This window comes from Carcharodon carcharias, chromosome 1, assembly GCF_017639515.1.
Source record: "Carcharodon carcharias isolate sCarCar2 chromosome 1, sCarCar2.pri, whole genome shotgun sequence".
Lineage (NCBI taxonomy): Eukaryota > Metazoa > Chordata > Chondrichthyes > Lamniformes > Lamnidae > Carcharodon > Carcharodon carcharias.
In genome coordinates, this window is record NC_054467.1 from 196,005,332 (window position 1) to 196,077,420 (window position 72,089).

The window sequence follows — 72,089 nt, forward strand, 5'->3', positions numbered from 1 at the left end:
TAAGGCACAGCTTGGTGTGCAGGCTGTGTTCACAGTCAGTAGTGATGGGGTTGTCTGGCGCAGTACTGGGCTGCAGATGGGATGGTCATGATTAGGGGAGGCATCTGCAACCTGTAAATGGAACAAACGTAATAAAGGTCGGGGGTACGCAAAGATCTCCTGGGGAGCGCTGTCCTCTGTATGTGACCGTGCACATAGCCTCAAGATGGGGAGGGGTGAGGTCCAGTGGGACATGGAGACATCAACAGTGATGAGTTCGGGGGGAGGGCTGGAATGTCCAAAGTGACAATGGGACCCAGAGTTACTGCGGGCAGCTGGAGAATAATTAGAGGGAGTTCTACCAGCACATTATGAAGTTCCAGGAAATTTGGAAAGATCTGAACAGTGAGATGGGGAGGGACAAAGCTGATCTCAAAATAAAAATGCAGCACCACTATCTTGAAACCCCAAAGTTATTACACACTTTAAAATTAAAAATGGAAAAGAATCTGCATGGGAAGGGTCTGAGACAGTGTGGGAGGAAGCCCTTCCAGGGGGCAACCTCAAACTTCTTAGAGTCACAGCATTGAAATAGAGACAGCTGAAAGAAGAGGAAGAATTCCTTGAGAAGGTGCCAGTGAAGCCAACGCTTTTACTGTGCATTAATGAGAGACGCAACCAAGGTTCTACCAAAGACAATGCAAAAGACAATGCCGCACAAGTCTGCACTTGTCCAGAGATGTGGATCATATTGCCACATTCTGCAGGAGAATCAAACACTCCATGGACTGGGAAGACATCCCCTGCCAGTGCCCCTGAAGGTCACCACTGCCCTCAATTTCTTTGCCTGCAGTTCATTCCAGGGACCACAGAGTAACTATGCACCATCTCACAGTTCTCCATACATAAATGAATCAAGGAATTGACAGATGCCCTCTACAGTAAGACTCATCGTCATGGGCAGGATTTTTTTACTCGGCATGCAGGTGCACACCCGAGACGCCAGTGCGTAAAATAGCACGTGATGAGGTTGGGCGAGCATCCCGGCGTCATCGCGCACTTGCGCGATATTTCGGGCAGTTGGTGCACACGGGAGTCAGGGGTGTTCCCATTAACAATTAAGAGGCTTATTAAGGCCATTACTGTATTAATTAACCTCAATTTTTCACTGCCCGTCCAATGTTACAGTTGATGGGCGGACTAAAAGCCTTTGGACTTTTGAGGAAGCCTTATCAAAGGGTGGGATAAGGTTTCTGATATTAATTAAAAATAAATAAAAATGATTGGGCAGAATTTTTATAATCTATATGTTTAGGTGAGTGAGTCTGATGTGTGGGTATTTTTTTCTGCATTTTAAAATCCTTATTTGATGGTTTTAAAATCTTCAGCTCCCTGAGGCAGCTCTCTGCCTTCAGGGAGCTTTCATTGCGCGCTCCCCTGCACCAGCGCTGACTTCAGCGCTCGCCCTCCTCCCATCCCCACCCCAACAGTGCTGAACCTTTCATCATGAACTTGTGGTCGGGGGCAATCGTGGGCAGCGGGCCATTTTCTGGCCCCGTCCACTGCACCCACCAACAATCTCAAAATTCTGCCTTATCTGAAACTAGCCAGGCTGCTAGATTTCTGGGGTTTGCAGCTATCTCAGGCTTCCCTAGAGTACAGGGGTGCAACCGATTGCTTACATGTGGCTTTGAGAGCTCCATGGCATCAGCTCCAGATGTTTATTCATAGGAAAGCGTTCCACTCCCTGAATGTTCAACTGGTGTGCAATCACCAGAAGTTCATCATGCATGTTTGTGCAGGTACCCTGGGATTTCCCATGACTCATACGTCCTGAGTCACTCCAAGGTGCCTCAGATACTCAAAAGGCCACAGCGATTACAGGGCTGGCTACTTGAGGATAAGAGGTACCTACTCAAACAATGTCTCATGACACCCGTGCATCATCTTCAGAGTGTCTCGGAGGAGAGATACAATGCGACGCATCGGTCCACACGATCCATCATCGAGCAGACCATTGGCATCCTGAAGATGTGCTTCTGATGTTTGGACTGCTCAGGTGGGACTCTGTAGTAATCTCCAGAGAGGGTGTCCCTCATAATCATGGTCTGTTGTGCCCTTCACAACCTGGCGCTTCAAAGGGGGGATCCCTTGCCAGAGGGAGACATGGGGGAGGCTGAAAGCTCCTCAGATGATAAATAGCAGGAAGGGCAAGAAAGTGAAGGGGGAGATGAATGTCAGCTTTCACTTCAGGATGCCATCGAAGAAGTACGACGTGGAAGTCGTGCTCATGCCACACTGATAGCCACAGGATTCCGGGATGAGTAAGGGGCAGGCCACAAGAGACAGTCACATTCCTCCTGTCCCTTAGTGGCATGCCAGTATACTGAAAGGCCTTTACAACCAGTAACATCTAGAGCAAGTTCAGCATTCAGACCTGCACCTTCAAACCTCGTGATTCACCAGGCTCTAATCTTTGGAAAGGTCAGCGACAAACCCTGTATCTGTGTGCTCTGGGAAGTGAAAGTCGACACAACAGCGCAATCACAGTGCTAAAGGACTTGATACAGTCCTCGCCACCTTAATGAGAAAGGTCAGTGGACAAAGAAGTGCTCGTATGATTGCAGAGATCATCATGGCTGTAGATCTTGTGTTTTGGCACTACCAATGAAGAGATACAATTACAGCTAACCTTCCAAGGCTATTGAGCAGGCCTACCTCCATGTTGTCTTGTAAGGAGTAAAGATCACTAGTGCATTTTACATGCACTTGCAATAAAGAGTTTGAGACATCTCCCTGAGATAACACAGGGTAGAGTGACTATCATGACTCAATTACACACCACAAAGGGAGGCAATCATTGAGTGGGAGCATGGTCACCCTAGCGATAAGAGGGCACACAGATGCTTATGCACAATGCTTTAGAATGACGAGACCATTCTCATGAACAACAAATGTATTTCCAAATGTGCATGATATATACAGTAACCCAGAAGTGATGTCAAAATGTTATAGCTTTTCTAACCCTACTGCTATGTCTGCAGTCCCAACATCTGCAGCAGAGGTGGAGGCAGCCTGTTGATAGCTATACCCTGCTATTCGGTGACCTTCGAGGGCCCTCGTCTGATAAGGGTCTCCTGCTCAGGGGCAGATGCAACCTCCTTGGCCTGACCAGCTGGAATTGATGGGGTCACAGGTAAGGGGGATTCGGAGTGGTTAGACATTCTTGGAGTGTCCTGTGTGGAGTCCCCTGGCGTGCCTGGCAGACACTCATCTTCCCTGTGGGTACCCAAGGGTGAAGTCAAGGTGCCCCCCTCCCCCTTGCCTAGCCACTGATGGAATGCAGGTCCGAGTATCTCCAAGGCACCACCAACCTTCCCATTGGTGACCTCGAGGTGCTTGCATCTCGGATCCGTGCCATCAGTCAGAACATGGACGGACTGCCCCATCCTTTGCTCCAGTCTGTTGACTGCCTCTCACAACTCTGCCTGATGTTCCCCCACCTGCCTTTGCATCTCCAGCATGTTTGTAGCATCCACTTCCAGAGGTTCATCATCTGACTCAGACTTGGTGGGTGCCTGTTCTCCAGCTGTGCTCCAAGTGCCAGAGACCTGGGCTATCACTGCCTCTGACTGCTGTGGAGACTTGTCAGTGAATTGTTCTCGAGAAAGTGACCCCGTAACTAATCTAGAACTATGAGCCACTGAGGTGTATCCCTGCACTAGTGGAGAGTACAATTAAATGCAGTCGCGGATCTTCTTCTGATGGCTCCTCAGCATCCTCCTCTAATGTGGCCTAGGGGCTGGGACTATATTAGCCCTGATGGTGTGCCTGGACCTGCAGGTACCTGTAAGAGAGAGATGATAGATTTAGTTGATGAATGGCTGAATACAAGATTGCAAGTCACTCACTGTGGATGTCAGGATGTGATCAATTCTTGGAGGGTTCATTCATACTGGAAGTGGCCAACCTCGCCTTGCCCACAGGAATGATTCCTGTCCTCCCCTCCTAGCTCAGCAGCATTCTTCTCGAAGGAAGTGAGCTTCTAGATGTTGGCTATCTCTCCTCCACTCTGGGATCACTCCTTCCTGTTGTGGACAAGCTTGGGCTGCATGAAGACAAATAGATGGTAAATGATGAGAAGAGATGGAGGAGAGGTTGGGAAGCATGCATCTGTGTGCTGAGCCCTCCACATTAAGAGCTGAGGATGGAGTTTGTGCAGCATGATAGATGAGATGCTGGTGATGTTCAAGTTTCCAAGAGACAATCAGTGCTGATGTCTCCCCCGCGAACATTGTTTGAGATCTCTGTGCAGTGTAACCCTTTGAGTCCATGATGCAAGGGAGCTTGAGACTGGAGTGAGCTGAAGGCTGACGTACCCTGGCAGAGTGGATACAATCATTCATCCTCTTCCTGCACTGGGTGGTGTTTCTTGGGCAGGTGCAGGATGAGTTAACTTCCCTTGCAACCGCGTTCCAGGCTGGCGAGGTGAGGTTGGTGGGCTTCCTGGAGCCATCCCTGGGGTAGAGGACATCCCTGGGGTAGAGGTCAGCGCACTCCTCTTATCAAAGCCTTGATTGAGTTATGGCTAAACCATAGTGCAACCTTCTTCCTGTATGAACCTATCTTGAAATCACTCCTGAAGACAGATGGGCTGGAGACAGTGAATGTGCGTGCTCAGGTGGTGTTTAAATATGGCGCCTGGATTTTTGACCCTATTAGGTAACATCGGGATGGGTGAATCAGTTCCCAACCTGTCACGTTATTTGAAGAGATACTCGCCACACATAATTAATTAGCTAAGTGCAAAACTGGGCATGAATTCCTGCCCCTCTGACCTGCGGGAAATTTGTAATTAGTTTAATATTTTAATTGTTTAGTGTAGTTTATATTAGATATACTTAAATGTTTCCATGGGCTTGACTTCCCAGTGACAAGCAGCATGCCGAGGTATTTCATCCTGGAAAAGATTGGACACTCATCCAATGATCAACAATCCCTCAAGGACAGTAAATCACAGGCTGCATGCCTGAAATTTCCTCAGCTGCATTCTCTTAGAGCACCACACCTTGCTGAAAGTGTCAGATTACAGAATCATGACACAATTCACTTTTTAATGTTCAATGTTCCAGTGTATCCCACATTGCTGGATTCTTGCAGGTGCAGGGCATCATTGACAGGTGTGTACTGTTATGATATGCATGGAAACCAATAATATTGTAAAAAAAATTTGGACTTCCAGTTAATAGGTGAAAGAATGACATGGCAAAATTTCACATTTTAACATAATTAATGTGACATAAGATTAAACACTCTATTGACTAAACACAATCTTTTTAGGTAACTTATGCTTTGAACCACAGAACAGAATACGCCTTTTTTATTTTAGCACTACCAAAAAAACACCCTTCACAGCTATACTTTACATTGACCCTTAAGTAGATATTCAATTCTCCCAAAATCAATCCAAAATGATTCTTAGCTCCCGAGGGTTTACTTCTGATCTTTTCCATTCCCAGCCTGGAAATTCTTAACTTCAGAAGTGTCCTTCACGATGACAGTATTCATGCAGGATCCTCCCTCTAATGCAAACTAGGAGAATCTCTCAGGCTTTGTTTTAACTCCTCATGAATTTGATCTTTTCACTCTGAGTTTGAGCTTCCACCTAAATTCCGGCATGGTGAACCATAGGGAATTTGGACCTTTAGTTGCTCTCTCTCTCTTTCCGGACCATGACAGATTAACTATACCTGTGATATTCAGTGATATTTTAGGAAAGCCTGTGACCTACAATGGCTTTCTCTGCACCCTTCCCCATGGCAACATGAATCACATGGGTCTTGTATCCAGGTAGAAATCCTGATTAGATATCCTTGAAAGTGAATACCTTGCACCTTTTTTATGGTAAGACCATCAATGGCTTATAATCTTTAGCAGCCCCATTATCCAGACCATTTGTCAGGCACACTTCAACACAGGTCAAGTGCCCCCCACCCCTTCATTTTACACTAAATTTAAAGATGCATAACATAAAAATTTTTACAAACCTCATAATTGTAAAAGCACATGGCTTCCCATCATGAGCCAGTGCTGTAGATGAGATCGCTTGTCTGATTATTGCCTGATACTGAAAAATGAAAGAAATACCAAATGTTTATCTGATCATAGCAATGAAGCAATCTAACTTTGCTTGGAAGGAAAATAGCTTTACATGCTTAGTTTCAGCCAATAAAAGCATTTTATTCTAAAAAAAAGTTATTCCCACCATCAAGTTGTACAGAGGAAGTTGGAGGGTGAAGAAAGAAAACAACTAAAAGATAAAAGGGTAGATTCTCTAGGTCAACTGTAACTCAGTGGTAAAGCTTGTACCTGTGAGTCAGAAGATTATTGTTTCAAGATTCAATCCAGAGATTTGAGTATGCAATCTAGGCTAATATTCCAGTGCCACGCAGAAGAGTGTTACATTGCTTGTGGTGCCACCTTTTATATGAGACCCAATGTAATTCTCTGGGGACCTGGGTTCAAATCCCATCACAGCAGATGATGAAATTTGAACTCAATAAAAATCTGGAATTAAAAGTCTAATGATGACCATGAAACCATTGTCGATTGTCATAAAAACCCATCTGGTTCACTAATGTCCTTTAGGGAAGGAAATCTGCCATCCTTACCTGGTCTGGCCTACATGTGACTCCAGACCCACAGCAATGTGGTTGACTTTTAAATGCCACCTGAACAAGGTCAATTAGGAAAGGGCAGTAAATGCTGGCCTAGTCAGTGATGTCCACATTCTATGAATGAATAGAAAAAACAAGGAGTTGGCTTTTGCTCTCAAGCAAATGTGAAAGACCCTACAGCACTAATTGAAGAACAGCAGGGGTGGTCTCCTCAGAGCCTTTGCCAACAATTATTCCTCAACTAACATGACTCAAGCAGATTAACTGGTCATTTAACTGATTGCTGTTTTTGGAACCTTGCTATGCACAAATTGGCTACTGTACTTGTACAAAACAACAGAAACTGCACATCAAAAGTCCTTCAGTGTCTGTTAAGTGCTTTGGGATGTCCTGAGGATATAAAAGGCGTTAAATGTATAACATCTTTATTAATTTGTTAATATTGGAGTAAAAAATGTTCAGCGTGCTTGCAAAGCTTTATTCTCTTGCCAATTTTCTTCAATAACAGTACTGAATGGAGCAGACATATCCTTTAATAACAAGTGGAAAAGTTAAAATAAAGTTTTAAAATTGGGCAAATAGGAAGGAAGAGAATGAAAGTGCTAATGCTTTTTTGTTTGCAATTTTGTTTTGTTTGCAGATGTGTTTTGGTTTCTTACCTTGGTATGTTAGAGCTTTGTCAACTGAGGATTTTAACTGCCTCTAGCTGCTCTCTCCGAGACCCTAGGAGATGAACTGGATGTGTCCTTTGATATTAGGTAATTGAGTGATATTATGGGGAAGCGGTGGCATAGTGTTATTTTTACTGGACTATTATTCCCAAGACCCAGGGTAATTCGAATTTGAATCCTGCCATGGCAGATGGTGAAATTTGAATCCAGTAAAAATCGGGAAATTAAAAGTATGCTGATGACCATAAAATCATTGTTGATTGTCATAAAAACCAATCTGGTTCACTAATATTCTTTAGGGGAGGAAATCTGCTGCCCTTACTTGGTCTGGCCTATATGTGACTCCAGACCCACAGCAATGTGGTTGACTCTTAAATGCTCTCTGAACAAAGGCAGTTAGGGATGGGCAATAAATGTTGGCCTAGCCAGCGACGCCTATATCCCATACAAATAAAAAATTTTTAGAAAAGCCAGTCACCTGGCTATATTGGTCTATATTGAGGGCTGGGAAACATTACCATGCTGCTGGCAGGCTGCAGCTACCGAACAATCACCCCACCACAGCTTGCCAGCTCTGGTCTGTATGATTTTGGATAGCCAGGAAGTCAACCTGGCTGACAACGAGAATACACAATTGCAGAAGTGTAAAGCCTAGTGTGGCAGCAGTCCTCGATATTCTTGTGGAGTTCCAAGGAGCACTCTTGCTTCTCCCTGCCTCCATGAAAAGTACATCAACTTATCACTTTTGATCCTCTTCAGCTATACCAATGAGCACTATAGTCAGTTGTCTCCCTAAATGGCAATCAGGTCATAAGGCTTAACAAGTCAACTGCACTGCATCCATTTATCAGGCACTAACTGGCCGAAATGACCAATATGGAAGTCAGGAAGCACACACACATTTGTAGCTGGAAGTGCACTGCCACCATATTGGAAAAGGAAAAAAATATGCACCTTTTACCCACATCTGAGCCTTGACATATATTAATAATCCTTTTGAGGCTCCACGTCAGAATAGCTTTTTCTTGAGGCAGCACTGCATTAGTCAGTAAAACAAGACCTTGGGTTCACCTGTGACTTAAAGAGTAAATGTCTCATATTTACTTACTAGAATGTGGAGCCTGGAGAATCAGCATTGCTCTTTCTGACCTCACATTTAACAATAATTAAAGGCTGCACACAACCCCTCCCCCTCTCAATCACCAGAGCTTATGACCCTCTACCACCCCCAGCCCACCCTTCCACTCCTCCAGCTTCTGCTTCCAAACATCTGATATTCCCCCTTCCCCCATTTGAGTTGTACTTTAGGAAGACCACTGTCACCAAGTCAGCTCTAGACAAGCAGAAAGCCTGCCTGTTCTGGTACAGCTGGATATCAAACTCACAGAGGGGGAACTGAGCAAAGCTGTTGACTCGCTTGTCATGGGCAAAGCTCCAGGTGCTGACGCTATACCACTGTACTCATCAAGCAAAGGGAACCGGCACTCCTGCAGCATCTGCACAAACTTCTCTGTCTTTGATGAAGGGTGGGGGGGCCAGAGTATATGTATTATGTAAAAGTTGTACCCTGTACAAGAACAAAGGTGACCACAGAGAATGCAACATTATATAATCATCTCCCTGCTGAGCGTCATGGGAATAGTATTTGAGATTTGCTCTACACTTACAATGCCACACTAACCTTCCATACTGAGGGACAGCTGCAGCAGCAAATAGACTGTAAAGAGTTTGGTTTTGACCATCAGCATCAGAAAGAGAAATGTCATAATCCAGGATGTTGCCATCCTGCCATTTATCATCAGCATTGACAATGCAACACTGGAAGTTGTTCATAGCTTCACATATCTCAGCTCCACAATCACCAGCAATCTGTCACTTGATGCTGAAATCAACACACACATCACAAAAGATGCAGCTGTTATGTCAAAGCTGAGTCAGAGTGTGGAACAATAGCAGCCTGACTGAGAACACCAAACTGCGAGTCTACCAAGCCTGCATCCTCAGCGCACTCCTCTACAGTGGTGAGGCCTGGACAACATATTCTAGGCAGGAAAAAAGGCTGAACAATGTCCATCTTTGTTGTTTCAGACGTATCCTTGACCTCTCTTGACAGGACAAGGTCACCAACTCATACATCCAGGAGCATGTTAATTCCACCAACATATACTCGTTGCAGACATCTATGCTGGCTCGACTATGTTCATTGGATTGATGACGGCCATATAACCAAAGTCCTTCCATATGGTGAATTGGCCTCTGGGTCATAGCCTCCTGGCCATTCATACCTCTGCTACAAGGACACATACAAGCGAGATATAAAGATGGCGGACATTTGGAGGGATAACTTGAAGACAGTAACAGACCACCATGACTTTTGGAGGTTGACTATTTGAAAGAGTATTGGAAGAGGTGTGCAGAAACTAAAAGCTCAGCCACTGAGAAGAGGGTCCAGAGAAAACAGAGGCCAGTGAATCAAGCACCTTCTCAGCCCACTGTCTTCCTCTGCAGCAAAATAGGCAGAGACTGCCATGGCAAAGTGGGGCTCCTGAGACAATGCTTAACACAGAGTTGACCACCACAGAGCAAACCATCATCTTTTGTGGAAGGTTGCCACCCCCATCAATCTGACACTCATTCCAGACCAGACCCAGGCTCCAATCCTGATCCTGCATCCACATCCCACTGGGTCTGATTTGAACCCTGATTCCTATCCTTCATCTGGCCCTGATACTGGTCATGCAGGGCTCCCAGACCAACTTATCTGAAGGCTACTGAACCGCTAGCACTATTCTTTGCCAGCTGGCTGGTGCCCCTAGGAGTCTCTATATTATGAGGTTTGAGACTCAATATTCCATTCACCCTGGCCCTCACTATTTATGTAAGAGGCAAGAACCCTGCAGCTTTTTGTGGCGGAAATCAAATGTGCCCAAATTTTTCGACTTATAAATGTCAATCTCAATTAAAGAGCCTACCACCTGAAATGTTCTGGCCACCCAGTAGGCCCCTGTTTCAGGATATCGAGAGTGAAAATGGGGGAGAGTGTATAACTTTCCCTGCAATTTTGTTTCCTACCACTGTGATACCACCCAATGGAGGCATTGAAAATCATGTCATGTCTCTAAAGTAGGAAATATATTTCCTCTTGTACTGACAAAGACCTGAAATTCTACAGAAATTCTCCAGATATCCTGCCCAAACTTCAGTGGAACTCTTGAAAATGCAACCTAAATGACTGAGAACTACCATTAAGTCTGCTTCTTTGAGGTACTGGCCCCCTTCCATCAAAGTCATACTAATATCATGAAAACCCCATGGAAATTCAGGATTTAATTCTTATTACGAAATGGTCACTGCTTCACATTCTGAGGCATAACTAAATTTTCAGTAGCTGATCAAAAATTATTTTTCAGCCTGTTTAATGAATAAGGAATTCACAGCAACAAAATGCTGTTCATGTTTGGTCCATAATAATGGATGCGGAGTATTGATAATAATGTTTTGATGGTACAGTTGATGGATATGGCAGCAATTCAATCATAAGATTTTCTTTGCTTTGAGAATTAAAGCTGAACTGTTTGAAGCCACAAAGTAAACACAGTTTAGCCGATTCTGATGCCAAGCATTCAAGTTTGCTTATTTTGTTCAAATTCCAAAATTCTATTCAAAGCCATAATCCATAAACCTTTCCAGCAGAATATTTCACAAACATGCATATTGGTTCCATACATGGCAATTGTGTGAGGGACCAGGTCTGCATACAAGTGCTTCCTGTTAACAATCAATGTGAACTACGCTTCTATCTCCTGAATCCACCTGAGCCCTGCTGCAACTGGAAATAATTCTGCTCGCGTATACTGTAGGTAAGAAATATTACTAGAACAGGAGTTCCTCTCTACAGCATTCATTGGCTGAAAGTACTTTCATTTGTAGCAGAAGAGGACTAGGGAGAAATGGATGTCAAGGAAGAAGGGAAATGAAGGGATAGAAGCTGGGAATGGCACCTTGGACTGAACAACAAAGGAAAGTACCAGCAATATAATAATTCTAATAATGTTATTGGAATTTATTTTAAAATAGTGGTATCTGTGTCTATATTTGTCTATATGTGTGTGTGTGAGAGACTTAATTGGATTAAAGGCAATGGTCTGAAGGCTTTGATGCAAACATGGGGGAAGTTTAGAATGTAAAGTGTAAAAGGACATTTGCATTTTAAATAAACCAGACTAGATTGTTTTCAAAGAAGGAGTGAAATGTGTTACATAGCTAGGTGAAGTTTAGAAACAGTGTGTTTATTTTTCCCAAAGATTACTGGTAAAACTTAGTGCTATGAGAGATTGTTATTATCAGAAAGATAAAGTCCAAAGACAAAGTGAAACAATGGGAATTTGCATTCAAAGGGGAAAATATTATAAAGGAACGAAGGCTGTGTGTAACGGTGGGCATTTTAAGATCTTACAAGTGTGTGAAAAGCCTTCAGCATCTATGCCTCAAGCTGCTGTCTTCAAAGAGCTGAAGTTAAGAAAACTTACTTTGAATTCAACTGGTTCAGGGTATTGTATCTCACTTTGCCTGGGTCTTTTAAAATCTATGTGTCTTACTGTTGCCTTAACAAAAGCGTAACTGGGAGTTAGATTGATTAAGGGACTTAGAATTTATCATGGTAGCAATTTGTAGATCTATGTATGTATTTAAAATCATTTCTCTTATCAATAAATGTTTAATCTAGTTTTGTAAAAACCTATAAGACTTGGTGGTCTTATTGCCACCGAATTCAAGGCATGCATCTCAAAATTTATGCAAATTGCAAAACAAGTTGTGGTGGTTGTTTAAAGTTTCCCTTTGGGTTTTGAACAACTCAGCATTTACCATCGGCTGTGCCATAACAATCCTGATAGCAGCTGCCTGACCTTGTATGACGTCAGCCTGAGCTTCCACTGCAGCACTCTGACCTTTTTGTTGAAAGCTGAGACATCAGCTGAGATGCTGCATCATGACTAGGTTCATAAGTATGTTAATCAAGTTAACCACCACCTCCAAGCCAGAAAGAATGGCTCCAAACTCTGCATGCAACCTTGTGCCATGTCAGCATGGGACCCCTCTAGGCTCTTTGACATCCACTGTAGACTTTCTGACAGGCTTCCAAATGCTCCATGCATTTTGTTTTGCACACCCATCAGTGTTCTTCTGCAGCCTGCCCAGCAAAGTCTTTGTTTGAGCCCTCTGCAGCACGATTCATATGCAACCTCTTCCTCCAGTGAGTAGGCACCTGATCTACCCCTGTGCTCTGCCCTGGTTGCAGTGCACTTGGACCCGGTGTCTGCCATATGTAGATCCTACCTCTAATCTAATCTCTAAAATAAATGCAATATCAGTATCTGAGCTGGTAGCTGTAAGTGTGAAATCAAGTGACAGTGCTGTGTCTTCATTATCCCTGTCTTTGTGCATTTCCTGCACTGCCTGGTCAGGTTGCAGTTCTTGGGTATCTGACAGGAAAAGACACAAGGGGAAGGTTATGTTTAATGGAGAGGGGGAAGTAAGAGATGCATGCATACATCATCTGCAACTTTAAAGTTAGAAGACATTGTGGGATAGGGGGAGTGGGGTTTGTGAGGGAGGATTAGACATGAGGATTCTATTTTCTTCAATTAATTCAGAATCACTGCTGGCCACAGCCTCAGCACAAGTCCTTCTGATAACGGTCAGTGTCATCCACTCCATGTGGGTTTCTCCTTCGAGTCACTTCCTGATGTCTTCAGTTACGTGCTGCCTGCTCCAGTAAGAGTGAAGGAAGTGTGTCAGTGAGTGTTATGCATTGTGTGGTTGATATGGCTGTCATGGTTGACAATATGTGCAAACTCTGAGATATGGGTGGGAGGCTTGCAGCGGTGCTAAGTGTATGAGGGCGAGGTATGAGACCTGACTGATAGAGATTGCCGGGAGGATGATGGGGGAGCGTGGTGAACTGAGCAGTGGCTGGGGTTAGTGGTGTAGTTGGTAGGATATGACATTTGAAGATGTATTCACTGATTTGATAAATTGTGTGAGATTATTAAACTTCTGCAGCACTCCACCCTGATTTTTGGGGCCAAACTCCTGACATTGGCTTCTGTAACTGTCTGCCCTCATTATTTATGGCCAGAATTTTATGTCCCACGGGCGGGCGCTCGCCCAACCCAATCGGGCATACAATAGCGCGTGATGACATTGGGTGAGCATCCCGACGTCATTGCACACTCGCGTGATATTTCAGTTGGCGGGCATGAGCAGTTGCCGGAGCCACGCCTGCCATTAGCTAAGAGACCACTTAAGACCATTAAAAAGCCAATTGACTGTGATTTTTCATTGCCCAAGCAATTTTGCGCTCATCGCACTGGCAAGATGGGTGGGCAGCCAGCCAACAATTTCAAAACCCTCATCCACTGGCAGGATAAAAGGGATGAGCAGCATTGCCAGTGTCAGTAGTGGGGAGTTTGGTACATAGTTTGCTGTTGGTACTTGGCAGCTTCATCTTTCTTCAGGGCTTCATTTTAAGCATTTACAGGCTTCATTTCAGGTCTCCTTGGTATCTTCAAGGCCCTCAGAGAATTCAAACCATGTGGACCCTTCCAGGTATCAGACAGCCTTCTGTTACCCTGGTAATGGGGATTGTGGCCTCCACTGGAGGCACTTCCTCTGAGGAGGGTGAGAAGGGCAGAACGGAGAGGAGGCCAGGTGTCCCAATGCAGCTTCCAGGATAGCGACCTGTGGGAGGAGAGGTGCAGGCACAAGGAGCACACGGCCAGCAGGAAGTCCAAGGTAGAAGAGGCTGCAGAAGACGCCACTATCCTGCTGTTGGGGTTTACAGGCAGCGATGCAGCTACCTCAATATGTCTGAGGTGCAATGCTGAAAGAGGGTCCATCTCTCCAGGAAGACTGTGACCTCCATTTGCCAGGTAATTGGGCCTGAGATCACCTCCAACTGTGTGGGTGGACATCCCATGACAGTAGCTCTGAAGGTCACGGTGGTCCTCAACTTCTATGCCTCCAGCTCTTTCCAGGTGTCAGAGGGGGATCTTCATGGAGTGTCTCAATTAGCTGCCCACAGTTGCATCAAACTGGTGACAGAAGCTCTATTCAGGCGGGTACTGACCTTTACCTCTACCATATGGACAAAGCCAGTCAGGCTGATCGAACCAGAGGCTTTGCAGGGATTGCTGGGTTCCCCGCGTCCAGGGTGCGATCCACTGCCCACATGTGGCCATCAAGGTGCCAGCAGGTGAGCCCAGTGCCTTCGTCAACAGGAAGGGCTTCCACTCCATGAATGTGCAGATAGTGTGTGATCACAGGATGCAGATTCTGCAAGTCTGTGCCAACTGCGCCCTCCCTTAAAATTCTGCCCTATGTGTCTGGTGGGCCCACTGGCCCCCTGTGGAACTCTCCTCTGCCCAGAGCTCCACTGCAGCAATGGGAAACCAGGGTGCCCATGCTCTCCCATGTTCAGCCAGTCTTCTGTCTTCTTGCCGGGAATAGTAGCATTGTGGTCATGTTACTGAGTGTGAGAGGAGGACCCTAGGACAGGTAGTCAACAGCACCTAGACGATCTAGTCTATCTAGAGGATCTAGCATATAGTCTATACCCAAGAAGGAGTAAGAGTAAAATAAAAACAAGGGTCCATATTCTATTTAGTTAAGATATGTCTGGGGAGCTCAGTCCCATGATTTGCACAGCCTGCGTTGTGTGGGAAACTCTAGATGGTCCTGGCAGTCTGGATGACCACGTGTGCAGGAGGTGCCTCCAACTGGAGCAACTTAAGCTCTGGGTTTTGGAGCTTGAGCGGCAGCTGGGGGCACTACAGTGCATTCACGAGGCTGAAATGTTTGTGTATAACACGTTTCAGGATGTGGTCACTTCTCAGCTTAAGGAAGTGCAAGGAGAGAGGGAATTGTTGACGGCCAGACAGAAAAAGGGGACCAGGCAGGTAGTGAGGGAATCCCCTGAGTGCATCCCACTTGCAAATCTTTTCTGGGCCTTGAAGAGTGACGATTCCTCTGTGGAGCCCAACCAAGAGCAAAGGCCATGGCACTGTGGGTGGTCCAGCTGCTCAGGGGCGGAGGAAGAAGTGTGGAAGGGCAAGAGTGGTCGGGGGTTTGTTAATGAGGGGAGGTGACAGGCGCTTCTGCAGCTGTAGATGTGACTCCAGGATGGTGTGTTGCCTCCCAGGTGCCAGGGTCAAGGATTCATGGAATGGCTGCAGGACATTCTGAAGGGGATGGTGAACAGCCAGAGGCTGTGGTTCATGTTGGGACCAATGACATAGGAAGAAAGAGAAATTAGGTCCTGTAAGCAGACTTCAGGAGTTAGGTAGGAAACTGAAAAGCAGGACTTCAAAGGTAGCAATCTCCGGATTGCTCCTGGTGCCAGGCGTAGTGAGTATAGGAACAGAAGGATAGAGCAGATGTATGTGTGGCTGAAGAGCTGGTGCAGGAGGGAAGGCTTTAGATTCCAGGGGCATTGGGGCCTTTTCTGGGGGAGGTGGGACCTGTACAAGTTGGACAGATTACACCTGAACAGGAATGGGCCCAACATCCCCATGGGGAGGTTTGCTAATGCTGTTGGGATGAATTTAAACTAAATCAGCAGGGGTATGGGATCTTGAAAAGCAGTTCAGAAGAGAGAAAAGCTGAGATGGAATTAGAAGTTAAAACATTAGTAAGTGAGTTTGGAAGGCAGAGGAAACATAGGCTAGATAAGAAAGAAGTGAGTTTAGCAAGGCTAAATTGAAAATATTTTAATGCAAGGAGCCTGAGGGATAAGGCAGATGAGCTGAGGGCACAAATAGGCATGTGGGAGTTTGATATCATAGCTATGACCGAGACTTGGCTAAAAGGGCAGGATTGGCAGCTCAACATTCCTGGTTTTAGGGTGTTCAGATGTGATAGAGAGTGAGATAGAAGAGGAGGGGGTGTCACAATGTTGATCAAGGAATCAATTATAGCAGTGAAGAGGGATGATCTCTTGGAAGGCTCATCAAATGAGGCCATGTGTAGAAGTAAAAAACAAAAAAGAGGCAAACACACTGTTGGGTGTGTACTATAGGCCCCCAAACATCAGGGAGAGATAGAGGATCAAATATGTAATCAAATTTCTGAGAAGTGTAAGAATAATAAGGCAGTAATAGTAGGGGATTTTAACTACCCAGGTATTAAGTGGGATAGTTTTAGTCTGCAATGTAGGGAGGGAGTAAAATTCTTAAATTGCATCCAGGAGAACTTTTTTAGCCAGTATTTAGAACACTCAACAAGGGAGGGGCAGTTCTGAACCTAATATTCAGAAGTGAGCCCAGGCAGGTGGAAGGTATAACAGTAGGGGAGCATTTTGGAGATAGCAACCATAACTCAGTTAGATTTAGGATAGTTATGGAAAAGGATAAGGTTGGGCTGGGAATAAAAGTTCTAAAATTTAGAAAGGCTAATTTTACTAAGATGAGTTATGATTTGGCACAAGCAGACTGGGAGTAGCTATTTGTAGATAAAATTGTGTGAGAGCTGTGGGAGGCATTCAAGGAGGAAATTGTGAGAGTACAGGGCAAATATGTTACCTTAAAGAAAAAGGGGGTGGGGCATTTCTGGAGAACACTGGATGTCAAGGGACATAAAGGTTAGGATTAATTTAAAAAAAGAGAAGCTTATGGCAGATACTAAGGGCTCCATCTGGCAGAGCCCTTAGAGGAGTATAAAAAGTGCAAGGGGGAATTTAAAAAGGAAATTAGGAAAGCTAAGAGAGTGCATGAGAAAGCTTTGGTGGGCAGAATAAAAGAAAACCCAAAGGGGTTTTTTAAATATATAAAGAGCAAGAGAATAACTAAGGAAAGAGTAGGGCCAATTAGGGACCATAGGGGTAATCTGTGTGTGGACCCGGAAGATGTGGATGCAGTTCTCAATGAATAATGTGCGTCGATCTTCACAATGGAAAAGGACCACTCAGGTATAGACATCAGGGTGGAGGACTGTGAAATATTAGAGGAAATTAACATAGATAGAGAGGAGGTACTAGCAGGTTTAGCAGCCTTGAAAGTGGATAAATCTGCAGACCCAGATGAGATTTATCCCAGGTGGTTGAGGGAGGCAAGGGAAGAGATATCAGGGACACTGGCAGTAATTTTCAAATCCTCTCTGGCCAGAGGATTGGAGGACTGCTAACATTGTCCCATTATTAAAAAAGGGAGGAAGGGATAGACCAGGAAATTACAAGCCAGTCAGCCCAACCTCGGTGGTGGGGAAGTTACTAGAAAGAATTCTGAGGGACAGGATTTTTCTGCACTTGGAGAGATACAGATTAATAAGGGATAGTCAGCATGGATTTGTTAAGGGAAAGTTGTGTTTGACAAATTTGATTGAATATTTTGAGGTAGTAACCAGGAGGGTTGATGAGGGTAATGCATTTGATGTGGTCTACATGGACTTTAGCAAGGCTTTTGATAAAGTCCATAGTGGCAGACTGGTCTAGAAAGTAAGAGCCTATGGGATCCAAGGCAAAGTGACACATTGGATCCAAAATTGGCTGAGAGGCAAGAAGCAGAGGGTGATAGTAGAGGGATGTTTCTGTGACTGGAAGTCTGTTTTCAGTGGGGTACTACAGGGCTCAGTGCTGGGGCACTTGCTGTTTGTCGTGTGCAGATATGATTTGGACTGAAATATAAGGGATATGACCAAGAGGTTCGCGGATGACACGAAAATTGGTAGGGTGGTTAATATTGAGGAGGATAGCCGTAAACTGCAGGAGGATATCAATGGACTGGTCTGGTGGGAGAGCAGGGGCAAATGAAATTCAACCCAGACAAGTGTGAGGTAATGCACTTGGGGAGGATTAACAAGGCAAGCCATTAAGCTATGAATGGTAGGACCCTGGAAAGTACTGAATGTCAGAGGAGCCTTACTGTGCATATCCACAGTTCCCTGAAGGTAGCAGGGCAGGCAGATAAGGTGCTTAGGAAGGCATATGGGATAATTGCCTTTATTAGCCAAGGCGTAGAATACAAGAGAAGGGAGGTCATGCTGGGACTGTATAAGAGCTGGCCATAGCTGGAGTACTGCGTGCAGTTCTGGTCACCACATTATAGGAAGGATGTGATTGCACTGGAGAGGGTGCACAGGAGATTTATCAGGATGCTGCCTGAGCTGGAGGGTCTGAGCTTTGAGGAAAGATTGGATAGACTGAGATTGTTTTCCTTGGAGCAGTGAAGGTTGAGAGGGGACCAGAGGTGTGTAAGAATATGAGAGATATAGATAGGGTGGATAGGAAGGCAATTTCTCCATTAGTAGAGGGGTCAATAACCAGGGGGCATAGATTTAAGGTAAGAGGTAGAAGGCTAAAAGGGGAGTTGAGGAGAATTTTTTTCACCCAGAGGGTTGTGGGAGTCTGGAACTCATTGCATGAAAGGGTGGTTGAGTCAGGAACTCTTGTAACATTTAACAAGTATTTAGATATTCACTTGTGTTGCCACAGCCTCCAGGGCTGTTGGCCAAGTACTGGAAAATGGGATTAGTGTAGTCAGATCTTTGTTGACTGGCTTGGACATGATTGGCCAAATGGCCTCCTTCTGTGCTGTAAACGTCTATGAGTCTGAGTCTATGAGTCTAGTAATCCAGATGTCCAGCCAAATGTTCTGGAGATGTGAGTTCATGTTCTGCAACAGCAGCTGGGGGAATAAATCAGCTAATAAACCTGGGACAGAATTTTCACCCCATTAATAATGATCATGAAACTTCAGGGTTGTTGGAAAAACCTATCTGGTTTACTCACGTCCACCAGAAAATTAAATCTGCCATTCTTACCCAGTCTGATCTATTCATGACTCTTGACCCACAGCTGTTAACTGTCCTCAGAAATGGTTTAACAAGTCACTCGGTTGTATCAAAAATGCTAGAGGAAAAAGCACTGTGGGTGTACCTACACCACACAGACTGCAAAGGTACAAGAAAGCAGCTGACCACCATCTTCTCAAAGACACTTTAGGATGAATAATAAATGCTGGACTTGTCAGAAATGCTCACATACCAGGAATGAATTTGAAAAAAATGTTCCCAGGCCAGAATCAGCTCACAAAGGGCTCCCAGCACCTGCTCCAGCCACAATGCACTTTTCCTTAAGTGATGCCACTAGCTTTAAGTTGTGCAGAATAGTTTTAAGCAGTGCTGGCAAATATTCCTTGCTAATGCTTACAACTAACCAACTGTGTGGCTAGCACTGGCTGCATCCAGAAATCGTGATGGGCAGGACAAAGATAACGTACATACAGACATAGGAATTAGGAGCAGGAGTAGGCCATTTGACCCCTCGAGCCTGCTCTGCCATTCAGAAAGATCATGGCTGATCTAATTGTGGCCTAAACCCCACATTCTGCCCACCCTCGATAACCTTTGACTCCCTTGTTAGTCAAACATCTACTTAACTCTGCCTTAAAAATATTCATTGACCCCGCCTCCATCGCTCTCTGGGGAAGAGTTCCAAAGATTCACAACCCTCTGAGAGGAAAGAGTTTTTCTTATCTCTGTCTTAAATGGGAAACCCCTTATTTTTAAAATATATCCCCTCGGTTTAGGCTCTCCCACAAGAGGATACATCTTATCAGTATCCACCGTCAAGTGCCCAAAGGATCTTTTATGTTCCAATTTTCTAAACTCCAGCCTGTCCAACCTCACCACCTAAATTAACAACTCATCCCAGGTATCAGCCGAGTGATGATATGCTGCCTGTTTTACATTAAAATAGTGCAGGACAATTACACATTGCGATTCCAGCCTCCATTTTCAAGGAATATCCAATTTAGCCCACTGAATTTTAAAATTTTAAATGTAATTTTTAGTTTAAATGTTTAATGTTCCCTCATTTGTCACTATAACTCCTCAAACAGTAAAGTCATTAATGGCGCAATTGTCTGCGATTTTCCGTGGCCTGCTCAACCTTACAGTTGGTGGACGGGTGAATCAGCCAGATTGCCTTTGCATTTTTCATCAAACCTCATTCAAGGGCAGGGTGAAATCTCTATTAGGAAATAAAATATAAATATATACCTGGGGACAGCATTTTAATGAGGTATGCTTTCAGGTGCTTGATTGTGATGCATGGAATTTTTTTCAGCTTTTTACACCTTTATTTCATTACTTGAAGGTTTGTAGCTCCCTGAGGCAGCTGTCTGCCTTCAGAGAGCTCTCTCACAGCGCTCATCCACGCCCGCAGTGGCGTCACCACCCGCCCTCTTCCTGCCCCCACCCCGGCATCGCTGAGCTTTTCAGTGCGCATTACACACTGGCTGGCCGTTAATTGGCCAGTCAGCCCGAAATTGTGGTTGGTGGGGGGTCCAATCGCAGTCCGTGGGCCGTTTCCAGGCCGCTCCCGGCTCTGCCAATTGCACACACCTGCCAAGGGTAAAATTCAGGCCCTATAAAATTGCAAATGCAATCAGCAATTGCCATCTTCTGCAGCAGTAAATACATTAGAAAATAAGCCTATTTTATCAAAGTGAAAATTGTTAGCAGGTTTGTAAAGTAATTCTCTCACTGAATGCAGTGGATGTGATTACATTATGCCTGTCTGTTCAGCTGGAAAGAAGAGAGCTGCACAGCTCTGATAATCCTTGTCAAGAGGTGAGAGATAAGGATAAAAATAGAAGACCATATATTAGTGAAAAAAATCGCATGAAAGAGAGCAGCATTGGTTCAATTGATTTACACATTTTCAGATACTCGAAATTTCTTCTAGCTCCTTGCATCCACTTATGAAAATCCATTTTATATAGAGATGCCTTTAAATGAAGTCCTGAGCTCAGTGAATCATTATTGACTCTCTTGGGTTATTGTCATCTTTATTTTTCATTTTATTTTACAATATTGCACTGTAGGGACAGTTGCGATGAGGATAATTTACTTTCTTTATGCACTGGAGAGTAGTAAGTCATCACAAAAATATATCATCACCTGACATTAAAAATGAATGGAAATGTCAACACCACAGTTTAGATGTTCCAACAATTTGGTTGCTGTCTGCTGCAGGGCCATGTTGGCTGCTTACAAAGCAGAGTAAAGATGGACCAGTTAGATTTTTGTTTAGGTTTTTGTTTTGAGTATTCCAGGATTTGAGTCCAACCAAATAAACCTCAGACAAATAAGCCTTATGTAGGTTAAAGGATTAACATCAGAAACATACATGATGCTGATGTAATAAAGATCACATGAATGTGTTGTAATAGAGATCTAGAAGAGAGCAAAAGCTCTTACCTCATTAGAAGGTCCAAATGAGTAAATACTTGTTATAAATCAATAGTGCTGCTTTAAAAAAAATAGACTCAAGCAGCATACTATTGGGAGATATACAATAACCAAACCACGTCCAAACACTTACCACACAACAAAACATAGTGCCAGTGAGTGAAAGACCCAGCAAAGACTGAAAAATCTACACCCCTCAATGGAACGACAAAAGGAATAATTCCAAGATTCACCAAGACATCAGAACATTGCAGGAGTGACAGAGGAAAGCTGTGACACAGGCCGGGAAACCAGGCAGCAGTGAGCACAGGCCTGAAACAGCAAGCAGAAATTGAGAAGCAGGATCAAGTGCAAGAACAACTCCAGGCCTTAGCAGAAGCATGGAGTCCACCCTATCACTCCCAAAACCATTTCATAGTGTGGAAAGCCTATGGCAGACCCAGAAGTGGGGCAACTGAAGCAAAAAGTTCACAAGGTGCAGAACTGCTTCAGGATTACATAAAAAGTCCAGAAAGATCAGGTTATTACCCTACCTTCTGCTGTAGAAACTATTGTAGATGACATGATAATAAAGCAAGGGGTGGATGAGACTTCAACTTCTCATGAAGAAGTCATGCAAGCTTTAATCTCTTGTTTTAGCATCCATTGGGACTTAATAATTGAGAAAGCTAAATTTAACACAAGAAAACAAAAGGCCAGGTGAAAGTTTAGATTCGTTTATCAACAATCTCTATAGGCTGGCTGGGAATTGCACTTAAGGAATTTTAAAAGTTGAGCTGATTCGCAACAGGGTCATTGTAAGGGTGTTAGATGAAGTATTATCAGATCTTTTACAATCAAGGGATGATTTAACGGTGGTAAAGCAGTGCAGATCGTGAGGCAAACTTATCTTTGAAAACAGAATAGGGTGTTTGTTCATGGGGAAGGAGATGTTCTGTGGAGAAGATCGAGTGAGACCATTCAATTTGTATGTAGCCCATAAAATGGAAAGCACGCTAAAAGCTAAGCCTGCCAAAACAGGGAAAAGCACTCCAACCAGCATTTTAAAATATCTCTGGTGTAATGGGAACAAGCCGCACAAATGATAAGAAGGTCCAAAGATCCAGCAATGGGGGGTTGAGGTTTCTAGAGTACCACAACTGTGGAAAATTAGGCCACTTTAAAACTGTTTGTCGCTCAAAGATGCTGACAACCTGCAAAAGAAGGGAGAAAATGTTGAGGCAGAGCCACTTACAAGAAATGGAAGAACCACAAGAACAAAAATGAACCTCCCTAGGCGAGATAAATCACAACTGAAAACATGTATTGGAGTGTTAAACTTGAAGTGGATGGACAACTCACAGAGTTCAAATTAGACACAAGGGCAGGGGTTTCTATTTTATCAGATGAAGTAAAATGGCTCAAACAGATTACATTGCAACCCTCATCTTTTAAATTACAAGGTTCTGGGGGACAGCAATAAAAGTTAAAGGCCAGTTCATGGCAAAGCTGAAATATAAAGATTGAGGAATCCTCAAACCTCTATGTCATTCAAATTTAAGAAGGCTCTCAACTTCGCAGAAAGACATGCCTGAAACTGAAATGAATCGATTAGGTGATTCAAGTTGCTGATGAGAATTTACAGTACTACATTCCAAAACAAATTCCCAAAATTGTTTACAGGGCTGGGAAAATTAAAGGCCAAGTTCCACATCAACTTACAAGCTAATGCCAAACCAATTTGTCCTTTTACACCAAGGAAAGTCCCTCATCCACTTTTGGACAAAGTCAAGGGTGAAATTGAAAAGATGCAGCAGCATGGGTTATCTCGCCGGTCACCATGCCAATAACATGGTGTTCGGGTATGGTTACAGCCCCAATACCAAACTCTATAAGAATCTCCGTGGATTATTTAGCTCAGCTAAGCAACACAGTGGAACATGAGATCCACCCAATGGCCTCAGTGGATGAGTGCCGGCAAAACTATCCAAGAACACTTTATTTACCAAACTGGATGTGAACACTGGATCTTGGTAGTTGCCACTCTGGACAAAGATTCCAGATTGCTGACCACATTTAAAATGTTGCTTGGTTGTTATTGTTTCAATAGCTTGCCCTTTGGAGTAATGCCCACTCCAGATATTTTCCAGAGAATGATGTCCAACACTTTGGAAGGCATATGCCACATGGGCAATATACTCATACATGGATGCATGAGAGAGGAGCATGATCACAGGGTCAGAGCAGCCCTGAAAGCCTTATACTAGCAGGCCCAACACTGAATGAAAAATGTGAGTTTGCCAAACCCATGATTGAGTTTCTAGGTCACACAGTACAAGTACAAAGTGTAATCACAGTTGATCTGCAAAAATCAGAAGTTGTAGGAAAACTTCCGCAACCCAGGAACATAACTGAGCTTTAAAGATTCCTTGGGATGGTGAACCAAGTGGATAAGTTCCCACCAAATTTAGCAGAGGCCAACGAGTCCTTAAGACAGTTTTTGAGATAGGGTCAACAGTGATGCTGGAATGGGGATCAGCAAAAAGCTTTCGAAAACCTCTTTTGAAATCTTGGTATATTATGACCCAGATTTACAGGCCATTGTTGCAGCAGGTGCATTGTCTACACATCTGGGGACAGTACTATTTCAAGTACAAAAATAAGGCAAGTGTACACCAATCTACTATGCCTCTAGATCATGACTGAAATTGAACAATGATACACCACATAAGAAAAAGAAGCTTTGGCGGAAACAGGGGCATGTGAAAATTTTTCAGGCTATGTTATGGGATTGCGTTCCAAAATCAAAACAGACCATAAACACTAGACACCCTCCTGAACATGAAAGAAATTGCGAGGATGCCACCCAGAATCAAGTGGTTTAGATTAAGATATATGAAATATGACTCTATCACAGAGTATATGCAAGGAAAATATCAAACAACAGTAGACACACATTACCAGTGCTGAAATCCAAGAAGAGATAATGGGTCTGAGACCAACAGAGGGAAGGTACAATCATTGAAAAAACTCCACAACAAAGTTTTTGCAGGGTTGAGACAAGCCAGTGTTTCATAAGGAGAAACCAGAGCACCACAATATCCTTGAAAAGAAAGCCAATAGAAATGTGGGCTTACTACTCAGGTCCTGAAGAAGCGGGAAGATCTACTACAAGCTCTTCAACCACCCAGGAAAAGAACACTCACACCAACAAAAGGGAGAGTACTGAACATTCTTGACTTCAAAATGAGATCAGTACAAGCTTGGTAAAGGCACATCAGAGACTAACCCAGTGAAGTCTGAGACTTTGGGGAGAGATGTAGGAGGGTATAAATATGATAGGGGTAAAGACTTGGGGGGAGATGTAGGGTAAAATGTTAACATCAGTAGCATACATGATGCTGAAGTAATGATGATGCCAAACCACTTGACTCAATAGGAAGGGAGATCTTGAAGGCAGCAGCTTGTGTGGCAGTTCAAAAGGGTAAATACTTGCTATAAATAAGTAGTTCTAGTTAAAAAGACTATGGACCTGAGCAGCATACTTTTGAGAAACTAGACAATTCCCAAACCTCATCTAAACCCCGACCACACAACAAAGCACCTTATTTATTTCCTTTTCTATGAATGCTTTGTTTTTTCTCATATTTTTGCTTTCAGCTCTAGGCACATCTTTCAGTTTTTTTCTTGCTCCATCACCATTCCCTGTGGCCCTGTAAAACTAAATCTTCTGTCATTTAATCTCTCCAGTTGTCTACCCTATCACAGGCCTTCCATTTGTCCTTGTCCTGGACCCAACCCTTTCTCAAAACCTATTACACCCCAATTTTTCCCAGTTCTGATATAAGGTCATTTATCTGAAATGTGAACTCTGTTTCTCTCTCCACAGATGCTGCCAGGCCTGTTGGGTATTTCCAGCATTTTTCATTTTTATTTCAGATTTCCAACATTTGCAGTATTTTGTTTTCAAACCTCAACATAACTTCAACTGCTTACTATCATGCTATACTTCACACATGGTTTTAATTGTTGCTAGATACAATGGAGTAGATATTCCCCTTGGAGTAGACCATGGCAGCCTGATAATCCCAGTGGAATACTTGCTCCGTTTTTGAGGTTTGGGCCTGATTCGCACTACAACTGGAGGCTTCAACTAGAGATTGAGCTTCTCTCAGTACAGTCACCATTGGATTCCTCACTGAAACACGCCATTAAGGTTCCCCTGATGTGTAGCCCACTGGTTCTGGGCTGCCACATTATCAGGAAGACTGATCTCAGAATGGGAAGAAGAGAGATCCGAGGCAAGGGTGGGAAGTGGGGAAACAGAGTGGCAGCAACTCAGGGTGGGCTCGTGGAGTCTAGAGGAGCACTCCTGCTTTTCTCAGCCCCACAAAAAAAGCGAGATGCATATCCATGTTCTCTTCAGCCAGACCGCTAGTTCATGCTGGTCAGATCTCACACTGCATACGCTTCATCTAGCTTCACCAAAACATGGCGATTGAGTCCATTGCATGTCATAGTATGGTACTACTCGTAGCTGAATTAACATCTTAAATGGGTTTCCCTGCCTAACTCAAGACTGCTCCGGTTGCCTTGCAGTAAACCTAGGGGATCAGTGCTGCAGCCACACTGAAGGCAGGAACAGAGAAGTGGTTCATTGCTCATTGTTTTCAGGGTGCTACCTGTTTCTACAAGGTGGAAGGTCTAAAAATTCTATCATTTCTAAGTGTTCTTTTATCATTTTAGAAGTTGAGATATAAGCTTGTGTTTCCAGACAATGCCCACAATTCTCCCAACTAACGAATAGAGCCATAACCATTTACAGGAGTTGCATGGCCTGTGCTGCGTAAGAACTGGAACTGAGCTCACTAAGGTCAGGCGAAAAATAACTGCCTGGAGTACTAAGATAAGGGTGTGTTTGACACAATCATGGTGAATGAGCACATCCACAACTTACTGTGTAAAAACTGGACAGTTAGATAAAATAATTATAAGGTCAAAACATGTTGAGACTAGAAGTTACCATACCAGCATGACTAAATTATTATGCAATAAATGTGGAGAATGCGTAGGGCCCCAAAGAGTGATTTTAATTTTTATTTCATTCATGGGATGTGAATGTCACTAGCAAGGTCAGCATCTATTGTCCATCCCTGACTGCCCTTCAGAAGGTTGTAGTTAGCAACCTCGTTGAACCACTGTAAGTCCATGTCATAATATGACTTTTAGGGATAGAAGCATGACATCACTAAAAAGAAAATGTTTCATGCAATCCAGTTTTAGTTTCACTTTTGCTTTTATGCAGACCACACATAGACAGCTCTGCTGCTGATGTGTCTTCAAGCTTTATGCCTATGTTGTCATGATTTTTTAAAATTCATTCATGGGATGTCGGCTTCGCTGGCTGGGCCAGCATTTATTGCCCATCCCTAATTGCCTTTGAGAAGGTGGTGGTGAGCTGCCTTCTCAAACCGCAGCAGTGATGTAGGTTGGCCGGAGTTTCCGAACAGTGTGCAAAAACAGCTATAGAGAAACTCATCCCAGGTATTATATGAAAAGCAAGGTCAAAGGGATATTGTCAAAATGTCCACAAAATTCCCCAGTTTGAATTGGGATGCAGCTGACCTATCCAAATTCTGAATGCTTAAATAGCTTAGAAAACTATGGTTTCTTGATTCAGGTGTATCTGAACCAGACAAGTAAGCATTAAAAATTCGGCTGTCAATTGGTATTGAAGGTCTATGCAGCTTTAACATCAAAAGATCTAAGGGAAGACCAAAAGAAATTGTCCTGAATTTTACGCTTCCCCACTGGCAGGTTTATAGGCAGGGGGGGTGATCATAAAATTCCTCGGATGGGCTTCCCACTGGCTTCCTGCCCAACCTGATCTCTCTGTAATTTTATGCTAGGGTGGATGAAGCCTTGGACCCTTGCCCCAATTGAGGCCAATATTGGGCTGTTTCACATCCAGCCTCAATTTTCAGGCTGATGGGAGGAGTTCCTGGGTATGGGGAGGCCTGAAAATAATCAGGTTGAGGCCTTGGGCGGGAAGGGGGCACCTCCATCAGAACCCCACTATTAATGTCAGGTGCCCCCGCCCACTTCCCCCTTTAAGGTCCAGTGACCGCAGGACCTCCCTCCGCCCCGACCTTTCCCCCGTCACCCCAATCCCCCACTGTCCACCTCCCCAGGCCTCTCCTACCCTCCCCGACCTGAGATCCCTGAAACTTACCTTTTCCTGGAATCCCTGGGTTTAGACTCTGGGGACTACATGCAGTCCCAGTCCTGTCCACTGCAGCGTCAGGCGCTGTGGGGACTAGATATCTGCCGGCCAAGTCGTGGTTTCCTCCCAAGTGAGGTATGGAAGTCCTATCTGCAGCCAATTTACAGTGAAATCACTGCGGGGCAGGCAGTGTCAGCGGGAATGTATACCCCGCCAACTCTTTGGATGGCAGAAAGGGAAATGCCACCATCCTAAAAAATCTGGCCATGGACAATGTTGGAAGACCAGCTCAGAATTAGGTTAAACTTCAGTATTCATCGTCTAGAATTCATGTTATTTCAACAACAGCCTACAGAATCCATAGATCACTTCATCAGCAGGTGAAGAGAAAAGGGCACACACTGTGATTTTTCAAAGGCAGCATTAGCAGACAGAATTGTTGAATTGTTGATTGTTAAGTTGTTGATTGCAACCACTCCCATGGAAGTGTTCAGAAAGATCTGCTAGACAAGCAAATGTATAGTATCAAACAGTTAATCAAGGATGGATTTAAGTACAAAGCAATTCTCGCAGGTCAATGAAGCTTACAGGACCTAGATACAACCCCAATTGTTGAAGTACTTACTAAAACTCCCAAACCCAGCAAAACATGTAGAAGTGTGGGCTTTTGCATGCACCAAGGAAATGCTCAGCTTTACAGCAATTCTGCAAGGCATCTGGCAGGAAGGGCCATTGGCAGTAGCCATGCACTAGAGCAAAGGCTGATGCAGCTACAAAGAGCATTGCACTGATCCAGACAGGTCATACTCAATGGGTATCTTCAAGCAATAAGAGCGATCATTTGATATCCCATAAGGAACACATACATGATTAACAAACCAGAAAATATTGATAATGTGCACGATGGGATGAATAGTGGTGAACACATGTGTCACGCTATCTATATAGTCACCATCATACCATCCAAAGTGTCTGCCAAAGTTTGAATTTATGCCCTAAGAAAGTTGGTAACTACTCGTTATTGGCCAAGTTTGACAAAGGGGTAAGTGCCAAAATATTACCCCCGCAAATTCTAAATGACATGTATGCAAAAACATGGAAGGCCATGGTGAAATCGACTGCTGTAAAAAGTTCAGTGCACAACAGTTCACTAATTCCATGTGCAGGGTCCATAGTCCTGGAGTGTAAGAACAATCCTCAGTGCCACAGATGTTCTACATCATGGAGACTAATCTGCTGTGCTTACCTTTCTAGATGGTAGTGGTCAGAGGATTAGAAGGTGCTGCTGAAGGAACCTTGGTGAGTTCCTGCAGTGCATCTTGTAGATGGTACACACTGCTGCTACTGTGCGTCGGTGGTGGAGAGAGTGAATATTTGTGGATGTGGTGCCAATCAAATGGGCTGCTTTGTCCTGGACGGTGTCAAACTTCTTGAGTGTTTTGGGAGCTGCACTCATCCAGGCAAGTGGGGCATATTCTATCACACTCCTGACTTGCGCCTTGTAGATGGTGGACAGGCTTTGTGGAGTCAGGAGGTGAATTGCTTGTCATACAATTCCTAGCCTCTGACCTGCTCTTGTAGCCCAGTATTTATACAGCTAATTCAGTTCAGTTTCTGATCAATGGTCACCCCCAGGATGTTGATAGTTGGGTATTCAGTGATGTTAATGCCATTGAACATCAAGAGGCAATGGTTGGATCCTCTCTTGTTGGAGATGGCTATGTCTGCCAGCATGCCGTGACCACGCACTAATGACAATCCATGGAATGAGCCAGATCTCATATGGCAGATCAACCTCAGAAATTACTGCTATTGCCTCAGTTCATAACCAAACATCAAAATATCCAGAATGTTTCAACAAAATTGGCAGCTTCAGGGAGCTGCAACATTACGCTTGCAGGAGAAAGCATGTCCGTGAATTGATCTGGTACATTTTATGCAACACATATACCAGCAGCTCCAAGAAGAAACAGTGAAAGATTCCACACTGCAGAAACTGTGAAAAACCATTTTTGAAGGATAGCCTGATTCAATTCATCATGTCCACGAACACATGAAACTATTTTGACTTTAGCAGGAGGGCGAGGCATCGCCCAGAGAGTCATTTTTACTGGAATCTTTGCAACCTGATATTCGTCAACCATTTTATCACTAACACAGGGGCATGGATCAAACAAGAAGACATATAAGAGAGACAGTATATTGGCCGGATATGAACAATGACATTGAAGTCATCGTCAAGAAATACAAGGCATCTCAAGAGCAAATGCCAAGACAGCACAAAGAACCACTGATTCCACATGAGGTTCCTCCCCATCCTTGGTTCAAGATCACATCCGACCTCTTCCATGTCCATGGCACTGACTTCACTGTGATCATCCACAACTTACCAAGTATCACATTATTCAACAATTGTACAATATCTCGAGCACAACTGTCATGTACACTCTAAGTGCTATTTTCAATTTGTTTGGTGCAATGACAGAGATCATTACAGATAACGATCCATAATTTATTGGTAAGCTATTTCAGGATATGTGTGAGAAGTGGAATATCGATTACACTATTTCTTCTCCTTATTACCCTAGATCTAATGGCCTAGTTGAATGAATGATTCACACAGTGAAATCCCTAATTCTCAAATGTAGACAACCCAAGCAAGGCAATTATATGTCTGAGAGCAATACCTTTAAGTGCAACTATTCCATCACTGGCAGAGCTCATGTTTGGCAGATCAGTGCATACCAATTTATCTACTTTTACCCATTCTACTCTGTCAGAAATGAGAGAGCAACATTTAAAACTGCAAGAGAAGATGACCAACATGCACAATAAAAATGCGGGTACAGAATTGCCAAGTTAACAGTTGGGACAACAAATTTGCATCCAGAATCCCATAGAAGTTACGTGGCAACCAGATGCGGTGACAAGGATTTTTTCAGAACCAAAGTCCTATAAGTCATTACACATAAATTCACAACATTGAGGATAAATCAGATCCATTCTAGTCCTCAAACAAAGTGCAGTCCTTTTGCATTGAGGCCAAGATCCTAAGCGCAACCTGGAACAACATCCAAGAATGACAATCCCACAGATCTCTGACAGCAATTAAGTAACCTCTAGACAGGGTTATCATCACAAGAGCTATGCGTGCCAGCAGATTGTCTCTACACTTCAGAGATTCATGGGTTCATCAGTTCTGTACACTTATGCAATATTAACAATGCACAAACATGTATTATAAATAGTAATAATTATTTGGAAATGGAGAAAGAATCTTTAAAGAGGAAGGGGATGTAATATGACTTTAAGGGATAGGAGCATGACGTCATTAGTAAGGAAATGTGTCATGTGATCCAGCTTTAATTTCACTTTTTCTTTTAAGCAGAGCACACACACGCAGTTCTGCGTGTCTTCAAGTTTTATATCTGTGTAAAGTTGTTCCCATGTGCTTAGTCTTAAAAAATGAACCCACAACATATTCACCCAAACCCTTATGAATGATTGGTGCCTTTATATCATTACAAAAACACAATAGTCCACGTGTTGTAGGTACATCCCCAGTGCTATTATGGAAGGGGGTTCCAGGATTTTGACCCAGTGACAGTGAAGGAATGTGGTATTGTTCCTAGTCAGGGTGATGTGTGACCTGGAAGGATACTTGCAGGTGATGGTGTTCCCATGCATCTACTACCCTTGTTCTTTGAGATGGTAGGGTCACAGGTTTGGGAGGTGCTGCCGTAAAGGTCTTGGTGAATTTCTGCATTGCATCTAGGAGATGGTGCAAACTACAGTTGTGTTGCACTGACAGTGGATGGAATCAACATTTAAAGTGGGGGATGGGTGTCAATTAAGTGGGCTGCTTTGTTCTGCATGTTATTGTGCTTCTTGAATGTTGTTGGACTTGCATTCATCCAGGCAAGTGGGAAATATTTCATCACGTTCTTGACTTGTGCCTTGTAGATGATGAGCAGGATTTGGGGAGTCAGGAGGTGAGATACTCACTATAGAATACCAAGCCTCTGGCCTGCTCTTATTGCCACAATATTTATGTGACTGGTCCAATTCAGTTTCTAGTCAATGGTAACTCCAGAATGTTCAGGATGAGAAATTTGACAACCAGAACATAGGACCAGGAGTAGGACATTCATGAACTCAAGACTGTATTGCCATTCAATGAGATTGTGGCTTATTTGTGACCTAACTCCATATAGGGCCTTTGCTCCATATCCATTAATAACTTGTGTTAACAGAAATCTATCAATCTCAGATTTAAAATTAACAATTACTTTAATATTAATCACAATTTGTAGAAAAGATCCCCAAACTTTTACCACCTAATGTGTGTAGAAGTATTTCCAAATTTCACCCAAAAGGTCTGGCTCTAATTTTTGGAATATTTCCTCTCGTCCTAGATTCCACAACAAGCAGAAATAATCTCTCTATGTACCCTATCTGTTCTCTTTAATATCTTGAAAACTTTGATCAAATCATCCTTCAAACTACTAAATTCCAGGGAACAAGACCCTAGTTTGTTTAATTTCTCCTCATACTTTAACCCTTGAAGTACAGTATTATTCTGCTGATTCTATGCAGCTCTCCCTCAAGGCCAATCTATCCCTCCTAACTTTGTGCCCAGACCTGAACAGAATGCTCAAGACATGATGTAACCAGGGTTTTGTATAGCTGTGGCATAACTTCTACCCTCTTTACTCTAGCCCTCAAGATATAAAGACCAGAATTCTCTTCATTTTTCTGATTACTTTCTGTACCTTTCCATGGCATATAAATGATCCATACACATTGACCCTAGTAACAGCTGGAAGGGGATTAATTTAAACAGCACTAACTTGTCCTCCCACCACCATTCCATAAACAAAAGTGTTTTGATTTGTTTCCTTCTTTATAAGCTTTGGTGTATTCCCCAATGCTACCTCCCCCCCACCAACCACCAACACCCCCAATCCAATTTTGGCTTGATCCAATTTTCTATTAATAACCCCACAGCTAACTCGAGATAGGATGAACTCAAAGGGTTAATTTATTTGCATACACTCAAAATGCAGGAGGAGGGTCACAACGTTGCCCCCTTTGCATCCATATAGTAAAAGGGGGATAGAGAAAAGAAAGATTTACAGTGCAGAAACCAGAGAGAAAATAAGTATTGTTTCACGTGGGTTCCAGAGTCCAAAATCAAAGTCCAATGAGGTATTCCTTCACAGAAGTCAGTGAGCTGAAAGCCAATGCTGTATAATTCACTCTTTCGGTGGTGTTGCCTTCATATGATGGATAGGCATGCAGAGATAAATCAGTCTTGTAGACGATGGTACAGAATTTCCAGCCAATGCATTGTATATGGGGCCAGTTGTTCAACCAGGGCCAGAGCTCCTTGTCTATGAGGTTGTTAGTCAGATGATAAAAAGGCAGACTGAGACTTTACAGTTCAGCAAGGCAATATTACTGGTTCCACAAGCCAGAGTTCCATGTCACATGATCCTACCTCTCCAAACTGTCTTTGACAAAGAACGCGTATCCTTCATCTAGGTCCCCTAGATTGTTAAATGCCTCATCTATTAAGAGTTAAAAGGGAGGTTGTGGGGCCCTTTGTCTTAGCAGATGAACAGACTCCTGTTGGCCAGCCCAGCTTTTGAAATGCAGATGGCCTTTGTATAGTTCTCTTTGAATTTAGGGGAAGGTTTTGGCGTAGTGTATTTTCACTGGATTGGTACTCCAAAGACCCAGGATAATGTTCTGAGTATCCGGTTTGAATCCTGCCATGGAATTAAAAGTCTAATGATGACCATGAAACAATTCTTGATGGTCTTAAAAAGCTACCTGGTTCGCTAATGTCCTTTAGGGAGGGAAATCTGCTGTCCTCATCTGGTCTGGCCTACATGTGGCTCCAGACCACAGCAATGAGGTTGACTCTTAAAAATGCCCTCGGAACAAGGGAAATTAGGGATGGGCAATAAATGCTGGCCTAGCCAGTGATGCCCACATCCCACAAATGAATTTTTTAAAAATTAGTCTGTGCGGCCCACAGGGGTTTGTTAATGGCTCTTCGGGGATAATGAGATGCTAGTTTCTCTGATACTGCTGGGTAGTTTCCTTTGTTCAGGGTCACAGACAAACATAGATGCAGACATTTTGCAACTTTGTCCAGTTTGAAATTTTTAGATATAGCAATCAGCATATTTCTTTATATTTTATAAGAAAAATATACAGGGTGATGTCTTAGTCCCTCACACCCTAAAGCCATAATGAGACCTGGAGCCCAGTAGCCCTAGCAGAACCCAAGCTGAGCATCAGTGAGCAAATTAGTGATAAATGCTGTTTGGTAACACTGCCAATGACATCTTCCATCACTTTGCTTTTGATGGTCTTTTGATCAGGCAAGTTGGATTTGCCATGTTAGAAACATAGAAACATAGAAACTAGGAGCAGGAGTAGACCATTCAGCCCTTCAAGCCTGCTCCGCCATTTCACTATGATCATGGCTGATGCTCTATCTCAACGCCATATTCCCACTTTCTCTCCATATCCCTTGTTGCCCCTAATATCCAAAAATGTATCAATTTCTTTCTTAAATATACTCAGTGACCTGGCCTTCACGGCCTTCTGTGGTAGAGAATTCCACAGGTTGCCCACCCTCTGAATGAAGAAATTCTTCCTCTTCTCAGTCCTAAATGGCCTGCCCCGTACCCTGAGTGTGGCCCCTGGTTCTAAACTCCCCAACCAGGGGAAACATCCTCCCTGCATCTAGTCTGTCTAGCCCTGTTAGAATTTTAAACGTTTCAATCAGATCCCCTCTCGTTCTTCTAAACTCTAGTGAATACGGGCCCAGTCGAACCAATCTCTCCTCATACCATATCAGGTATTAGCCTAGTGAACCTTTGCTATGCTCCCTCTATGACATCCATTTTTTAGGTAGGGAGGCTAAAACTGCACACAATACTCTAGGTGTGGTCTCACCAAGTTCCTTTATAACTACAGTAAGACATCCCTACTTTTGTTCTTTGTGAACAAGACTTACCTTGGCAATTTTCAACTTTATCAGGTAAATATCAGTCGAGTAGTCATACTGGAAGAGCTTGGGTCGAAGTACGGATAAGTTGTGAAGGCAAGCCTTCGGAATTACAGACGGGATATTATAAGAGTTCATATCTTTCACTGTATTCATTGTGGTCAGTCATTTCTTGTCATCACATAGAGTGAATTGACTTGGCTGAAGAGTGGCTTCTCAACAGCATGTTAGTTAGTTCTTGGGGATAGTAGGAAATCCACAGCCTACGGATCCCAAGCCTGATCACCCTGGGTCAGTGGACAAAGAACAAGACAAAGAACAAAGAAAAGTACAGCACAGGAACAGGCCCTTCGGCCCTCCAAGCCTGCGCCGATCATATTGCCCGTCAACTAAAACATTTTGCACTTCCGGGGTCCGGATCCCTCTATTCCCATCCTATGCATGTATTTGTCAAGCTGCCTCTTAAACACCAATATCGTACCTGCTTCCACCACCTCCTCTGGCAGCGAATTCCAGACACTTACCACCCTCTGAGTAAAAAACTTACCCCGCACATCACCTTTATAGTTTTCTCCTCTCACCTTAAATCTATATCCCCTAGTAATTGACTTTGCCACCCTGGGGAAAAGCTTCTGACTATCTACTCTGTCCATGCCACTCATAATTTTGTAAACTTCAACAAGGTTGTATAAGGTTGACAAAACAGCTTGTATAAGTTTTACTATAATTGTAATAGTTGCTGTACTATTGGTCTGCAAAATAAACCTTTTTCAACAACAGAGTCAAGCCTGAACTGTGAGGAATCATTTGTCTAAAATTATAGATTCCTTACAGATGTAATGATGTCTGAGAGTACATGTGTAGATGTTATTCAAAGCTATACTGCCATTTCTACAAGAAAACTGCTCATAAATAACACTGACAAAATTGTTCACATCATTGAAGTAGAACTTACAATAGAAGCAAAATTCTGAAGTGTCTTGGAATTTAAATTGTTTCACATTATTGGCACAATAGATAAATGAGGAATAAATGATATTGTGCAACCTCTTTCCAATATGATTGGGAAGAATGAGAGGTCAGGTGCCACAAATTCTAGGTCAAAGCATGCTTAAATGTTTCTGATCCAAATAAATGTCATTCTAACTGAATGGTGAAGTGGTAAGTCAATGATTAAATGAACAATGTTGTTGCTTTGCAATAGTTAATAGACCACTTCTCTTGACAATGAGCAGGCTGTCGTATGTACCTGCTAGCCATTGTAATGTAAAGGTGCTCAGCAGAGCAAGGAGTAACATGGAAATAGCACTGCCCATGGTATGATGTACAGAGTCACATGGTAATAGACTGAGAGAACAGTCTAGAAGCAGCTTAAATGCATGGTGGCAGCACCAAGCATAACATTAACTGGGATCTGTACATGGTTAAATATTAGCAATAAATGGTTCATGTTTAAACATACAACTCTCAAGATCTCATCACTGCGAAATCAAATGAATCCATTACACAACATAGTGGCAATGGTGGGATGAAAGGTGACCTTTCAATTGATGAACTCAGAACAGAATCCTAATATGAAAAACTAAAAGCAGCTGAAGCTGGACTAGAGAGACATGCACCTAAGAAAAAAAATTGAAGAAACAGTTGAAGCAGCTTTGGACGCACAGGTCCTTTAACTCATTTAGTTAGTTGTTAAATGGCCTTAATTAGCCGTTGACAGGTCGGCGGGCACACAGCTGATTCGGCTGTGCCCCTGCTGACCTGAAAATTGAAATGACGCTGGGTGATGTCGGGAATTCCACCCGATGTCATCCCATGTCATTTTACGCATCAGCGAGTGGGCCCTGCCCCCTGCCCTCCCACTCACCGACCTTAATATACTGCCCTTAGAAATTGAAGAATCCACCAGGGTGAGTGGGAGTCCATTGCAAGACCCTCAAGTGACGCAGAGTAAAAAAGAAAAAACCTGACCAGAACACAAAGACAGGTTGGCAAAAACACAAAATATTGCAAGACCCTGAGTGACTGGTCAGTTCACAAGACGGTGAACAAAAATTACAAAAAAGCTATACTTACATTTTAGAATCGATGGCAGTCCCAGAGGCTCAGTAGTCGGCAGCATAGTGATGGCTGTGCTGCACTGAAGTTTAAAAAAAAGTTGTTAAATAAAATTCAGCTGGCATAGTAAAGAGTGAAACATGCAGAGCACAGAAAAAGCCTGTAGAGTTTAAGAGAAAGGATTTCTTGTACAAAGGAACAAATTGCTGTTGTTTTCAAAATTCCTGCAGAGATTTTTAAAAAAAGAAATAGATTTAAACACTCTCATTTTAAAATAAGAAGAGCAGATTTTGTCCCAAACTAAAGCAGAAGGATAACCAAGCTTTAAGCCTAGTGTTGTGCAATGCAGTACAAAGAGTTGGAACACTCTATATCTGGACTGATACCTTTGTTGTAAAACATCTGCAAAGCCTTTTTTGAATAATTGAGGACCCAAAAATCTCCCCAAAAAGATAGAGGGAAGCCAACCATATCATAGCAACTACAGCCTGAGTGAAAAAAACGATTAACACGCTGATAGCCTTAAAGGGGCAATGACATTTAAAGCTGTAACTATAAGAGAAAATAAACCAGCCATGGAGAGCAAATTAGCAGAGTCAGATGCATTTTCGATCAGGAAATGGCTAAACCAGAACAAAGAGCAGGAATATGGGAGAAGGCAATTATTAATTTACAAGAGACTTACTGCATGAAAGAAGGAATCAGAAGAAATACAAGTTGATAAGTTTTTGCCACCATCAGCACCTCCTTTAGCCAGTACCACTACCTAACACTCCCTTTGTCCTTTTGTTCATGACATCTTTGTCAATCCCTCCTTTGCCCCCACCTATCCCTGACCTTCTTTTCAGCTTCACCTGCTCCACCCCCACCAAACAGTATACATTTCATCACATTTTTATTTCTCTTTACTTCTTAAAAAGAGTCATATGGACTTGAGATGTTAACTCTGTTTCTCTCTCCACAGGTGCTGTTTGACCTGCTGAGTTTTTCCAGCATTTTATATTTTTGTTTCAGATTTCCAGCATCCACAGTATTTTGCTTTTATCTTGATAAGTTTTCATTTGTGTTTGGTTCATTTGCTGGTGAAGTACTCCACAGCCAATGTATTGATCAATACTTGACCACATTTGGTGAGATATTAAAAGGTTTTGATAGATATTTTAAAATCCAAGTCATGGAGAGCGCAGAGCTAGGAGAAGGTCTCGCATACTCCGAGTAAAACCAAAGGTAACAAGCAATCCCAGAGTGAGGGCAACAAAAGAATACAGAGAGAGAGAGCAACAAAAGACACCAGAATGATGGCAACAGAAGACCCCAGAGCGAGGAAGACAATACTCAAGTAAACCACAAGATTGTTGCCAACCATGTCAGTGTAATGAAATGCACAAGCCAAAGAGTATAGTGCAGAAGAAAGAAATGGCTAAGAAGCAACTGAAGTACTTAAAAACAGAGTTGTTTTAAAATGCTGACACATAACATTGCAGAGTAAGCAGATGGCTGTGAATGAAGGAAAGCTATCTGAGGTAACTCAAAAGAAGCATAATGTGCAAAAAGTAAATTAAACTGCTCAACAGGACAATGCTTACTTCAGAGCTGAATTGGAAGATTTGAAGCACAAAATTCAACCTTTGAAAATGCATGATAAACTGAATTCTTCACGGAACCAAGCTGTTCGAGATCTGACAAACAAATTTCAGAGACAATACAAAGGTATCAGGAGAAAATAATTAATCTCAATTCCACAGTTGGCAAATCAAGGCAGGAGTTGGGAAAACTCAACCAGATGTACACCCAGGCAAAGCAATAGGCAGAAAAAGCACCCATAAAGAAGTTGTGACCCAGAAAGATTCCTTGAATAATCAACATATAGCCATGGGAAAACATGAGGAGCTACAGAGAATGTTGAATATTACTTCATAAAAAGCTATGTTGGAACTATTAGTAACAATGAAATGATGCACTGAAGTCCAGAGTTAATTGGCAAGAGGTCAACAAGTAAGTAAACAGCCAAAAGAACAATTGCAGTCCCCCAAGATCAAATACAAAAGGAATTCAGCAACATGAAGAAATGAATTCTGTTTTAAACAATAGAATGGAAGCACAGCAGAAGAAACTCGAGGAGACTTTGCTGAATTACAGGAAACTCAAGGTGAAGCAAGCCAGCTTCGCAAAGAAAAGGAAAACCTGTTGAAGGATCGTCACAAGCTATAAGAATCCCTTACGTCAAAGTTAATTCTTCTGGAAAAGTATGAAGAGAGGGAAATGAATTTAATGTCAGCCTGAACAAACTGAAGAACCAGTTGGCAATGTTCCATATTACAAGAGGAAGCCAAAATCTGCAAGAAACAGACTGAAGAGGTGAAAAAGCATTTGAATCTAAACAAAGAGACATTGAAAGGAAAAGCTGTAGAAGATTCCAAGCTGCAGACACAGAAAGAAAACATAGAAACTGGGAGCAGGAGTAGACCATTCGGCTCTTTGAGCCTGCTCCACCATTCAATATGATCATGCCTGATCCTCGATTTCAATGCCATTCGCCTGCTTTCTCGCCATATCTCTTGACTCCTTTAGTGTCTAGAAATCTATCTATTTCCTTCTTAAATATATTCAGTGACTTGGCCTCCATTGACAGAAAAAGACAGAAATAAGATTCGAAAATGTAAATCCACACTGAAGCATAAGGAACTAGAAGAAGAGACTGGGTGTCTCAGGCATTCTGAGAACCATTAAGTTGTTGAAAAATGAAATGCCTGAACTTGTGGAACATGTGAAAATTAAGGTTCCATTTTCAAAACGTATATGTCCAGCAAGAGTATGGCAGACACCATGGAAAAAGAAATTTCAAGTCAACTCTAGGAATCTTTGGAGTGCACATTCTATTTGGAAGGAATGGGACAAACTTACAGCATCAAAATAAGGCAGACAGGTTGTTAATAAAGAGAAACACAACTCGAAAGAATACAAAAAACAAATCAACTGGAGGTAGCCAAGTACCAGAATCACAAAGCACTACAACTATTTCTCCAAACATGACAGACTGAGATGCAGAAGAACTGTCAAGCCTCAAGGCTGTCTGAATTTATAAAGTCAGAGACTTGAGGTGAGGGAAAAGGAACACCTGGTAAAGATTGTATTGCGAATAGTTATGCTCCATTGGAAGGGAGGAAAGTTTTCTTTTGAGAAGCAAGGGGAATGTTATAAGATGTTGTATGTGCTTGTTTTTTATTCATTCATAGGTTGTGGGCATCACTGGCTAGGCCAGAATTTATAGCCCATCCTTAATTGCCCTTGAGAAGGGGGTGGTGAACCGCCTTCTTGAACCGCTGCAGTTCAGAGTTGTTAGGGAGGGAGTTCCAGGATTTTGACCCAGCACCTGCATGCCATTGTAATGTAAAGATGCTCAGCAGAGCAAGGGTTAACATCGGACCAGAGAATAGCACCACCCATGGTATGATGTTTAGAGTCACATGGTAATAGACTGAGAGAACAGTCTAGAAGCAGCCCTCATGCATGGTGGCAGCACTATGCATGACATTAACTGGAATCCGTACATAGTTAAAGATTAACAATAAACGGTTCATGATCAACATACAAGTCTCAAGATCTCAGCATTGAGACATCAAATGAACCCACGCAACACATTCCACATTAAATTAAGTTGTTTTGGGTGGAAAGAGTCATGAAGGGATTCTTATGTATGGATTGGATGGAGAATTTCCAAATAAGAAAGGAAACATCCTTCTTTACTGCAGTTTGTGCAACTCCTGCCATTTTTCATGCTGTTCCAGCTCTTGGTAGTGACTGAGAAAATGTTCTAAGCTCTATGTACGTACATATTTGGTTGATATGGGTCTTGCACTTCATGTATGATTGTTCAAGAAGAGCACACTGAAACTTATAAGTAATGCAATTATAATTTATCAAAGTACCAAAGGCAAATGAGCAAAAGCTGGTTGTGACAGTTTTAAATGGAACTGATTTCTCACAAGTGGCAGTTACAATTGATGCGACCCATATTCTTACTCTGGCACTATTTAAAGTGGAAACATGAAAATACATTAATCATACCAAACACATGTTGAATTTTGAAAATTTACAGTGCTTACCAATAATTAAAGGTATTTATTGCATTGGAGGAACATCCAATTGGAAATGAAAAGCAAAAACAAGTTATACTTGGCTCATAAGCAAAGTTCTTTGAAAATCTATAAGGAATTTTCTGATGGGTAGAAAAATTATTGCTGCCAAGTACCTGCCAACCCCAAATCGTTTTTAAAAAAGCTTTATAAACATAGAAAATATGAGCAGGAGGAGGTCATTTGGCCCTTGAAGCCTGCTCTGCCATTCAATGTGATCATGGCTAATCCTCTATCTCAACGCCATACTCTCACTCTCTCCCCGTACCCCTCTGATGCCTTTAGAATCCAGAAATCTATTTCCTTCTTAAATATATTCAGTGACTTGACCTCCACCACCTTCTGTGGTAGAGAATTCCACAGATTCACCAACCTCTGAGTGAAGAAGTTTCTCCTCCTTAGTATTAAATGGTCTACCCCGTATCCTGAGACTGTGACCCCTTGTTCTGGACCTCCCAGCAAGAGAAAACATCATCCCTGCACTCAGTCTGTCCATCCCTGTCAGGATTTTACATGTTTCAATGAGACCCCCTCATTCTTCTAAACTCCAATGAATACAGCCCTAGTCAGTCCAATCTCTTCTCATACGGCAATCCTGCCATCGCAGGAATCAGTCTGGTAAATTTTCGTTGCACTCCCTCTATGGGAAGTATTTCTTAGGTAAGGAGACCAAAACTGCACACAATACTCCAGCTGTTTTCTCACCAATACCCTGTACAGCTGCAGTAAGACATCCTTCCTCCTGTACTTAAGTTCTGTTGCAATGAAAGCCAATATACTATTTGCCTTCTTATCTGCTTCCTGCACCTGTATCCTTACTTTCAGTGATTGGTGTACAAGGCCACCCAAGTCCCTTTGTACATCAACATTTCCCAATCTATTACCATCTAAATAATACTCTGTCGTTCTTTTTTCCCCACCGAAGTGGATAACTCCACATTTATCTACTTTATACTGCATCTGTCATGTATTTGCTCACTTACCCAACCTGTTTAAATTGCCTTGAAGCTTCTTAATACCCTCCTCACTGTTCACATTCCCACCAAGTTTCACGTCACCAGCAAACTTGGAAATATTCTACATTTGGTTCCCGCAGCCAAATTATTGATATGTATTGTGAATATCTGGGGCCCAAAGTGTTGATCCCTGCAGTACACCATTAGTCACCGCCTGCCACTCCGAAAAAGACCTGTTTATTCCTCTTTTTCCTGTCTGCTAACCAATTCTCAATCCATGCCAATATATTACCCCCAATCCCATGTGCTTTAATTTTACACACTAACATCTTATGTGGGACTTTGCCAAAAGCTTTCTGAAAATCCAAATACACCACATCTACTGGTTTTCCCTAATCTATTCTGCTAGTTACTTTCTCAAAAACCTCCAGTAAGTTTGTCAAATATGATTTCCCTTTCATAAATCCATATTGACTTTGTTTAATCCCTTTGATAATTTCTAAGTGTCCTGTTATCACATTCTTTATAATAGACTCTAGCATTTTCCCTTCTACTGATGTTACGCTCACTGGTCTGTAATTCCATGCTTTCTCCCTCCCTCCTTTTCTAAGTAGTGAGGTTACATTTGCCACCTTCCAATTTGTTGAGACTGTTCCAGATTCTACAGAATTTTGGAGGATGACAACGAACTATTTCCATGGCCAGCTAGTTTAGTACCCTGGGATGTAGATTATCAGGCCCTGGGTATTTATCAGCTTTTAGTCACATTAATTTCCCCAGCACTATTGTTTTTGTAATGATAATTTCCTTCAAGTCCTCCTTCTCACTAGACCTTTAGTTCCGTAGTCGTTTCTGGGAAGTTATTTGTGTCTTCCTCCGTGAAGACAGAACTAAAGTAGTTGTTTAATTGCTCTGCCATTTCCTTGTTCTCTATTATAAATTTTGGACTGTAAGGAGCCTATATTTGTCTTCGCTATTCTTTTACTTTTTACATACCTATAGAAGCTTTTACAGTCTGCTTTTATGTTCCTTGCAAGTTTATTCTCATACTCTATTTTTCCCCTCTTAATCAATATCCTGGTCCTCCTTTGCTGAATTCTAAACTGCTCCCAATCTCAGGGCTTGCTACTTTTTCTAGCAACTTTATATGGCTCCTATTTGAATCTAATACTATCATTAATTTCTTTTGTTAGCCATGTTTGGGCCACTTTTCCTGTTGTGTTTTTGTGCCAGAAAGGAATGTTTAACTGTTGCAATGCATACATTCATTTCTTAAATATTAGCCATTGCCTATCCACCATCATGCCTTTTAATGAAGTCCCCCAATCTATCTTAGCCAATTCAAGCCTCATATCTTCGTGATTTCTTTTGTTTTGATTTAGGACCCTAGTTTCAGATCGGACTTCTTCACTTTCCACCCTAATGAAGAATTCTATCATGTTATGGTTACTGTTGTCTAAAAGACTCAGCACAACAAATCTATTAATTAACCCCTTCTCATTGCACAATACCAAATCTAGGACAGTCTCTTCCCTAGCCAGTTCTTTGATGTACTGGTCTACAAAACCATCTCACACACACTCCAGGAATTCATCCATCACAGTGTTATTGCTAATTTGGCTTACCCAGTCTTTATGAAGATTGAAGTCACCCATGATTGTTATAGCACCCTTGTTAAATGCATCTATAATTTCTTGTTTAATGCCATCCCCTACCTTATCACTACTGTTTGGAGGTCTAGAGACAACTCCCATGAATGTTTCTGCTCCTTGTTGCTTAGCTCCATCCTGACTGATTCTATACCTAGATTTTCTGAGCTAATATCCTCTCCCAATATCGCACTGATTTCAACTTTAACTAACAACACTAAGCCACCTCCTTTTCCTTTTTGCTTGTCCGTCCTAAATATCAAATGCTGTTGGATATTCAGTTCCCATCCTTGGTCACCCTGCAGCCATGTCTCCGTAATTGCAATCATTCCGTACTCTTTATATCTACTTGCGCTGTTAATTTGTCTTTCTTATTACAACTGCTCCATGCATTCAAATACAGTGCCTTTAGATTTGTCTTTTAAACATTTTTATACATCTTTTTTGTACTATGGCCCTATTTGCTGTTAGCCCTTGTTTCCTCTGCCTTCCACTTTTTCTTTCTACTTTTCTGTCTTTCATTCCTATCTTTGTTTCCCTCTCTTATGTCTCCCTGCTCAGGTTCCCATTCCCCTATCACTCTAGCTTAAACCTTCCCCACAGCACTAGCAAATATCCCTGCGAGGATTTTGGTCCCAGTCCTGCTGGGGTGCAACCCGTCCAGCTTGCACAGGCCCCATCTTCCCCAGAATCGGTACCAATGCCTCAGGAATCTAAATCCCTCCGTCCTATACCATCTCTCCAGCAACACATTCTCCTATTCCTGATCCCGCTAGTGCGTGGCACTGGGATTAATCATGAGATTATTATCTTTGAGGTTCTGCTTTTTAATTTATTTCCTAACACTCTATATTCTCCTTTCAGCACCTTATTCCTTTTTTTACCTATATCATTGGTACCAATATGGACCACAACCTCTGGCTGTTTGCCCTATCCCTTCAGAATATCCTGCAGCCACTCAGTGACATCTTTGACTCTGGCATCAGGAAGGCAACATACCATCCTGGTATCACATCTGCAGCTGCAGAAACATCTATCCGTTCCCCTTACGAAAGGATTCCCTATCACTATTGCTCTCCCTCTCTATTTTCTCCCTCCCAGTGCAGCTGAGCCACTCGTGGTGCCATGGACTTGCTCTTGCTGCATCCTCCTAGAAACCATCCCCCCAGCAGTATCCAAAATAGAGAATATTTTAGAGAGGGAGATGGACCTCAGGACTCCTACACTACCTGCCTAGTGCTTTTACTCTGGCTGGTGGTCACCTATTTCCTTTCTGCATGTGCACTCTTTACTTACGGTGTGACCACCTCACTGTACTTACTATCCACGAGGATCTCATCCTTGCAAATACTCCACAGTGATTCCAGCCACAGCTCTAGCTCTGAAATGCAGATTTTGAATAGCTGCAGCAGGAGACACTTGCTGCACACGTGGTCATCCTGGATACTGGTAGTGTCCCTGACTTCCCACATCGCACAGGAGGAGCATTCCACTTGACCGAGCTGCCTTGCCATGACTTATCCTTAAATTATTCCCTTTACTTATGCTTCCTATGGTTTAGAGAAGAAATACTTATCTGGTCCTACTCATCAAGGCCGCCACTCTTCTTACTGAGGAAAGGTAGAAAATGAAAGGATGCCTCCTTCCCTCTTCACCAAACTCCCTCCCTCACCAAAACTCCAACTGAAGCACTGTAATGCAGCCAAAAGCAGCACTCCAGTGCAGATCCACATTTGTTTGAGGGAAATTAACAAGCCTAGGTCAGGAGTTCCAATGAGCCAGAATTTTTGTCTATCCTCTCAATTGTATGCTCTCTACCTCCAGTTCCCTGTCTCCAGGTCATCAAATAGGCACGCTGGAGCCCAAAGGGATTCCCACCACTAAGGAACAGCCCATCACCATCAATCCCTAGGCACACTGGCAAAACATCAGCGAGACTAGATGCACGGAGAGCTGCATCCTGTAGGCCTCTGCAGAGAGTGGAGTTTTTAAAAATTTATTTATGGGATGTGGGCATCATTGTCTAGGCCAGAATTTATTGCTGATCCCTAATTGCCCTTGAGAAAGTGGTGGTGAGCTGCCTTCTTGAACACCCACAGTCCATACAAGTAAGTCGTTTGTTGCCAGAATTGTGAACAAATAGACTGCTACAAGGCCCAGTCCTTTCAAAGGAGTACCTCCCAGGGCCATCATCATTAATTCCAGGATCCTGCCATCGTCTTCCCCAAGTGGCCTTGGGGGTGGTGATAACTTGTGCAGACACAAGGAAAATCTGCTGAAAACCTGGAGGTTCCCAGTTTCATTGACATTTGCATGTAATAACAAGAAAGGAGTGGTCAGCATAGTTCTATTTTTACAGGGGAATACCAGCCACACTGTTGCAATTCAAGACTCTGGTATTCTCTGTCTCTATCCTGCTCTATTTTCATCAGGATTGTAGCAATGAATTACAGCCCTAATATCCTTACATTTCAACAGTATCCCATTTGCCTCTGAGCGCTTAGAGAATGGAAGCAGCGAGAGTTGTGCATACACAGGACCTGCATCCATTGCAGTGCTTTAAGTTCTGCCTCCCAACCAGCCCTCCCTATTCTCCAGACACAAAGCTGTCTGTTCCAACAATGGGATAGAGTCAGGGCTTCACTCTGTTAAGGGTCTTCAGTCTTGAGGAACTTGCGGCTAGAGTCAGAGTGATGGAGCTGCGTTATAAGTCTTCTGCACTGATTTCCATTATGATAAAATATTAGCGGACTGATTTGTTAATATTTGTAAAGACCCCGCCCCCGCTGTAAATGGAGCTGGATCCATTAATTCCTTCCAACCAAAACTGCAATCTATTTATTTTCACTAAATCTCAGTGACTGGAGCGAGGGTGAGATTCTGCTGAGCAGCAACGAGCCACTGGTAATGCTGCTTTATGAATTTCAGATCAGGTATCAGTTCTGCACTCCTTTAGATAAAAGTTATTTGACAACAGAAAACATATGTCTGCACTTCTAATCTAACAGCAAGTAATCCAAAATCCGGGAAAAGCCAAAATCCTACATGGTCTCATAACAGAGGGTGTCAGATTTTGGACATCAGTCTGTATACATAAGCACCTTAAAAAGCAGGTTTTTATCTTTCTGTGATGTATTATACGTTGATCTTTAATACACAAACTTTAATGATTATACACTGAAGGTTACTATGCTGCTTTATTGCTGTTTTGTTTCTGCTGGGTTCATGTTCATTTTCAAACATTCAAATGGGGTCACATTGAAAAATAGTTTGGGAAGCTTTGTGCTAGAGTTAGTGACAAACTCAAATACATTTTCAAGGTTCAATTTCCTTGATATATTTTAACACGTGAATATTTTTGCTGGATGTTCACTGCTCCTTATTTAGTTGCAGGCTCTTCAATGTTTTATCCTAGTTCAGGTGCCTTAGGTTCAGTATCAGCTTTATGGGCTTTACTTCCTGTACCTGGATATACTTGCTATAGTGCAGTGCTTATAATCGTACATAGAATTAAATGTGTGATCAAACCAGTGCACTATGCATTATCAGATCCTGAAGTTGTGCCCTACTTCTCTAAGAACATAGGAAAAGGAGTAGGTCATTTAGTCATTTAGCCCTACTGGCCTGTTCCACCATTGAACGAGATCATGTTTGATCTGTGACCTCATTCCAGATACCCACCATTGTCCTTTTTTTAAATTCATTTACGGGATGTGGGTGTCACTGACTAGGCCAGCATTTATTGCCCATCCCTAATTGCCCTTGAGAAGGTGGTGGTGAGCTGCTTTCTTGAACCGCTGTAGTCCATATGGTGTAGGTACACCCACAGTGCTTTTAGGGAGAGAGTTCCTGGATTTTGATCCAGCGACATTGAAGGTATGGTGGTATATTTCCAAGTCAGGATGGTGTGTTCCTTGGAGGGGAACTTCCCGGTGGTGGTGTTCCTAAGTGTCTGCTGTCCTTGTCCTTCTTGTAGCAGTTGTGGGTTTGGAAGGTCCTTATTTCCCTTAATATCTTTAGTTAGCAAAAATGTATTAATGTCTGTTTTAAAATTAACAATTAACCAGCGTTAACTGCGGCTTGTAGAAGAATTCCAAAATTTTGCCACCCTTTGTGTATATAAGTGTTTTAAAAAATTATTTCATGGAATGCAAGTATCGCTGGCAATGCCAGCATTTGTAACCCATCCTAGCTTTACTCCTGAAAAGTCTGCCTCTCATTTGTAAGCTATGTTCCCTAGTTCTAGATTCCCCAAACAGCAAAAATAATTTCTCTCTATCTACTTGATCTGTTTCCCTAAATGGCTTGAAAACTATTATCAAATCGCTCTTCAATTGTCTGAATTCCAGGGAATACAACCCTAGCCTGTGTAATCTCTCCTCTTAACTTAATCTTTGAGGTCCATGGATCATTCTGACAAATCTACAGTGCACCCCCTCCATGGCCTATATATCCTTCCTAAGTTGTGGTGCCTGAACTGCTTGGAGTACTCCAGTTGTGGTCTAACCAGGGTTTTTTTATGGCTGAAACATAACTTCTAGCCCTTTTATTCTGGACCTCCAGTTATAAACATCAACATTCCATTTGCCACTTTTGTTGTACATTTTACACCTTGGAGCTATGCAGAGAAAGCATACCGTTGAACACTACAACTTTGATCACTTTTTGTACCTGCTTGTGACCTTTTTTTAATGATCAATGTACATGGGCCTTTAACTCTTTGGGTTTTTACTGCTTCTAACTTTTCACCATTTAGAGAATGCTTTGATTTTTCCTTTATAAGTCCAAAATGGATGAATTCATAAATGCCCCGATTGCATGTCCCAAGATCTGCTTAGTGTTCCCTACTGCTCTACATTGCACTGCTGGTTTTCAGAGAGCTATCAGTTGGCACTACCAGGTCCCTCTCCTGTGTTGTGTCCCCTGGCTTCGAGCCATTTAGTTTTACCTTCCTTTTACAGCTATCCCTTATTTAGTGTGCCTAATGTGTTCCCGAAAAACAGCATGCTAAATGAAAACATGCTAAACGAAAATAATTTTCCCATAGGAAAATAAGTAATAAGGGTAGGCTACGTTCATGACCTTTAGACTAAAAACCTAATTTTATGTAATAATTAAACATAGAAAAACACCAATAAGTAACAAAATGTTATGAAAATTGTTTTTTTAACTCACCATGGGAAGACTCTTGCTGATTGAAACTGACATATGATGAAGATTGATGATTAGTTGAGTGAGCCTGAAGAAGACTCATTGCTATCTGACTCAATTCATTTGAAACTGCTTCCTTCTTCTCCAGGTACTATACCCGAAGAGGGAGTTGGCAACCGTTGGTGGATTTCTACTGGATTGGTCCATGATCATGCTTGTCAAAGTCCCGTAGTGGTTTGCTGTTGCCTTCTGCAGTATAGCTGACCCGGAAACTCTCATGCTCTTACCACATGCTATCAGACAAATTAGGAGGATTTACAGGCTGATGTAAACCTGTGTGGTTTGGTTACAAACACACCATCTGTGGCTATCAAGTGACTTGAACCCAGAGTTTCTAGCCCAGAGGTAGCTACTTCACCCTCCTTTAATTCAAATTTTCAAAGAGACTCCTAGATTTCTCCTGCATTATAGCCATGCTTCACCATTGGGATTGGTCTTCAATCCAGACACCCAGTAAGTGCCCCATTCTCTCATTCCCACCCATGGATGAGGTTTCCTAAAAAATGTAAAAGCCGTTTGGCCTTTTCGCCTTCCCGCCAACCATTAGGTTGGACGGGCAAAGTAAATTTGAAGTTAATTAGTTTGTTAATGGCCTTAAAAGGCCTTTTGATTATTGGCGGGCGGGCAGCCGACTTCGGTGTGCGCCCACAGAACAAAATATCACGAGACAGCACAATAACGTAGGGATGCACGCCCGACATCATCGCATGTCACATTACGTTCCAGCGTGTTGGGCGCGCACCCGAATGCCAAATGTGAAATTCTGCCTACAATCATCTTGCTCAATCCACCTAAGTACATTAAGCTTAACTTCTAAATTAATGACTGTCCTCTTAGCAACTGGGGAAAATGAAGTAGACTGTTGCTTAGGCATGATTAGCGTTTAGTTTATACACAGTGCTCATAATACAGCACAACTACAAGCCCTACAAATGTTAATTAAATGAAAACAATAAACCAGAATTGCACAATGCTCAAAAAAACTAAATCCACAGAACAATATTCCCACAAGATAACTAAGGAGTAACCTCAATATTGGCACACTTTCAATGCAGGCACAGTAATGTGCAGTTCTATTTTATCTATTTTGAAATACAGTTTGATATAAAATTTATATTTATAATATATTGTAATGAAAAACTATTTTAGAAACATTTATTTGTTTTAAAGGCATAGTTATATATACAGTACAGTATTGTATAATGGACTGTACTTGCTTTACAATACTGTATAGTTCTATTTTAATCATAAACACTTTGACAGATAATTTACATTGAAAAGTGCACACTATAGCAAGAAATAGGTTTATAAACATTGATTAGACATAACAGTGCTAAACTGAAACATGACATCATGGCTGGCAAAGCTATCGGAAAAGGTTCCTTTATATGAAAACCGCTCTAGAATGAAAACACGTTATTAAAAAGTCCTCTAAACAGGGGAAACATTTTGTTTTCTCATCACTAGTCTTTTCATCTTGCATTTAACTACACAAATGCCATTTACCCCTTATCAGCCCAACCAGCTGTCCAACGTACTCAGATCCCTTTTGAGTTTTGTTTTCTGCTTCTATTGTTTGTATTGCATTTTTTTTAAGTACTGTACAGAAAGTATCACAACCTAGCAGATGAGAATCACTCTGGAGAGCCATACAGTGAACATGAACAAATGATATAACAGAGCTCATTTTCAATTTGGGCAGTCATCTAGCAGAGTGGCTCAGCCTCCCATCATAGCAACACACGCAAATTTTGTATCTAGTGCAATCCAATGGGATTAATAAAGCAGAGATAAAAACAAAAAAACTGCAGATGCTGGAAATCCAAAACAAAAACAGGATTACCTGGAAAAACTCAGCAGGTCTGGCAACATCGGCGGAGAAGAAAAGAGTTGACGTTTCGAGTTCTCATGACCCTTCGACAGAACTTGAGTTCTGTCGAAGGGTCATGAGGACTCGAAACGTCAACTCTTTTCTTCTCCGCCGATGCTGCCAGACCTGCTGAGTTTTTCCAGGTAATTCTGTTTTTGTTTTTAATATAAGCAGATTCTTTAACAGTCAAACTCTGCTAGGTCACTACCCAGACTGTGAATGTGGAAATCAGTCCTCATAAGAATGTAAGAAATAGGAGCAGGAGTGGACCGTTCGGCCTCTCGAACCTACTCTGCCATTCAATAAGATCATGGATGATCTTCTTGTGTTTCGATTTTCATGCTCCCACCTAACCCCGATGAACTATGATTCCCTTGTCTAACAAGAATCTAAACACCTTTGCCTTAAAAATACTCAATGACCCCTGCCTCCACCATCTTCTGAGGCAGAGAATTCTAAAGTCGCACAACTGAGAGAAAACATTTATCCTCATCTCTGTCCTAAAAAGGCGTCCCCTAATTTTAAAACTGCGCCCCTTAGTTCTGGACTCACCCATAAGAGGAAACATCCTTTCAACGTCCACCTTGTCAAGGCCTTTCAGGATCTTGTATACTTCAATCAAATCATCCCCCACTCTTCTAAAGTCCAGTGGAAAGAAGACCAGTCCTGTCCAACCTTTCCTCATAAGACAACCCACTCATTCCAGGTATCAATCTAGTAAACCTCCTTTGAACCACTTCCAATGCATTTACATCCTTCCTTAAATAAGGAGATTAAAACTGGACACAGTATTCGAGATGCGGTCTCACCAATGCCCTGTATGACTGAAGCATAACATCCTTACTTTTATGTTCAATCCCTCTCGTAATAAAGGATACCATTCTATTAGCTTTCTTAATTACTTGCTGTACCTCCATGCTAACTTTTTATGACTCATGCACGAGGACACCTTGGTCCCCTTGCACCTCAGAATTATGCAGCCATTCGCCATTTAAGTGATACCCTGCTTTTTTGTTCCACCTGCAAAAGTGAACATATTTGGTGACACAATGGGAACTAAATATTTCATGATATTTTGTTACACCTGAAATGATGTCCCTTTAAACAGTGACAATTTTTAAAAATTTACTCCCACTGCCATGTATCTATTATTTTTCCCCTTTTCCTCTGATCCCTTCCCCCCACCCACCCATCCGTTAGATAAATAGTCCAGTTACAGAGATAAAAGCTGGTGCATTAGTTTCATTAATGTACTGATTCACTCTCCATCTGCCAGGGAAACATTAACTTTATCTCTTGCTGCAGGAAATATGCCCAGCACGACAGATACTAACAGACCACAGTAATCATTCACAAACCCTATTATCTTACCAGATGGTCTGACTGACCTTCATGTCCTTTCAGGATCGCAATTCAAAGTGGGTTGATTTTAATTATTTAATACAATTCACCACTTACCAGCTTTGACCAGCACAAACTTTTCTAATGCTGTTGGCCTAAAGACTAAAAAGAGGTGACCATGACGACAGTGACTGCATCTATCAACTGTAATTATACTCACTAAATGCTTCAAGAACAAACTATTTATTGAAGCAATATGTCCAAACCCAATTTCCCAAGCCACTGGCAAAAAGAAAAAATGCTAGGCAAAAAGTTGCTTGCGTGTGCATAGAATTTATGATCTAGCTCTGTTCCCTTCTCCCAGGGCTCAATGGGAAATAATAGGCTGACCTTTTTTCAGGAAATGGTATTAAAAGCAATGCTGTTCCAAACTACATTACCCTTTGTGGAATGCCAGTAATTATGATGCTGGATGCTGCATGCTAGTGTGCTGTGCCATCTTTTCTGAGAAGACAAGACATGATTTATCCCATTTGTTAGGAAGATGAAACATGTGGATAGAAGAAATAAATATTATTTAGATCTGTAATTTGACAGTTCTTCAATTCAATGTAAGCAGCTCACAAAGCATAACGGAGATGATGTTCATCCACCAACCACACATTTACATTGAAAAACGGTAAAGAAAATTTTGTAAACAAACAGGCCTGAAGCCTACCTGGCTTGATTTTCAAGCCAGCCATGAAATGGGATGCCAGGGCTCCTGCCTGAAACAAGCTGCTGCCTTATTGAAATACATGCAGGGTCTTACACCAGTTCTAGCACCCTAATTCAATTTTCACGTGCCGATGGACAGAGCAAAACATTGCACATTCCACTGGATATGCAATAGCCTAACTAACAGCCATGGAAAGTGCAATGCCACCGATTTTTCTCCCACTTGCAGCTGATTCTGCCTCCAGCCTCCTGAATTTGTCTATCTTCCCAATATTTCCCACATCTCCAAGGAGGAACAACATAATTGCCCCCAGCCCCAAACTTCAGCAGATTGGTCAGCTTTGTGACAGCATGAACTGAGCAATGTTAGCTCCGATAGCCACAGGATATTTCTCATCCACCCAAGAGAGCAGAGAGGACCTTGTTTTAGCATCTGATCCAAAAGGTGGCATTGTTTTTTTTTATTCGTTCATGGGGTGTGGGTGCCACTGATTAGGCCAGCATTTATTGCCCATCCCTAATTGCCCTTGTTCAGAGAGTCAAGCACATTGCTGTGGGTGTGGAGTCACATGTAGGCCAGACCAGGTAAGGAGGGCAAATTTCCTTCCTTAAAGGACATTAGTGAACCAGATGGGTTTTTATGACAATCAGCAATAGTTTCATGGTTGTCATTAGACTTTAAGTTCCAGATTTTTATTGGATTCAAATTTCACCTGGGCCATGGTTGAATTCAAACCTGGGTCCCCAGAGCCTTACCCTGGGTCTCTGGAATACTAATCAGTGACAATGCCACTATGCCACCAACTCCCCCGAATATAAAAATCATCCTCAATACCTCGTTAACTCCTTCGGTATTCAACTATTTGACATAACTTTCAAATGATAAACAATTTTGTAATTCACAGTTTTTGATTGCTAATATTGACTTCTATAGAGCAGAATTAACCTATAATCCAGAAAGAGTGCATCTTCATCATTAATACACAGCAAATATATTGTTATGCTTGTTAGTTAGACATTAACTGTGCCTATTTCACATACGATCCTGCCATTAGCAGAGCCTTTGTGGGTCCATGCATGACAGCTGGCCTAATAGCAGTAATGAAATCGTCGAAGTATTTATTAATGGCTTTCACCATCATTTATACCTGCCCGTAGAATAGTTTACAGCAGTAGTGTTTTATGGGCTCAGACAGACCAAATAATGAGGAGGAGTAATCCACACCCACTGGAGGCAAGTACTCCTCTGGATGTTAGCCCTGTCAGCTAAAGTCAGAGCTTCAATCTCAACTCAGCAGGATTGCCTAGAACAGGGTTCAAATCCCAGCAATTTCTGATTCACAGGCATGAATGTTACCACTGAGTCAAAGACCCACTCCATAATTTTAGTAACAATGATTGATGAATAAATATTGGCCAGGACACCACTAGAAACGACAATACCTCTTTAACCCGCTACAGGCTACAATTTCCTGTCCATTAATGAATGGGGCCCCAATGAAATGTCATCCTGATGTCTGGAATTCATTCACGCTATCTAAGTAAGATTGTGGGGCCTGTTGCACTTATTTATACACCCTTGAGGTTTAAATTTTGAAGCCTTTTGAAGAAAAATTGTATGATGGCAAAGCAAACTGGTTTTGAAAAAGGATTTAAGAGGGCAGGGGCATATTTACTAAAAACTCAATTAGATATGCAACCAAAATGTAGGATTGGGGACTACCAGTATAGTACTAAAATCCAGAAGTCTTCTGAGTCTTAGAAAATCTCCCATTTAGTAAAAAATACTTTTAATATGCAGTCTCAAATCAAAAAGGGGAAATAATGTAAAGTGATTATAAATCAGCTCCATCTTACCTGTTTCTTGAACTTATGTCTCCTTGAAGTTTAGCACTAATAAAGTTAAATGATCAATTTGGCTGGGTATAATTCCATTGGTGAAAGCATAATTAAAACATTTTTACAATAGTTCAACTTTTAAGGGAAATATTAAATATGCTTAGAATTGTATGCTATGCACAAAATGGCATACTTGCCAAATTACATTCTCTGCTCCCCCAACTCTGGACTCCATATAATCTACAGGTAATGGCCTATCTTTCAATCTTGATGCCCACTCATTGCAACTCTTGCACAAAATCCTTTCCTCTTCTTTCAAAAAAATCTCTTCAATAGTGATTTTGTTTTAAAGAAGTTCTCTTAATCTTTCTCTTCTTCTCAATTCCTTCCTATTCCCCTTGAAAAGTGCTCTGAGTTTTGAGGAATGCTACATGAACACAAATTAGTGTAATCTATTGTATAATCATCTAAAGCATATATAACTCTTCATATAACTTGACAAATAGAAATACTGCCAATAACATTGTATTCATTGATCATATTATGTTGAGTGTTTTCCAGAATGAATATAATTTTGGAACTAGCATTTCAAAGTTTGGAAAGCTTTTATTGAGTAAGTTGTAAGGTCATTGCAACCCCTTAGGTTATTCTTCAGGCGATATTTATATCGAATTGACAATGGGCAAATTCCAAAGTAAATTTTCAATTATGTTTCGAATAGTTATGTAAAGTGTGAAACAGCAAACAAAAAAATTCACAGAATTTATTTTCCTGCTCATTGAAATGAAAGATTATAGCGCTGCAGAATGGGACACTCAATTTCAGAACAGTGTCAGCAAAGTCAGGAGGTCTCAGGTTAGGTTTGATAGTGAAGCTCTCTGATCTGTCCAGTCTTTAATCTTCTCTCCAAATCTCAGAGCATTTGCAATCACTGCCCATCAGTTAGTGTAACATTTTATATTGCCAACACAAGCCATCCTGTGGCTCCTCTGAATGAGACAAATAATTTTTTACTGAACTAAGATCAGACGTTTGTTTAGGAAAATCCATTAACTTATAACTGCTCAAACTCTTTTCAGTTCTTTCATTCTTTTAGTTTGAGGTGAACTTGTACTTAGAAGTGAAAAGTCAATTCCTAGCCCAGTGAACCACTGTGCTGTTTAATACTTATAAATCACATCTTCAGCTTGTTACATTTTTGAAGCAGAAGGACTTAAAATAGAATACAATACTCTGGGAAAATATTGCAATGCATTTGATAGGTACTTACAATTAAGATATTGAACTAACTAGATGAAGAAACTGGTTGCAATTACAGACCAACATAACAGTCCAGAGAAAGAAACAGGGAATGAGGAAATAAGATAAATTAGAGTCATATAGACTCGAAACATTAACTCTGTTTCTCTCTCCAAGCATTTTCTGTTTTTATTTAAGATAAAGTAGTGTCAAATTAGATGCAGAAAGAGCAATAATGGGAAAAAAATAGAAATGAGAGAAAGGGAGAGCAAAGAAAAGTAAGAGAATAATTAAAATGAACAAGTAGAATAAGAAGGCATTGTACTCCAGGTTTTATCAATTCTTTCATGGGATATGGGCATCATTGGCAAGGCCAATTTTGCTGCCCATTCCTATTTGCCCTTGAACTGAGTGGCTGGCTAAGCCATTACAAAGGCAGTTAAGAGTCAACTACATCACTGAGAGTATGGAGTCACATACAGGCCAGGGTGGGAGATTACCTTCCCTGAAGGACATTAATGAACCAGATGGGTTTCTACAACAATCAATGATGGTTTCGTGGTCACCATTACTGAGACTAGCTTTCAACTTCAGATTTTATATTAATTGAATTTAAACTTCACTAGCTGCTGTGGTGGGATTTGAACCCATGTCTCCAAAGCATTAGGTTGGACATATAGCTTACTAGTTCAGTGACATGGCCACTACACCACTATCTCCACTCAAGCTGCTTTGAGAATGATTGGATTGACCTTTGAGAAGTTAATACTGAGTGAATGATAGGGTAAGCATGTTAAATATACAAACATTGTTACACATTTACTGCATTCCAAAATTATTTTCTGAATGAAATGTATCTAATTTGCATTTTTGAGTGTCAAAATAGCTTTGTATACTAAAAATGATTGCCTTCGACGGAAGTGTGATCCTAGCAACCTGGCAAGATTGGCACAAAATACTGCCGAGACAGGTAAAAAGAAAGTTTTAAAAGCCTCCAGGAGTAAGTCATTACCTGCTGGAATGCAACCTCACTGTTTAATTTGTTCCCTTTCTGGGCCTTCAAGGTTGAGTTTCATGTCAGGTCTATAAATCACATGATGAACAAATTCCTTCCAACATGAATTACTAGCCCTATGTGGCAACTGCAAGGTTAATTTGCATTTGCAACCCATAACAAGGTTGCAACTTTTCTTGTTTTGTCGAGGCTGAAAGCAGAGTAGCACAAATTATCAAATCATAGAATGGTTACAACACAAAAGGAGGCCATTCAACCCATCATGTAAGTGCAAGAGCAAGTCCCACTCCCTGGCCTTTTCCCCAGAGCCCTGCAATTTTTTTTTCAGATATTTCTCCAATTCTCTTTTGATGGCCTCGATTGAATCTGCCTCCACCACACTCTCAGTCAGTGTATTCAAGATTCTAACTACTCGCTGAATAAAGATACTTTACCTCATGTAGCTGTTGCTTCTTTTTCCAATCATCTTAAAAAATTGGTGTCCTCTGGTTCTTGATCATTCCAGCAATGAGAACAATTTTTTTCTATCTACTCTGCCCTGCCCCGCATGATTTTGAACACATCTATCAACTCTTCTCTTCACCAGGGAGAACAACCCAGCTTCTCCAATCTAGCCACTTAATTTAAGTTCCTCATCCCTTGAACCATTCTCGTGAATCTTTTCTGCACTCTCTTTAACACCTTTGCATTCTTCCTGAAGTGCAGTGCACAGAACTAGACACTATACTCCAGTTGAGACCAAATCAGTATTTTATACAAGTTTACATAACATCCTTGCTTATGTACTTGATGCCCCTATTTATAAAGCTCAGAATACCATATGCTTTATAATCGCGCTCTCAGCCTGCCCTTCCACCTTCAATGATTTGTGCACATGTACACCCAGATCCCTTTGCTTCTGAATCCCCTTTAAAATTGAATCACTTCACTAAATTTCATCTGCCATGTGACTACCCATTACACTAACCTGCCAATGCCCTTTTGAAGTTTATCACTTTCCTCCTCACAGTTCACAAAACTTCCAAGTTTGGTGTCATCTGCAAATTTTGAAAATGTGCCCTGTACACCCAAATCTAGGTCATTAATATAAATCAAGAAAAGCAAGGATACCCTGACTCCAAGGAACCCCACTATAAATCTAACCCCAGTCTGAAAAACAACCACTCATCACGACTGTCTTTTTACTGTGACTCAGCCAATTTCATATCCATGCTACCACTGTTCCTTTTATTCCAGGAACTCTAATTCTCCTCACAAGCCTGTCATGTGACATTTTATCGAAAGCGATTTAGAAGTCCATGTATACAACATCACCAGTATTACCCCGAACCACCCTCTCTGTTACATCATCAAAAATGTCAAGCAAGTTAGTTTAATACAATGTTCCCTTAACAAACCCATGCTGGCTTTCTTTAATTAGTCCACATTTGCCCATCTGATTATTAATTATGTCACAAATTATCTTTTTTATAATCTTCCCCACGACAGAGGTTAAGCTGACAGGCCTGTAGTTGTGAGATTTATTCTTGCCCCATTTTTTGGACAAAGGTGTAAGATTCACAATTCTCTAGTCCTCTGGTACCACCCCTGAGTCGAAGGAGGATAAAAAATTCTAGCCAGTGCCTCCGCAATTTCCACCCTCATTCCTTCAAGATGCTTGGATGCATTTCATCCAGCCCTAGTGACTTATCAACTTTAAATATAGTAAGCCTATCTAATAACTCTTTCTTTATCAATCTTAGCCCAAAAAATGCCTCAACTACCTTTTCTTTAATTATGGCTTTGGCAGCATTTTCTTCCTTGGTAAAGTCCAATGCAACGTATTCAATTAGTACCACAGCCATGTACAGCTGTCTGCCTCCATGAGTAAATCCTTATTTAGGCCATGATCAGCCCCACTCCTCCTTTTACCACACTTTTATTATTTATATGAAAACATAGAAACATAGAAAATCAGAGCAAGAATAGGCCATTCAGCCCTTCGAGCCTGCTCCGCCATTCATCATGATCATGGCTGATCATCCAATTCAGTAGCCTACTCCCGCTTTTTCCCCATATCCTTTGATCCCCTTCGCCCCAAGAGCTATATCTAACTCCTTCTTGAAAACATACAATGTTTTGGCCTCAACTACTTTCTGTGTAGCAAATTCCACAGGCTCACCACTCTTTGAGTGAAAAGATTTTTCCTCATCTCAGTCCTAAATGGTCTACCCCGTATCCTCAGACTGTGACCCCTGGTTCTGGACTCCCCAACCATCAGGAACATCCTTCCTGCATCTACCCTGTCTAGTCCTGTTAGAATTTTATAAGTTTCTATGAGATCCCCCCTCATTCTTCTGAACTCCAGTGAATAAAATTCTAACCGACTCAATCTCTCCTCATATGTCAGTCCCGCCATCCCAGGAATCAGTCTGGTAAACCTTTGCTGCACTCTCTCTATAGCAAGAACATCCTCCCTCAGAAAATGAGACCAAAACTGCACACAATATTTCAGGTGTGGTCTCAGCAAGGCAATTGCAGCAAGACATCCCTGCTTCTGTACTTGAATCCTCTCTTTATGAAGGCCAACGTACCATTTGCCTTCTTTACCGTCTGCTGCACCTGCATGCTTACCTTCATTCACATTCCCCTCTCTCAATTTATAGCCATTCAGATAATAATCTGCCTCCCTGTTTTTGATACCAAAGTGGACAACCTCACATTTATCCACATTATACTGCATCTGCCATGCATTTGCCCACTCACTCAGCTTGTCCAAATCACACTGAAGAATCTCTGCATCCTCCTCACAGCTCACCCTCCCACCCAGCTTTGTATCATCTGCAAATTTGGAGATATTACATTTAGTACCCTCATCTAAATCATTAATATATATTGTGAATAGATGGGGCCCCAGCACCGATCCCTGCGGAACCCCACTGTAGTGCCAGCCCTTCGGAAAAAGACCCTTTTATTCCTAGGGCAGAATTTTGCTGTCGGCGAGCAGGGGGCGGGGCCCCACCGATGGGATGAGATTTCATGCAGAATTCTAAAAAGTTTAATAAAGTTTTCTTGTAAATTATGAACATGTCCTATCTCATGTGACATTGTCACATGAGGTGGATATTTTAGGGATTTTTATTTTCTATTTTTAATCTTTTTGAAAGTGTAAGCAATCTCCCTGAGGCAGCACTTAGCCTCAAGGAGATGTGTGCTCTTTTGTGCGCATGCGCAAAAGAGCGCACTCTCACTTTTGGGGAAATCCCCCCCCCCCACCACCCGCACAGGAAGTGCATAGCCTAATTGGCCCACCCACATAAAATGGTGGCGGGGCCCGCTTCTCCGGCAGGGATCGGCTCCCTGCCCGCCGGAGATTGGGTCGGGCCCACCCAACCGGCAGGCAGAAAATTCTGCCCCTACTCTTTGTTTCCTGTCTGCCAACCAGTTTCCTATCCATCTCAATACATTAGCCCCTAATCCCATGCACTTAAATTTTACATGCTAATCTCTTATGTGGAACTTGGTCGAAAGCCTTCTAAAAATCCAAATAAACCACATCCAATGGCTCCCCTCATCAACTCTATTAGTTACATCCTTGAAAAATTGCAGTAGATTTGTCAAGCATGATTTCCTTTTCATAAATCCATGCTGTCTCTGTCCGATTCTGCCACTGTTTTCCAAGTGCTCAGCTATTAAATCTTTTATAATGGACTCTAGAATTTTCCCCACTACTGACATCAGGCTGACTGGTCTATAATTCCCTGTTTTCTCTCTAACTCCTTTTTTAAATAGAAGGGTTACATTAGCTACCCTCCAATCTGTTGGAACTGTTCCAGAGTCTAATCTATAGAATCTCAGAAGATGACCACCAATGCATCCACTATTTCTCGGGCCACCTCCTTAAGTGCTCTGGAATGTAGACTATCAGACCCTGGGGATTTATTGGCAATTAGTCCCATCAATTTCCCCAGCACTGTTTCCCTACTAATACTGATTTCTCTCAGTTCCTCCCTGTCACTAAACCTTATGTTCCCCAACATTTCTGGTATGCTCTTTGTGTCCTCCTTTGTGAAGACAGAACCAAAGTATGTATTTATTTGGTCAGCTATTTCTTTGTTCCCCATTATAAATTCCCCTGTTTCTGATTGTAAGGGACCTACATTTGTCTTCACCAATATTTTTCACTTCACATACCTATAGAAACTTTTACAGTCAGTTTTTATGTTCCCCGCAAGCTTACTCTTGTACTCTATTTTCTCCTTCTTAATCAATCCCTTGGTCCTCCTTTGCTGAATTCTAAATTGCTCCCAATCCTCAGGTCTGTTTTTTTTTAGCCAATTTGTATGCCTCTCCCTTGGATCTAATAGTATCTCTATTGTAAGCCATGGTTTGGCCACCTTTCCTGTTTTACTTTTGCGCCAGACAGGAATAAACAATTGTTGCAGTTCACCCATGTGCTCTTTGAATGTTTGCCATTGCCTATCCACTGTCATCCCTTTAAGTAACGTTTCCCAATCCATCATAGCCAACTCATGCTTCATACCATCATAGTTTCCTCTTCAGGACCCTAGACTCAGAATCAACTACATCACTCTCCATCTTGATGAAGAATTCTATCATATTATGGTCACTCATCCCCAAGGGGCCTCATACAACTAGATTGCCAATTATTCCTTTCTCATTATACATTACCAAGTTTAGGAAGGCCTGTCCTCCAGTTGGTTCCTCAACTTATTGGTCCAGAAAACCATCCTGTATTCACTCCAGGAATTCTTCCTCTATGGTATTGTTACTACTTTGTTTCCCCCAATCTATATGCAGATTAAAGTCACCCATAATTACAGGTGTTCCTTTATTGCATGCGTCTCTAATTTCCTGTTTAATGCCATTCCCAACAACACCACTACAATTTGGGGGTATATATACAACCCCCACTAACGTTTTTTGCCCCTTAGCATTTCTCAGCTCTGCCCATATGGATTCCACATCGTCGGAACTAATATCTTTCCTCACTATTGTGTTCATTTCCTCTTTAACCAACAATGCAACTCCACCACTTTTTCCTTTTTGTCTGTCCTTCCTAAATGCTGAATACTTCTGGGTGTTCAGTTCCCATCCCTGGTCACCCTGCAGCTATGTCTCTGTAATCCCAACTATATCATACCTGTTTACATCTATTTGCGCAGTTAATTCATCCATTTTATTGCGAATGCTCGTCGCATTAAGGCACAAAGCCTTAAGGCTTGTCTTTTTAACATTACTTGTCCCGTTCCCACTATTTTCCACTGAGGCCCTGTTTGATTCTTGCCCTTGATTTCTCTGCCTATCACTTGCTGTGTCTGTCTTTTGTTCTTGTCCTTGATTCCCCTTCCTCTGACTCCTTGCATAGGTTCCCATCCCCCTGCCATTTTAGTTTAAACCCTCCCCAACCACTCTAGCAAATGTTCCCCCGAGGACATCAGTCCCGCACCTGCCCAGGTGTAACCCGTCCAGTTTGTACTGGTACCACCTCCCCCAGAACTGGTCCCAATGTCCCAGGAATCTGAAACCATCCCCCTCACACCATCTCTTCAGCCATGTATTCATCCGATATATCTTGCTATTTCTACTCTGTCCAGCACATGGCACTGGTGGTAATCCTAAGATCGCTACATTTAAGGTCCTACTTTTCAGCTTACTTCCTAACTCCCTATATTCTGCTTTTAGGACCTCATCCCTTTTTTACCTAAGTCGTTTGTACCAATGTGTACCATGACCACTGGCTGTTCACCCTCCCCTTCAGAATATCCTGTAGCTGCTCTGAGATATCTTTGACCCTCACTCCAGAGAGGGAACATACCATCCTGGAGTCTACTTTACTGCCACAGGAACACCTATCTATTCCCCTTACAATTGAATCCCCTATAACTATTGCATTCCCACACTTTTTACTCGTCCCCTGTGCAGCAGAGCCAACCATGGTGTAATGAATTTGGCTGTTGCTGCTTTCTCCTGAGGCCATTCCCCTCAACAGTATCCAAAGCAGTATATCTGTTTTGCAGGGGAATAGCCACAGGAGATTCCTGCGCTGCCTGCCTAGTCCTCTTGCTCAGGTGACCCTTTCCCTTCCTGCCTGTGGACTCTTAGCCTGCAGTGTGACCACCTCTCTATACATGCTATCCACAATACTCTCCACCTCGCGGATGCTCCACAGTGTCCCCAGCCGCTGCCCCAGCTCCAAAACCCAGGCTTCCAGGAGCTGCAGCTGGAGACACTTCCCGCACACATGCTGGTCCCAGGCACTGGAAATGTTCCCGGTTTCCCAAATAGAGCAGGAGGAGCACACCATGGCTTTGAGCTCTCCTGCCATGACTTACCCCTTTAAATTAAATTAAACCTTTTGGAAGATACTTAATATCAAAGAATATCAATTACTCTAGGGCCCTTTTTCCCTGCTCCTCATTGTTACAGAATATAGCCCTTCCAAATGATGAACCATAAAATAAGACCTTAAAAACTATAAGCGATAAAAGTAGTAAATACTTACCCTACCATACTCATGGTACTCAAAAGATCACCTCGTTCCCTCCTCACCAATATCCCAAAGCAGCACTCGAGTGCAGACTGTGATGCTGATTGCAAGGCACTCTTCCCAGATTGCTTCACAGCGATGCTGACTGCAGGACACTCTTTCCAGACTGCTTCACAATGATGCTGACTGCAGAACACTCTCCCCAGGCTGCTTCACAGTGGTGATGACTGCAGGATGCTCTTCCCAGACTATGCCGAGAGAAGACATTTGCATTCAATTTTATGCCACCTAGCACTCTCTTCTCATACTCTCGCTTTGCTTCTCTTATTTGATTTTTTTCACATCACCTCTGAATCTTCTATATTGAGCCTGCTTTTCAATTATATTATCCACTTGACATTTGTCATATGCACCTTCTTCAGCTTCACCTTACTGTCTATCTTTTTTTGTCAAGCAGGGAGCTTTAGATTTGTTTGCATTACCTTCCTCCACACATGTCCCCACCAACCCACCACTTGTGGGAATGGAACCTAACTCTCTCCTCTTTACATTACCATTTTGCTTGTGGATCATTTATTCCAATTTATCTGTGACAAATCCATTCTCATCCCATTGAAGTTGATCCTACCCCAATTAATTATTTTCACTCTGAATTGCTTCTTGTCCTTTTCCTTGTCAACCCAAACCTTATGTTAGGAAATAGAGATAGTTTAAGTAAGTTATATTGGTATTTATGGGTGTTAGGAATGAGCTTTAGCTTTAAATTTTAGGCTTGATTTGTATTTCTGTGTCTGTGAGTTAAGAAAATATCAAATTGAGTTTTAGTTTCACTTTACATTTCTAATGCCTGCATTTCTAATGAGAGTTTATGACTTAAGAAGTTAAACAAACAGGAGTAAAAGAATTGGACTGTTGCCTAGCAACAGGGAGGCAGCAGTTTGTTTTGGAAGCTGTTGGAGTTCACCTGGCTTGGAAGATAGCTGCCAAACAGAAGCCACCTAAAAGGGGCAGGTAGCCAGTCCCAAGCTGAAGAAAAACCCCAAAACTCCAAGAGAGTGGAAGAGGGGAAAGTGCAAGCAGACCTCCTAGTCAAAGGAAGGACAGAAACTTGGAAAAGGTCCTGTTAAGTGAAGTTAATAGTGAGGGGCAAAGAGAAAGACTCCAAGCTTCAAATTTAAGGCTTGAAGCTGCAGAAAGCAGATTCAAAGCAAGAACAGCTTGCAAGAGGCAGGAAGGTTCAAAGGGACAACTGAAGGCCTGTAGCTCTTTGCTATAGGCAAATAAAGCTGTGGTGTGCTGTTGACAGCTGAGTCGATGAGAGAGTGCACATGGAAGACAGCTTGAATGCATGTGGTGACCCAGGGGAGAGGAACATTGGAAGCAGAGTTTGAAAGCCTGGAGGTGAACTCTTGCAAAAGGCACCTGAGAGAAAACATCGTTTTGGGAGAAGATTCCAAAGTGAGTTCTTGGAGAGTGGAGATTGGAAACACTTGTGCAAAAGACGGAGTGCAGTGAGATTGGTTGGCTCATGGTATGACAAGTAATAATCTCGTGGCAGGGTAGTTGAGGAGAGATCTATAGCATCTGGTTAAGGTGGCATCTGCCACCTGGTTTCAGAGTGCAGTGTGTCTGACTGCAGTGTGCCTATTAGTTTACATGGACTGTGTACTTACTGTGGACATTAAAGTATAAGGTAGCTTTTTGTAACTTGAGTTATCCTTAAAATCTGTATATATCTGTAAAGGTATAGTTGTGGGTGAAGGAGTTTTATAATATAGTACATTTCTTGTTTAATAAATATTTTATTCATTTGTTAAAAGTTCATCAGCTGACTTCTGTGGCTCTGTTCAGTAGCTACTCTCCACGTATCTAAACAAATTAAAAGTTAGGATCTATCAAGCTGGGTTCCATCCTGGGAGCAGCCTTGTCCAGATGTAACCTGAGGGGATCATAAGACTTATGATCCAATGATCATTAAATGTTCCCCTACTGACACTATTTTGGCTTGACCCACATCATTCCCCAGAACCAGATCTAACAATGCCTCCTCCTGATTGGATTAGAAACATAATGATGTAGCAAATTCACCTGAACACACTCTGGAAACTCTTCAACCTCTCTGCCCTTTACAATATTATAAGGATAATTAAAGTCCCCCTTATAGCTGCTCTATAATTTTTCTATCCCTCTGTAATTTCCTTGCAAATCTGTTCCTCATTTGAGTCTCATGGCTCAGGATGTGTCTCTACTTCGTCACAGATCTCTGTGCTAAAGTTCACATCATTTCCTGGGAAGGAAGGTAGGTAAGAAGAGAGGGGAGGAGGGAGGCAGAAATGTTTATAGTGCATCTTTCGCAATTTCAGGATGTTGCAAAATGATTCATAGCCAATTATTTATTTTGGTTATACAGTCACGATTATAATGTAGGGAAAGCAGCATCCATTTGAAACAAGGAAGGGCCTACAAACAGAAACATGCTAAATGAGGGAATTACCTGTTTTTATAATGTTGCTTAATTAATATTGACCAGGAAACTTCCCTTCTCTTTTACCACTTACAACCAAAGAAGAGAGCTTTGGCTTAATGCCACATTCAAAGATGGAATGAGTCTCCAAGTAATTGGTCCTGACCTTAACTGGAGGGACGTTAAAATGCAATGGGATACTTATTCTCTTTCAACCATGAGCCATGCAGCGATAAAATCCAAACCAACTCAGCTTGGTCTTATTTTGAATTTCTAAGAATTTGGTCTTATTTGAACCATTTCAATCTCATGTTATTCTGGATAGTCTGAAAGGAAATGCCCATGGGGTTTACCCAATATATTGCTATACTTTGGCTCACCTGTTTATTCAAGTCCTTCTGTAATTTCTCAGCTGTTTCTTGTTGTTCTTTTCAGTTCAGTATCATCATGGTGGAAGGTCAGAGAAACTCATAGAGAAATGCCATCAATGGTGCTGTTTATCTATTTATACTATTTCTCCAGGGGTTCTGCTAATTATCCACCAAAGTGCAAGATGGGAGACCCCCAGCAGAATTTCATGGTTTCTGGCTCTGAAGCTGAAAGTGAATGAGGAATGTAGTTGCACTTGTTAATATATTAACTTTTTGTGTATTACCAGCAAGATCATTTGTTTCAGCAATGACTGTTGCACTGGCCTCCTGCTGAGACATCGCATTAAGGACTTGAGCCATCTGCTGTGACTTGCAATAAAATTTCAAATATTTGATGTACTCAGTCCAATTATGTGAACAAGTCAAACATTAATGTTCTACAGATTGACAGGAAAATTCAGCCTTTGGAACTGGTATTCAGCCAATTGAGGGACTCAGTTAAGAAATTGCAATTGCTTTTGGCAGAACATAAGCCAGTAAAGATTTTGATAAACAAAAGTAACTTCTAGAAATACAGGGCAACCAGAACTAAAGACCGAAAGATAAAGGAATTAATTTTTGTCTGCGTGTCGGGTGGGCAGAATTGGTAGAATTCCCGGTTCTGCCAAACTGACTTCTATAAATGGCTGCCCAACCTTCCAATTTTTCAGGCCCAGGGGCTAGGGTGTGGGTGGGTGGGGGCATTGGCTAAACTAGAAGTTGGGGCAGGCGATCCCAGAAGTAGTGAAGTAGTGAGAGGTTAGAGGTGGGTTGGGCAACTGGGGTGCATATAAAAATGAGACATTTTGAAAGGCCCATTTGAGAGGTTGTTCATCAATGGTAAACGTCCTGAGTCTGGAGGAGACGTCATTGCTTTTCAGGTGAGTGTCAAAGCTGCAAATGTTGCCCAACTATTGACTGACCCTGGAACAGATGGCCCATCATAGGCTTTCCCTATGGGAGAATTGTCATTGTTGCTGCCTAATCAAAGTGCACTCCACTGAACCACTGAAAACATGCAGTGGATTCACAAGACACAGCCACAAAGATGGCATCATCCTGCCACCACTACCTGGTACAGATATTATGTAGTCATCTAACTAGCTGCCAAGACTCAGTGAATGAATGATGAACCATGCTCATTATTCCATCCACTTGCCTGTTGCCACACAGCCATCAGGATGGCCCCATTATGTTGACCCTTGACTCGGTCTGTCATATCTGCAAATTGTCATAGCATAACAGCGTGACAATGGAAGAAAGTGCATGGTTATAGGGAGAATGGCATTAAATGAGTTGCTCATTCAGACAGCCGGTGAAGACAAGATGGATGGAATGGCCTCCTTCTGCGCTATAACAATTCTGTGATTCAGTGATTCTTTGAAGATGGAGGAAACCAGTAGGACTGTCAGTGGTCACAGAGCATAGCATGCTACCTTGGAGTTACAGCCACAACAAACGTGGCACCAAACATATGCATAGAGCCATTTTTTCCACCACACCTTAACAGTATTCATTGGTGATATGGTGAGTGGCCATTAGCAGGTGATAAAGGTGGTGTTGAAATCAACTTGGAACATCATGGTAATTGTGGAGGCCATGATGTCAGTTCACTGAGAACTGAGTGGGAATGCAAAAATTGGATTGTGTCATACAGGCAGCGCGAGCATGATTAAACGCAACGGCATGCATCAGAACATGCCTTCACTGTGGGAAGGTCTATACTTAATAACTCCTCTTGTGTCTCACTCAGGTCCCAGCCCTGCTTCCTCACCCCTGGGCCAGGTCGTCCCTCAGGCAGCAGGAGGAGGAAGAGGTGTCCAAGGAGGCAGAGTCATATCTCATTAGCACACACTTCACCAACTCAGATACAAGCACATCGGAGGGACATAACACATATCTAGAGTCAGTGGCATGGGGTGAAAGTCACCACACCAGAGTTCAGGCAGAGGCAACAGAGTCAGAGATATCTGTGCACAGTCCAAATCAGAGGAAGGATGTCATGATGATGTGATATGTAATATTAATCTCTAATTTCATCGGCTAGTCAAAAATATATTTAACTCCTTTAGAAAGGACTTTCTAAAAAGAAGCAAAGGCACTGACTTAAGATGGCTGCCACAAGTCACCTTACACATCTGGTGTCAGAACTTCATCAATTTCTGGAAGTTTTCAATGTGGATTACAATGAGAACATGTCAAGGCAAACCTCCAATGGAATTCTACACCTGCTGATGTCAGGAATTACTTCAAAGATGAACTGAAAATGTAACTGGCTCTCACAATTTGCATTTTTATAAAGCTACTTTCCAGGTAGAGACAGAAAGACACAATGGCTATATGGAAGATAGTGATACGTTCTCCATAGCTCACCACCAGGAAGAGTGATCTATTCAGATGTCTTGGCTGAAACGTTAAAGAAATTAATCACCTAGGCCAGAACACAAGCGCCAAGGTCTGTCCTGACATGAGCTAATCAATTAACTTCTGTGTAATACCTAACTCATTATGGGGAGAAGGTCATGTGACCAGAATACCATTTTGAGATGTATTTTATTATAACACCCTGGATGCTTTTGGCCAGTCTAGGAGAAGAAATCTAATGGAGCAGTAATATTATCTATCTCCCCCCACTCCCCACCCTGTTCTCAAGGTCAGAGCCCTATCTCTGTTACATTGTGGAATCCATCACAGAGATAGAAAATTTCAATTGAAAGGAACTCCTGGTGTAACATCATCGACTTTTGGAAAAGGCAAATTATGGTTTAAAAGTTATTTTCTCCAGAAATTGCAGTTTCTATTGGCCTCAACCCCACAGGAGATTTAAGACCACCTGAAATCTGTCTCAGCCATGAACGCCAGTGAAAGATGCATAAACAATGAACTCTTTATTTTTTATCTTTTATCACTGAATTTTAATTGGGACAACAATGAACGTTTGTGTGTGTGTATGTGTGTATGTGTGTGTGTGTTGAGGAGGTTGGGACATGTCTTTACCTTCTTAAAAATCTTTATATCTTTACCTGGGTTGTCTTTTAGCACAATATAAACTAACCCCTTTGTGTTTAAACTCAAAACTCAGTAGCCTGGAGCAGTCTACTCAGAATAGGTGCACTGATATTCATGCAATACATAAGGAGCTGCGTACCCCTAACAGGACAGCCGCACTGTTGGCCCAGTGATTGCTGGAATGGACAACTGCTCTGCACCAGCAGCCAGCCCTATCAACCTCATGTGAAGGCCAAACCAAAGCTGTGCAGGTCACTGAGGAGGGTACAAGTACTGACAGCTCCTCAACACCTTCACCTTCCTCCACCACCCTAGCCCCTCCACCAGAGTTCCTGCCTGCTTCATCGGTACCCAGGATAATGGCAGCCCATGCAGAGATACAGAGGTCATAGTCTGAAGGAGGTCCCCAACGGGTACCTGCATGATGAGGTAGGTCACCATATTGCCATTTAGACTGAGAAGTGAGAATCCTTCCTTCACCTTATCTGAGGCATTGTAAGAGTGTGCCTGAGCACAGGGTACCATCTCACCCACAGCATTAATGGGTTCACTGCAGTTACATTTTTCACATAGTAAATATCACTTTGAGAACTTCCAGAATATACTTACTTACACATGTGAATGACTCAGTGTGTGTTTATACACTTGAGAGCACAAAAACAACGGTCTTAGTATGAATGTGGTTCTTACCAGTAAGAATGAGGGTGACATGCTAAGGCCCATCTTGACATGCCATCAACAGGAGCAAGGTTGTTGCTGATTTGTGATGCTTTGGAGGGCTTCTTCCTTCTCTGCTCTATCACATAAGGATCCAGAGGTCAAAAGCTCAAGCACTGAGATGCTCCTTGCATTGGCTCTTTATTGGCCATTCAAGCTTGACTTTAGGGGAGGTTCAATGATCAGGCTGCATGTACAGATGCTGGGCAGTAGGTGCATCTCAAGCTTGAGCGGAGAGTGTGAGGCATTGATCTGCACCACAGTTTACACATTGGTCTAGGTGTAGGCATCGCAGCTAGGTAGGCTATGTACATTGGTCCAGGTAATATTGATCGTCTGCTGTGCCCACCATTTTGCCTGTATTTGTATTCCAGATGTCACATGATGTGCTTTGTCTGGTAAACAGAGGTATATGGAAGCCAGGAATGTTGCATGTGGTGACCATGTCAGAAACAGAACCAGTGGCTGGAAAGGATGCTTCGCAAGTTCTTTCAAAGAGCTGTTGTTGGACATTTATAGGCTTATCCTGCGTGAGATGTCTTATCCGCATGTATACTGCAACATACAATACTATCAGCATGTGTAGGGTTTTAAGTCTTACTTCATGTCACTCTCAGCATTGTGAGCATGGTTTGATTATGGGCAAGTTGGCAGCATGGGCCCCTCATTTACAGTCATTGGCATTCATGTGAGGGGACCAGGTTGTGAATGGCATTTAACCATGTGATGAGGCCTATGCTTATGATGGCAAGGGTTTCAGCCATATGAATGTGGCTAAGTAAAACTCATTGATGCTAGTTCTTGGGGCTTGGGCAGTCCCTTGAGTAATTGTGGAGTCAATGTATAAAGTTCTTTAGTGTAAGTATGTCACCAGTGACTGACTGATGACAATTGTGATATCTGGCAATGATCCCCTCCTGCACCAAGCCAGCCCTGGCTACATGACCATGCTTCCTGCTATGTGCTGCTGACTAGGATATACCAGACAGATCTCCTGATGATCCTTGGAAAGATCCTGAGGTATAGAAATTTAGACCGACGGTGACATTTACAGCCACTGGCAAGGCTTGGGGGTCAATGGATTGTGGCTCGAGTTACTGCTGGACCATTCAACATATGTCTGTCATCACCTCACGGCTTAGCTTCAGTCACCCTCAGCAGTGGTTCCTTATAATATTGAAGCACAATGTCCTAGGTCTGTACACCCTTCGCACAGGGTAGTACCTCGTTGTCCTGCCTCTCCTCCTCCTTCATGGTGCGTGGTCAGCAGCCTCTCCCTTCTGACCGTTTGCCCTCTCTCTGGACTCCAGCTGCTCACGGTGACTGGCTCCTGTGGTCTGTATGTGCGATGGCGCCATGCCCATCTTCTATCTTCCTTCATATGAAGCACAATATGCTCTTCGCCAGCACAAGGTTCTTCCAGGAACCTGGGCGCACGAGTCAGCCGGGGCAAAAAACGTGACCTGCGAAACCAGCAGACCCGTCCTCAAATTCCCTTGGGTTAAGGGAAGACAGTTGGAATTGATTTTGTGCCACTCCTGAGGCAGTGACTAAAAGTTTAACATAACTTCCACAGTGGTATCTGGCTACCCAAACAAATACATCAAGTTCAGACCTGCTCGTACCAGGTCTACTCTGCACACTGCAGGTTCCACATTCCTAGGCAAGCAAAACCTGACTTGAGTGAAGGCAACTGATGATTTAAATGGCCAAATGCCTCTGTAAAACAGGCATACCATTCCTGCCCCTGCGAAAATGGGAAGTTCTATGTTCGGGGGCAGGATTAACAATTTTCAGGAATTTCCACCATTTTAACAATGACAGGAAGGCTTTTGTCATAGCGAAAATCCAGGATAAAGAATGAAGTTGTAAGCCATGGAGTGCCCAAAAATGAGCTCCCCACCACTGCCCTGGAGCCTGCTGGGAGGCCACTACATTTCACTGAGTAGTCTCTCTGCACATTGGCGAAAATTCCAAACCTGAACAAAATGCTCACAGTGGTAGGAAGTGGTCCCTAGTTTGCCACTTAATTAGTTCAATTGGGCTCCTGATAGCCAAAGGGCTGACAAAATTCTGGCCTTGATTTGGAAATCAGTTAGAAGTACGGAGCAATGGAGGAGCCATTACAAAACTGGGCGTGCCACCAAATAGTGGGAAGGAGATTAATG

The 72,089-nt window shown here is 42.3% G+C and overlaps 1 long non-coding RNA gene across 1 annotated transcript; it reads right to left on the reverse strand.

The window, feature by feature from the left end:
- Positions 1 to 6,087: 6,087 nt before the first annotated feature.
- LOC121291888 lies at positions 6,088 to 52,227 on the reverse strand. The gene is made up of 3 exons (XR_005946117.1): positions 52,139 to 52,227; positions 36,877 to 36,940; positions 6,088 to 6,106 (listed from the first exon to the last, which is right to left on the reverse strand). It is a non-coding gene; the product is annotated as an uncharacterized LOC121291888 (long non-coding RNA).
- Between the last annotated feature and the right edge of the window lie 19,862 nt (positions 52,228 to 72,089).